Genomic DNA, 60948 nt, shown 5'->3' with positions numbered 1-60948 from the left:
CTCAACATTCAGAAAACGAAGATCATGGCATCCGGTCCCATCACTTCACGGGAAATAGATGGGGAAACAGTGGAAACAGTGTCAGACTTTACTTTTTTGGGCTCCAAAATCACAGCAGATGGTGATCGCAGCCATGAAATTAAGAGACGCTTACTCCTTGGAAGAAAAGTTATGACCAACCTAGACGGAGGGGAAAGTCGCTCCGTCATGTCCGACTCTTCGCGACCCCATTGACTGTAGCCTACCAGGCTTCTCAGTCCATGGGATTTTTCCAGGCAAGAGTACTGGAATGGCTTGCCATTTCCTTCTCCAGGGGATCTTCCCGACCCAGGGATCAAACCCAGGTCTCCTGCATTATAGGCAGAAGCTTTACCCACTGAGCCACCAAGGAAGCCCAACCTAGATAGCATATTCAAAAGCAGAGACATTACTTTGCCGACTAAGTTCCGTCTAGTCAAGGCTATGGTTTTTCCAGTGGTCATGTATGGATGTGAGAGTTGGACTGTGAAGAAGGCTGAGCGCCGAAGAATTGATGCTTTTGAACTGTGGTGTTGGAGAAGACTCTTGAGAGTCCCTTGGACTGCAAGGAGATCCAACCAGTTCATTCTGAAGGAGATCAGCCCTGGGATCTCTTTGGAAGGAATGATGCTAAGGCTGAAACTCCAGTACTTTGGCCACCTCATGCGAAGAGTTGACTCATTGGAAAAGACTCTGATGCTGGGAGGGATTTGGGGCAGGAGGAGAAGGGGACGACAGAGGATGAGATGGCTGGATGGCATCACAGACTCGATGGTTGTGAAAGAAAGGAAAGTGAAGTCGCGTCCAACTCTTTGCGACCCCACGGACTGTATTTAGCTCACCAGACTCCTCCGTCCATGGGATTCTCCAGGCAAGAATACTGGAGTGGGTTGCCATTTCCTTCTCCAGGGTATCTTCCCAACTCAGGGATCGAACAGGCAGACGCTTTAACCTCTGAGCCACCAGGGAACATGAGTGTGAGTGAACTCCGGGAGTTGGTGATGGACAGGGAGGCCTGGCGTGCTGCGATTCATGGGGTTGCAAAGAGTCGTACACGACTGAGCGACTGAATTGAACTGAACTGAACTGAACTGAACTGAACTGAACCGGAAGAGTTCCGGAAAGGTCTAAAGAAGACACCGCGTGTCTGTCCACATCCCAGAATCCCTCTCGCTAGCATCCATCTTGGCTGAGCGATGCATGCGCCACCGGGAAAGACTCTGAATTAAGAGTCATTGGCCAGAGACCACCCGGAAACTAATCCCATCACCATAAAACACGAGACTGCGAGCCACACGGCAGAGCAGTTCTCCTGGGTTCCTTTACCCTACTGCTCTCCACCGGAGTGCCCTTTCCCAATAAAATCTCTCCTTGGACAATTCATTTTCGAGTGTTAGACAAGAGCCCAGTTTCGGGCCCTGGAAGGGGTCCGCCATCCTGCAACAGTACTGGAGGCAAGTGGCAAAGGAGAAAACTGCAGGGCGAGGGCCTCCCTTCCATTTCCCGATGCCCGAGGGCAGGATTTTCTCTAGCCGCCTTTTAATATATTTATTTATTTTGCCCCAAGATAAAGCTGAGGACTGGGTGGGAAGAGTCCTGTGGCGAAACTGGTACTGATACTTTAAGAAAACCAGTCAGTTTCGCCACAGGACGCTTCCCACCCAGGCCTCAGCTTTAGCCTGGGGCAAAATAAATATATTAAAAGGCGACTAGAGAAAATCCTGCCCTCGGGCAATGAGAAACGGAAGAGAGGCCCTCGCCCTGCAAGTTTTCTCCTTTGCCACTTGGAGTGGCAGGTTCTGCCGCCCGACTGTGGCCGAGGAAGGACTGCGTCATCCGAGGCGGTGGTGCCTCGGCCAGCCGTGAGCGCGCGCATAAACCTGACCAAGGTCCGCCTGCGACAAGCACCGCCCAGAGCAAAACCCAGGTAAGCGCCTGGAGGCGCGCGAGCTTCCCTACGCATGCGCATGCCGCGCTGGGGCGGGATTTGAGCGAGCAACGCGAGGAGCGCGTGCGCTGCGGCGGTGGGCGGGGCCAGGGCGGGGCCGTCGAGAGGCGGGGGTCTGATCTTCCCCGACAGCCCCGCCCCTCGATCGGCGTCTACCCCCGGGAGGCTGCAACCGCTGCAGCTCTGCCCTTCCCGGTTGGCGGGGCCAGCTGCGCCCCGGTTCTTGGGTGATCATGGGGGACCCCAGCAAGCACGACATCCTGACCATCTTCAAGCGCCTCCGCTCGGTGCCCACCAACAAGGTAACGGCCGCCAGGAGTGTTCAGGCTCGCCTGGCATCCCTGCGGGATCCCGGGGACGGCCCCTACGGCGCCAGTGGCCGCGGCCGCTGGGAGGAGGAGCCGGCCCGGCCTGTGTGACACGTCGCACTGTGCGGCCGCAAAGGCTGGGCCTGGCCTGGGTCCGGTCGGTGCGCTGCCCTCCCCGCTTCAGCAAGGAAGGGGCGGGGGAGGGGGCGCACGCCAATGTCCAAGGCTGGGTGGACACCTGGGAAGTCCTGGGGGCGGGAGGCGGGAGCATCTGGGGGTCCCAGGGGCGTACGGGGCCTGGGAGCTTACGGGGAGGCAGAGGGGGCTTTGAGGGGGCAGCAGAGTGGACACTTGTGTTCCTGAGAGAACTAGGGGCGACCTGAGAGAGGAATGGAGGGGAGGGGGGCGTACATGGGGCTCCCGCGATTGGGGGCGGACCCCGCAGGGCACCTGTGACCCAGCCAGGAAGTATGCACTGGGTCAGAAACTCCAGCTGGTAGCGCTGGGCAAGCTGAACATGCCCCCTCCCCACCTTCGAGCTCACCTCTGAGTCTCCCCAGAGGCGCCAGCTGGAGGCTGGTTGGTGCCCTGTGTCCTTTGGTGGGAGCCTCAATCTCCGTGTCTCATGAAGCTGCTAAGTAGTTGCTGCTAAGTGACTTGGAGCTCTCTTGCTAAGAAAGCCCCGCAGAGACTCTTTCCCTTCCTTCCCTTTGGGTCCCCTTTGGAGATTAGAGTTTTCCTTTTTTTTCTTCATCTCATGGGCTGTTTCCCACCCCTATGACTCTTAGCACTTTTTGCGACTGGCTACAGCACTTTTTGCGACTGGGATGACGCATCAGGCTAAGTGATACCCACGGTGAGGATCACAGGTTGGCGTGGAACCTGGCTAGTGCAAAGGCCGGTCATGTCGGCATGGACTCTCCCCTCTTCTCCGTGACTGTTCTGCCTGGCCCCCACTGCCACCTCCAAAGTGAACAGCTGTTAACCAGCATGGTCATGAGCCTCGACAGGATGGCACAGAAAGTCCCAGAGTTTTACAACATGTAGATGTCTTTCAGTCCAGGTGGAGGGGAGCCAGTATTTTTATAGCCTAAGAGAAATACGAAAGGAAGCCATTTATTGGAGGTGATATCTGACGAATGTAAGAAAGACCAGAGGAGAAAGGTTCTTGGAATTCTCCAGTGCCGATTTCTTTGCTGTTTTCTTGATTTTCAAATTTCCGTGAATCTGTTTATCAAGAGTGGTTGCTGTAAACTAGACAAGATAAGGGTCTAGAGTTAGCAGAGTAGAAACCATGTATTTCTGTCTGCTTTATCTTAGAAACATAACATATGTTCTCATTGACTGAACTCATCAACAGGAAGGTGCCCCTTTTAAATAAGAAGTCAGTGTTTTTATACCAAGAATGCTTTTGAAGGACATGTGTGGGCTTGCCTATAAATTGTTGTCCAGACCCTGTGACTTCCTGTCACTTTGGGCAGATTACTTGACCACTTTGTGCCTTTTTTCCCTCATCTGAAAATGGGGCATGAGCCGAGTCTAATTTAGAGAGTTATTGTGAGGATTAAATGAGAAAATCCAAGAAAAACACTTAGAGTAGTACCTGGATATACTGGCCATCGATACATATCAGCTATTTTTGTTATTATTATTTTAATTATAAACAACACACCTGTAAAAAAAAGTGTATATTCTGTAGTAGGGCTAATAAAAGCATTGAGCAAAAGTAGTTTGTGGTAGTGTTCCACGGTGTGGTACACTGTTAGTAATAAACCATTGGGCTTCCCTTGTGGCTCAGCTGGTAAAGAATGCGCCTGCTATGCGGGAGACCTGGGTTCAATCCCTGGGTTGGGAAGATCCCCTGGAGAAGGGAAAGGCTCCCCCCTCCAGCGTTCTGGCCTGGAGAATCCATGGACTGTATAGACCATGGGGTTGCAAAGAGAATAAACCACTGGGCTTCCCAGGTGGCGCTAGAGGTAAAGAACTGCCTGCCAAGGCAGGAGACATAAAAGATGCAGTTTCCATCCCTGGGTCGGGAAGATCCCCTGGAGGAGGCCATGGCAACCCACTCCAGTGTTCTTGCCTGGAGAAGCCCATGGACAGAGGAGCCGGGCGGGCTATGGTCCATCAGGTTGCACAGAGTTGAGCACAACTGGAGCGACTTAGCATGCACACACGCACAATAAACCTTTACCTAAGCCAAGATGAAAACTAGTTATAATGATGTGGAAGGATTAATCAGCATTTTTAAAATGAGAAGGTTAAAAAGAGCTCTAAGACACATGACACAGGAAAGGTGCTTAAAAACACTGGTTTATTTTTAGAATGCGGCATCCAACTGCTCCCTCTCTGTGTATGGGGAATATTTACTCTGGATCAAAGGTTTACCTCAAAGGGTCAGTTTTCTAGTTTGTGAAATCCTTCCCATCTCAGCTGTTCCTTGATGTTACATTGATTGTTTGAGTTATTCATTCAACAAATACCAGTTAAGCCCCTGCAGTGTGCCGGGCACTGCAAAGCACTGAGGATGCGCCGGTGGGAAGGGGACAGGTTGCTGCCTTTTTGGAGCTAGTGGTCCTGTGTCTAGAGGACAGCTCAAGGGCTGCCTGGTCTGGAGAGAGGCAGCGCAATGAAGGGATGAAGAGTGTGCTCGAGGGCAGACGGCCTGTCTGGGCTCTCATCCCTCTGAAACTACTTCCTTCACTATGACCCTTCACTTCGTACTTCCTTAGTTTTCTCTAACATGGGGATGAAGAGTGGCTTTATAATCTTTGCAGGTAACTTGAAACATGCAAAGTGAACACTGAGGGCTCTTGTTGGAAAAGTATTAAGAATTTCAGGATGGCACAGCAGAGCACTAACCACTCATGGGCCCTTCTGTGTGCCATGAGGGCCCCGTGTGAGTGAATGCATGGACCACACACACACCTAGAAGCTGGCCCTGATGGGGATAAGAAAATTGCCTTCTTATATGGTTAGAAAGATTCTGTTGACCAGCAACAATGCCTGGCATGGAACATATTAGCTGTGATTTCTATAGTAATTATTATTTTCACGCAAGACAAAACAAACTGCTAGTGTAAAATTATTTTTATTACCATAAGAGCTGATATTTTGCTTAGAAAACCATATCTCCACTTTGGTTTGTCATTATTGTTCAGTTGCTAAGTCGTGTCCAACTCTTTGTGACCCATGGATTGCAGCATGCCAGGTTTCCCTGTCCTCCACCATCTCCCAGAGTTTGCTCAAATTCATGTCCACTGAGTCAGTAGTGCCATTCAACTGTCTCATCGTCGTCCCCTTCTCCTGCCTTCAATCTTTCCCAGAATCAGGGTCTTTTCCAATGAGTTGGCTCTTTGCATCAGGTGGCCAAAGTATTGGAGCTTCAGCTTTAGCATCGAGTCCTTCCAATGAATATTCAGGGTTGATTTCCTTTAGGATTGACCAGTCTGATCTCCTTGCTGTCCAAAGGACTCTCAAGAGTTTTCTCCAAGACCACAATTGAAAAGCGTCGATTCTTTGGCATTTTGGTTTACGGCTGCATATCAAAGCACAGCGGAGTCCCTGTTCCAGCAGGAGAACCAAGGCAGCACTTGTGAGAGCCAGGCTGGGATTTCTAGCTGCCCTCTGACCTTAGCCTCCACAGGTCACCGTCTTGGCTCAGGAGCTCTTCAACCACCTGTTTGCATTTAGTCCATGCTTTGTATCAGGCTCAACGCTCAGAGCTCAGATCAAGCAAGTAAGGCCCCAGCCCTCATGGAGCTACATTCTTAGTTGGTAGCTCAGGAAGATGCTGATGCCGCTTGTTAAAAACCCTGATGCTGTCTTTTCACAGCCAGCCTTGCAGCCGCCTCGGGAGTGATTCTCGGACTTGCCTGCTCTGGGCTGTGTGCTCCCAGCCTCTGCATCTCCCTGCACAGGGCCATTTTCCTGCACAGGCCTTTGCCACCTACTGCCCTTTTAGACTATCCTTGATGTCCCAAATGCCACTTGTACCCTGTCTAGAAAACTTTGCATCCTATCCTTGCTTTCTGAGGTTCAGCATTATAACTAGTGTTGTCTTTCCTGCTAGGACTCCTAGACTGCTGTGAGCTCCACAGGCCAACTTTGCATGTCACTCCATGTGTGCCAGGGGCTTCCCGATAGTGGCAGCTGTTGGCTGAGTGAATGAGGAAGTACAGTGGCCTCTTGCAGGGGGATGGCACCTTTGGCAGAGTCAGTCCCACTATGTGGCAGCCCACTAGAAGGGATTCCTTACTCTAATGGCTGGTACCCCGGGGTGTATTCATTTTCATGTCCCGGGTGGTCCTAGTGGTAAGGAATCCACCTGCCAATGCTGGAGACACAAGAGACTTGAGTTTGATCCCTGGGTTGGGAAGATCCCCTGGAGGAGGGCCTGGCAACCCACTCTAGTATTCCTGCCTGGAGAATCTCCATGGACAGAAGAGCCTGGCGGGCTCCAGCCCATGGGATCGCAAACAGTTGGACATGACTGAAGTGGCTTAACATGCATGCCTTTCTCCTACATTGGTGGCCTGTTGGGACTCAGCAAGTGTTTGTGGAATCAGTGCCACCATCCATTTCTTAATACTTCAGGCTCTGCCACGGCGTCTGGCATACAGCAGGCAATCAACAAACACCGAAGTGAATGACCGGTGTCTCTCATGTCAGCTGTCACCCCTCCGCCACTATTCCCATAGGCTTCATGTGAACCTGTCACCGTGAAGGGCTTTGGAAAATCCACGTGTGTTTTCACGCTTGTATTGCCCTCAAGAGGCCAGAAGCCAGATCTCTCTTCATGGTTAAAGTTGGAACAACCTTCACAGAGGGGGCTCTGCCTGAAAAGCATATCTGAAATTTGGGATCTTTAAAAAAAAAACCTATTCTTGGAACTTTTTACTTTTCTGTTGTTCTGGTTTTAATTCATTACAAATATTAATTCCATGACAAGCACTGTGTATTTTAGAATACTTTTATGTCTCATTATTAGATGAAGAATGTTTGACTCCAGTCAGTGTTGAGGGGGCTGGCGATAATTTTTGAGCTGGTGCTATTTTTTACAAACTGTTCATTTGATTAATATATTTACTGAATGCTAAGTGTGGGTACGTCACTATTTTTCAGGCTCTGTGGGAGATAAAAAAACTACACAGAAAACATTGATTGAGCTCTCACCACGTCTGGGCTCTGTGCTGATGAGGGAGGAGGGGTCCCCAGGACCCCAGTAGGAGTGCCAGGCACCCTCTGTGCAGGAGGGGGCATGCTCCGTGGGCGGGAGCTGTGTGTCTGTTATAAAAGTGGTCTGCAGAGAGTGGAGGGGGCAGAGGTCGTGAAGGACACAGCGTTCCACGCAGCGATAGCTCTCCATATCAGTATCCTCTGCAGAACTCAGCATCTTAAAACAACAAACACAACTCGTCTCACACAGCTTTTGAAGGCCAGGAATCTTCGGGGAGAGGGGGCTCAGCTGGCGAAAATACGGGTTTCTTTTTTTTTCCTGGAAAACAATTCTATTATTAGTGGAATTCTTAACAGTCCTGTTGTTCCGACTCTAATTAATCAGTAGTACTAATTTCCATGACAAGCACGGTGTCTGTGCTCCTGTCATCAGATGAAGATTGGCGACTTGCGTCATCGTTGAGGCTGGAGGTTCAGGGCCTCTCATGAGGCTGCAGCCACTGAAGGCTGGGGCTTCTACTCCAAGCTCACCCACGCGGCGGTCAGCCGGCCTCCGCTTCCCACTGGCTGTCGGATTGAAGGCCTCGGTTCCTCCCCACGTGGGTCTCTCCACTAGGCTGCCCAGTGACCTCCTGACATGGCAGCTGCTGTCCCCCAGAGCCAGGGATTCAGGGGAGAGGGAGCCGGAGAGAGAAAGGAAGCCGCAGGGCCTTTTAGGACCGAACCCGGAAATGACGCACCAGCACGTCTGCCGTATCATTGGTCACACAAGTCTCCTGGGCAGAGTGAGGCTGGAGATTACATGAGGGTTTAGGACCAGGATTTGGGATTCCCTGGTGGCTCAGATGGTAAAGCTGCTGCTGCTGCTGCTAAGTCGCTTCAGTCGTGTCCGACTCTGTGCGACCCCATAGACGGCAGCCCACCAGGCAAGAACTGGAGTGGGTTGCCATTTCCTTCTCCAATGCATAAAAGTGAAAAGTGAAAGTGAAAGTGAAGTTGCTCAGTCGTGTCTGACTTCTAGCAACCCCATGGACTGCAGCCTACCAGGCTCCTCCGTCCATGGGATTTTCCAGGCAAGAGTGCTGGAGTGGGGTGCCATTGCCTTCTCCGAGACGGTAAAGCATCTGCCCGCACGGTAAAGCATCTGCCCGCAATGCGAGAGACCTGGGTTCGATCCCTGGTTCGGAAAGATCTGGAGAAGTGAAGTGAAGTGAAAGTCGCTCAGTTGTGTCGGACTAACTCTTTGCGATCCCATGGACTATATATTCCATGGTCCATGGAATTCTCTAATCCAGAACACTGGAGTGGGTAGCCTTTCCCCTCTCCAGGGGATCTTCCCAACTCAGGGATCAAACCCAGGTCTCCCACATGGCAAATGGATTCTTTACCAGCTGAGCCACAAGAGAAACCCCACCCTGGAGAAGGAAATGGCAACCCACTCCAGTACTCTTGCCGAGAAAATTCCATGGATGGAGGAGGCTGGTGGGCTACAGTCCATAGGGTCGCAAAGAGTCGGATACAACTGAGCGACTTTGCTTCACTTAGGACCAGGAGCGCAGGATCCCAGGGGCATCTTGGAGTCTGGCTACCATGCTCTCTGCCTCCTCTGGTTTAGGAGGAAAGAAACATGCGTGAACACCTGCCATCTAGTGGAGAGCCACTGCCCAGGAGACTGTAAGGCGCTGGGCGTTTCCAGCAGGATATTCGTGTCTAGTGTTTGTTCACGTGACGGGGGAGGAGCCCTGTTGACGCTTCATGCATGCGTCGTATTTGAGATGATAAACACACCTGAGTTCACTACACATCCCGCTGAGTGTTATAATAACCTGTATGTGTTCCTCAACTCTTTGTGACCCAATGGACCATAGTCCACCAGGCTCCTCTGTCCATGGGATTTTCCCAGCAAGAAATACCGGAATTGCCATTTCCTCCTCCAGGGGATCTTCCCGACCCAGAGGTGGAATTCGTGTCTCCCGCGTCTCCTGCACTACCGGTGGATGCTTTACCACTGAGCCACCAGGGACGTGTTATAATAGATATACAATAACATGTAATTTATTATGTAATTAATGCATTGTATTAATATTTCTATTTATATAATATGTGTAGTATAATAATATCATCATAAATGAAGTAGAAATTTGAGCCTTTTAAAAAAAAATCAAGGTGAGATTTTTTTTCTAGTAGCCAGTTTGTTTATTATTTTTGGCTGTATCGCACCACTTATGGGGTCTTAGTTCCCTGAACATGGCTTGAACCCAGGGCCCAGCAGTGAAAGCGTTGAGTCCTTATCACTGTACCACCAAGGAATTCCCTCTAATAATCAGTTTAAATTGTGAGGCTTAAGCAGTTTTCAAGCCAAATCCTGTTATTGTCCTATAGGATGGCTGATCTGGCCAACAAGAATCAATTGGTGACTGAGTTTTGAACTTTTCTTTCAGGTGTGTTTTGACTGTGGTGCCAAGAACCCCAGCTGGGCCAGCATCACCTACGGGGTATTCCTGTGCATCGACTGCTCAGGGGGCCACCGGTCCCTGGGCGTCCACCTGAGTTTCATTCGGTAAGCGGGCCTCTCTCCTGGGGGCGGGGGTGAGTACAATGTCCCATGGGTCTCTCTCCCCTTTTCCTTTACGTTTGCTTTGCCGTCAAGTAACAAGAGAGGTAGGTCGAGTCATGGAGATTTAAGTCTACCGGTAACTGAGTAAACTGGGAAAATGAGTAATTTTCTATTCAGCTGCTGTTCTGTAGAGCCCGGCCCAAGAGCCGAGGCAGTGGTGTTGAAGACAGAGTCGGAATCTAGGGTCTGAGGCAGGGTCCCAGGGTCTAGGGTCCTTTTCCTTTGTTGTTGTGTTCAGTCGCTCAGTTGTGTCTGATTCTGCGACCCCACGGACTGCAGCACACCAGGCCTCCCTGTCCTTCACCATCTCCTGGAGTTTGCTCAAGCTCATCTCCATCGAGTCGGTGATGCCATCCAACCGTCTCAACCTCTGTCGCCCCCTTTTCCTTTTTTACCTTCTGATGATTAGCAGCACATGGGAGTCTTGCTCTGACCCCTCCTGGGTGACAGGGGGTTCTGTCTGTCCATCACTCCTTCAGCTATAGTTACTTAAGTCAGGGGGACCCTCGGAGCTGGGTTTCGCCTCTAGCATAATCCAACAGCTCAGGCTCCCAAGGACATTAACAGAGCTGGAGGGAATGATTGTTGTATGAAAGATGTGTGCAGTGTGAAGCCTTTTTTCTTAACCTGCACATATGTGTTGTCTGGGCTCCTCTAGGGATTACCTGCCTCTACTCTGACCCTCTATGGGGCCTTTGTGGGTACTAAAGGTACCCCACATTCCAGTGGGAAGCTGGATGTGCCCTTGTGTGAAGTTAAATACATTGAGATAAGGATCCCCAGGCAGGCTCTGGGCTTGCAAGCCAAACAGGATGTACACTCAAGTAGTCCTTGCCTCTGCAGGGCACCCCTGGGGCTCAGATCTCCCCATGGCTGGCCTCCCCTAGTCAGTTCACCTGTTTCCCTGCCTGTTAGGACTTAAGGACTACATTGATCCTACAACATGATTACCACAAAGAGTATTTGTCCCCGTAGACTAACCTATTAATATTATTATTTTTTACTATATTAACCTAAAAAGCTTTCTTTATATGCTCTCATGAATTCTTTTTCTCAGAAATCAGTTTATAAGAGCTGCTGCTGCTGCTGCTAAATCGCTTCAGTCGTGTCCGACCCTGTGTGACCCCATAGACAGCAGCCCACCAGGCTCCTCTGTCCCTGGGATTCTCCAGGCAAGAACACTGGAGTGGGTTGCCATTGCCTTCTCCAATGCATGAGAGTGAAAAGTGAAAGTGAAGTCGCTCAGTCGTGTCCGCCTCTTCGAGACCCCATGGACTATAACCTACCAGGCTCCTCCGTCCATGGGAGCAGAATGTGTTCAATATTATAGCTGTTTTAACTCCATAGGCAATGATTTAGGGAAGGGAATTCTCTTGTGTGTTCTTATACTTTCTTGTTCCTTAGACACAGGATATTTTTTAACACACTCTCCAGTCCTCGTATCTTTTTCAAATGTGGAGGGGTGTGGTTGCCACGGCAAGTGTATCTGCGTGTACTTTTCCCCCCCAGGTCGATTGTCACCAGGTAACACATGGTGACCCACTCTGCCCAGAGCTCCAGATGCCCAGACTCTGTGTGCCAGTGGCTCTCCTCCTCTCTGCTCGGCCCCACCCACCAGAGCGGGCCCTCCCTTTTCCCCACCACACAGCGCACTGCCAGTTTAAACTATCCCAGGAAACGAGGTGGCTTTCTGACGTGTCCCCAGCTGAGGGAAGGGCTGACTGAGAGCCTGACGAGACTGGACAGCAGGGTCTACTTTGGGCTGTTGCCAGTTTAATCACCACCCTTGGAAAAGTTAGATAAATATAACCGGGTGAATCACGACGCTTGTACACGATTCAAAAACAGCCATTAAGGGGAAAAAAAGTCTCTGTACATATGACTGAGGGCAGCAGTCGAGGATTTGGGCAGGAGAAAGTCAAGGATGATAAGGGTATTTAAGGATTTTTTTTTCAGAGGTGGAGGGCTGCTCTTTAAACATTTTTCATTGATTTAAAAAAAAAAATTACAAACATTAGTTCATTGGGAAAAAAAAATCCAAACAGTCCTAGAGAAGGAAGTGAAAGTCCTCCCTCTAGAACTCCCTTCCCTCTTTCTTCTCTCCCGCTGCGAACCGGCCACACATCACATGCGCGCGCACACACACACACAAAGTCTCATTTCCTGGGCATGAACATATTAACAGTTTGGTGTGGGTGGAATGTTTATTTAATAAGAGCTATGTTTTGGGTTTTTTTAAAGTAGAATTTCAAGTCAATAAGTTTGCAAAGGAAAAAATCATGAACTCTGGCTTTTGCCAAGCAAAAAGGGAAAGGGAGGTTAGGCATCTGCGGAAATGGCCGACTGCGCTGGGAGCCGCCGGCGGCGTGGACCTGGTGTGGCCCCGCCCCCTCCCCACCCCCCACCCCAGGCCCAGAGCTCTGCCCCCAGGGCCTGGGACAGCAAGCCTCCCCGAGCTCCTCTCTGGCTGTTTCTTCTCTAGTTCACCATTAAGTGTTTCACAAGCCATGGAGGTGCAGGGGGTCTCAGCCTCACGTCACCATAGTTGGGCTGGGGCTACAAATACAACATAAATAGTAAGGTGGTCTATACAGAGCACTGATAGAAACAGCGTCTCCTTCTGCTTGGAAAATTAGGCAAAGTTTAAACAGAAGGTAGCAGTCGCAGCGAACTTCAAAGGCCTGGTGCGACTTTGATAACGGAGAGACAAGGAGGGCAGCACTCAGATAGTGAGAAAAAGTCCAGAGGGAATTCTCTGGTGGTCCAGCGGCTAAGACTCTGTGCTCCGAGTGCAGGGGGCCCAGGTTCAACCCCTGGTCGGGGAACTGGATCCCGCAGGTCGCAGCTAAGAGGCTTCCCCGGTGGCTCGGTGGTAAAGAATCGGCCTGCAATGCAGGAGACATGGGCTCGATCCCAGGGCCAGGAAGACCCTCTGGAGAAGGGAAATGGCAACCCACCGCGGTATTCTTGCCTGGGAAGTCCCATGGACAGGAGAGCCTGACCGGCTGCAGTTCATGGGGTCACAAGAGTCGGACGTGAGTTAGCGACTAAATCACCACCGGCGCCACTGCAACTAAGACCCGTAGCAGCCAAATAAATAAGCACAAGAAAAGGTGTAGAGACGGAAAAAAGTGAAATGTCTGGTAGCTATTTTTTAATGCATAGGAAGATGAGACGTTAGATTCAGAGGGGAAGGTCTCTGTGACCTTGGCAGGGTCTTGATTGACTGCCAGGCTGGGAGCTGAAACGTTTTACTCCTGAGGCCCAGGAGGGGTGCACTTGGGAGGGGAAGACTGACGTGGGCCTGGGCACAGTGGGTGCCCCGAGGTTCACGAGGCAGTGCTGGGTGGGCCCTGAGAGTGAGGACACTGGAGCTTCGCTGCTGGGGGTCTGAATCCTGCTGCCATCCCTTACTAGCTCCGGGTGTGCTCCTTACCTCTCTGTGTCTCCGTCTTCTTCCCTTGAAAGTGGAGACGAGAAAGCTTATACTCTTCCTAGGGCTTTGGCAGGAGTGAGCGAATGAACTCGCATGGATCCTGGCACGTGGCAAGCCGCCAGCTTGTTGACAGTGATCAGATCTGAATTATCTGGGTGCCAGCTTAGTGGACGAAAGAGGAGAACCTTTTTATGTTAGCTTAGAAATGCAACATCTCCTGTGACCTTGAATTAGCCCATCAAGCCAGTTATAAACAAATGGCTGCCTGAAAGCCGTTGCTGGGCTTGTCTGTGAGAGTCTAGATTACTAGTTATGGTGTAATTTACTCCACTTACAATTTTTGATTACATGATAACTTTGTCATGTTTATTTGTGAGATTCGTTCTGATTTCATAAGTTTCTGAAATCCATTTAAATGCTCTACTTACAAAAAAAAATACTGGTTACAGCAGCCATCAGTGAAGCTAATTCATGCAGTTTTTAAGGCAGTTATGTGTTGACATATAAGGATTACAGAAGTTGTGGGAAACCTGTTTTTCCATTGACCTAATTTGTTAACAGAAGCTGTTTTGTTAAAGTGACACTAATTCTCCAACTTCTCTTGCTTTCCTTGCTTTCCTTTTTATTAGCACTGTCATAGGCCCTTGCCTTTTCCACTTCTCTTAATCTAAATTAAAGGTGAGATACAACCTACAGGGAGTCACCTCCTCCTATAGGAACGGGAACTGACAAGCAGTTCGAATGGCCTCTTAAGGTTGACTATATTCAGAGTCCAGTACCATCAACGTTTTATTTTGAAATTCCAATGTTGGCAGAGAAAATCTCTGTCAGGTCAGTTTAAACACAATCAGTTCTTCCTTTTATTTCTAAGAAATATAGATATAGAAATATTTGGCTTGGGGACTTCCCTGGTGGTTCAGTGGTTAAAACTCCGAGTTTCGAGTGCAAGGGGTGCAGGTTTGATTCCTGGTCCAGGAACTAAGATCCTACATGCTATGAGGTGTGGCCAAAAATAGATAAATAAAATACAAATACTTTTGTATAAAAAAAATGAAATACTTGGTGTTTTTTTTTAAGATAGTTTATGATTAAAAGTTGTGAGGTAGGTTAGCAAATCTGAATACTTATAGCCTCAATTTTAGGACTTTTAAAAATATTTAAAGCAAGGTACCTAGTATGTGCCTGTGCTAGGAGTTGAGAGAAAAATATGGGGTGTTCCTGTCCCCTGGAGCTTGCTGCTTGTAACAGTGCGACAGAGTCACCACAGTGATGCTGGTGGTGCTGGTGGTGCTGGTGGTGCTGGTGGTGGTGGTGATGGTGCTGGTGGTGCTGGTGGTGCTGGTGGTGCTGGTGGTGGTGGTGATGGTGGTGCTGGTGGTGCTGGTGGTGATGGTGGTACTGGTGGTGATGGTGCTGGTGGTGCTGGTGATGGTGCTGGTGGTGGTGGTGGTAGTGATGGTGATGGTGGTGCTGGTGGTGCTGGTGGTGATGGTGGTGCTGGTGGTGCTGGTGGTGCTGGTGGTGATGGTGGTACTGGTGGTGATGGTGCTGGTGGTGCTGGTGATGGTGCTGGTGGTGGTGGTGGTAGTGATGGTGATGGTGGTGATGGTGGTGCTGGTGGTGCTGGTGGTGGTGGTGGTGATGGTGGTGCTGGTGGTGGTGGTGCTAGTGATGGTGATGGTGGTGCTGGTGGTGCTAGTGGTGATGGTGGTGATGGTGGTGGTGATGGTGGTGATGCTGGTGATGGTGATGGTGGTTGTGGTGATGGTGGTGCTGGTGGTGATGCTGGTGGTGATGATGATGGTGGTGCTGGTGGTGCTGGTGGTGCTGGTGGTGATGGTGGTGATGGTGGTGCTGGTGGTGCTGGTGGTGCTGGTGGTGCTGGTGGTGATGGTGGTGATGGTGGTGCTGGTGGTGCTGGTGGTGATGGTGGTGCTGGTGGTGCTGGTGGTGCTGGTGGTGATGGTGGTGATGGTGGTGCTGGTGGTGCTGGTGGTGCTGGTGGTGATGGTGGTGATGGTGGTGCTGGTGGTGCTGGTGGTGATGGTGGTGCTGGTGGTGCTGGTGGTGATGGTGGTGATGGTGGTGATGGTGGTGCTGGTGGTGCTGGTGGTGATGGTGATGATGATGATGGTGGTGACAGTGATGCTGTGACTATAATGATGGTGGCGATGAGAATTTTAGCCATATGGTATTGATTGTGAGCCAGCACCTTTCCAATATTAGCTCATTTCTATAAGAGTGAAATAGATACTACTATAATTATCCCTACTTTACAGATGAGGAAAGTAAGATGCAGAGAGGTTAAGTGATTTCCCCAAGGCCATGCAGCTCGTAGTTACAGAGTAGAGATTTGCACTTTGAAGCTCCCTCCAGAGATTGTGCTGTTGACTGCCACCTTGTGTCCCAAGAGGTGGGGATGGCACCTAACTTAGCCTGGGGGAATTCATGAAAATGTGATGACTAAGCAAGGTCTTTCAGAGAAAGAATTTCAGAACAATATACATAATTTAATCACCTTGCTTGGTATTCAGATTCCAAAGAAAGATTTTTTTTTGTCTTTCATAAGAAATCTGTTTCTTATAAAGTAGGGTTTAATTTTTTACTTTTCATATATTACCATGAAGTCAGTTTGTCCTATGTATATTTAATAATATGTATTAGTATTAATCTTAAGGTAGCTATTGGCCTCAAAATAATGTCCTAATATTTACAAAAGTTAAACAATACCAATAGGCAGAGAAATAAGAGAAACAGGAAAGGCAGCATAAGAGGATATTTTTTGATGAATATGGAGCTTCTTTTCTTTCTACCTTGCCCATTAGTAAAGGATGGAGGTTCAACCTATACCCATTTCAAAATGCCCACGTTCCTTACCAGTTAGTGTGGGAAAAGCTAGTGTTGAATGTAGGGACAGCCTTGTTTTTTGCTCTATGTTTATGCTCTAAACAGCCTTGTTTTGTCTATGGATTCAATGGAAAGATTTCTAATATTGTCTACAGAGATCGCTTGGTAAATTTTTATAGTTAGGGACTATAGTTACTGCTTTTGCCTTGCTCTTAGATTATAAACAAGTCGGGTACAAGGCACCGTGGCGATAGGAAGCACACAGTTTTCACTTCAGCAACATTAAATCCTGGGTTTTCTCCCCTCCCTGATGGTGGTGATGTTGAGTGGGTCCCTTCTACTTGATAAGACTGTGAGCATCCTCCAGGCTGCTGTTAAGGGTCAAACTGGACAAATCAATAGCTGACCTGGAAAAACTCCAAACGGTACATCGCTTTTCAGAGCCTTGGCTTCTAGGAAGGGTGAGAGGGTCCAGGAGCAGCTTGTACCGACTGTCATTCCCTGGAGCTCCAGCATCCCAGAAGCATGTGTCACTGTTAACGGAAACTTAGACTTCTTCAGGATCCTGCAGGTTGAGGAAATCTTATTCTCAAGAGTCGAGTGGCCTGATTCTGGGGACGAACAGTATTAACATTTCAAAATACTTTTTTCCATTTAGATCTACAGAGTTGGATTCTAACTGGTCTTGGTTTCAATTGCGATGCATGCAAGTTGGAGGAAATGCGAATGCAGTAAGTTCACCTTAGGTTTCTCGTTTTCTTCTTGTACACGTGTGTTGCACTCGTAAAGAAGTTCAGCGTTTGCATGTAAGAGTGCAGGAGGCACTGCTGGACGGTGGGAAGACGTGGTGGGCTTATGAGCTGGGTGACCCAGATGGCTTGTTTATCCAGAGATCTATTAGAAGCCTGATAAACAAGAAGCCCTGGGCTAGGATACAGTGATGGGCAGATGACTGAGACGCCTCCCTTACCGGCAGAGACAGAGAGCAAGTAAAGAAGTAAATAACCAAGAAGGCAACAGGTGGCAGTGCTTGGAAGAAAAAGGAAACAGGAGTGATGATGCAGAGGAACTGGGAGGCTTCTTTGTGATAATACAGTTTTTTAATATCTGCGGGTGTCTTTTGTACTTGGATGGAATGCTTCGAGGTTCTTTTATCTCAATTTTATTTATTAAATCTACAAATTTAAAAAGCCATTTTCCAAATCTTCAAATATAGTATGTAAATATCATGTGTCAATTTATAAACTTAGTAATTTCTCTGTAAAAGTAGCTTTTGACGTGTTCGATTAACTTATAATAAAAGAGCAAATTTCCTTAACCCCATTTAGAAACCTAGCTAAGGATCCTCAACCATTTTAAATTTCATTTTCAAATTCAATATATCTGATTTCTAAAACACTAAACTGGCAGCTTTACAAATCTAGCCAGCAAAATCTCCCTTTATATAAAATACCATTATATGTTTATAGCAGTATGCCAAAATGATATAGGTTGAGTAAGTAGAATTCCTTGAGACATACCATTAAATGTTCAAAGTATTAAAAATCAGTGAATAAAAATAAATGTATATGCATTTTTTTTTTTAGAAAGGGACTTCCCTGGTGGTCCAGCGGCTAAGACTCCTTGCTCCTAATGCTGGGGTCCCAGGTTTGATCACGGGTCTGGGAACTAGATCCTACATGCCCCAGTGAAGCTCCCATGTGCGGCAACTAAGACCTGGTGTAGCCAAGTAAATAAATAAAAATAAATACTCAAAGTATTAGAAATCAAATTGGTGTCCATTTCAAGTACAATTTATATCGAGCTTCAATTAAATATTCAAAATTAAAATAGTCAATCTAAAAGAATAATTTTCAAAATACCGGTTTCCTTTGGATCAGTGTCTCAGCCTTTTTCTTCATTACTGTTCCCTAAGCAGAAAAATGAGATTTAAATTCATCAGTTAGCTTGTTTTAAATTTAAATTGGATTTAGTTTTCCCTAGTGAGAGAAATTAAATACCAAGGACTATGATTTTTGACAGGTAGGGGTGATCTTTGGAAGGCTACAAAGTATGGTAATAACCAAGTCTTTTTTTTTCACTTTCCAAGCAACATTCCCCTGTTGAGAATGTAAGCCTTCAGTATTTCAAGCATGTGATTAGAAAACCATGCCCATGTTCATGATGTCTACAAACTTGTTCTTCACGTTAATACTGTTGGTTCGATAGTCTCTGTCCTGTTTCCAAACCTTCGTAAGGTTGTAGGGTCACCGCCCAGCTCCAGAGAGCAGTTTCCTGTCTCAGCCAGCTGACGTGGGGGAGTGGAGGGGGCAGGTCAGTTGGTGGTCGCTAAGTTCCAGCAGAAGCTTGGGTTTGAATGCCAGCTCTGCGCCTTGCTAGCCTGTGTGACGCTGGGCAGCTTGTTGGACCTCTCTGCTTCTGGCTCATCTGTAAACAGCATGTGTCTGAGAGTGTGCCCATGAGGGTTTGATGTGATGGTATCCACCAAGACCTTAGACAGGACCCGGTACCTGTGGGCGCCCAGTGCCGTTATTTGTCCCATTGAAGTCACAAAAGGATCACTCACACAGGCTTTTGAAACACCTGCTTTAATTAAGCTGTGCATGCTGTAATTCATGTCTGTACAGAGATCCTTCAGAGGTGCTGCAAGCAGAGTGCTCTAACTGTCTAAGTACCTGCTTCAGCACCTTGTCTGTGCTGTGGTCTCCACCGATGAGGAAATAGTGCTCAACAAGGAGAGGGTTAGCTTGGCTCTTACTTAACTGGTTTATCAGACATTCCCACTTAGGCAGCCCCTGTGGTTAGCATTCCGAGTGCTTCCTGCTATGGCCCAGGTTCGGTCCATGGTTCGGGAACTGAGGCCCTGCAAGCCACACGGCAGAGCCTAAACTCATAAATAAATCATCTCATATAGATGCAAAGAAAAGAAAAGAAAGTTCCAATTTAGTAGGACTACGCTAAAGGTCGATCGCACAAGTTAGACGCAGTCCTGAGTTGAAAGTGTGCGCTCAGATAAGTTCAGAGCGATGGAGGTGCCCGAGTGCAGCATCGAGGGCCCAGTTATTTCATTCTGCGAGGCACGTCTCGTGTTGCTTTTACCAGAATATTAATGTTACGTCTGTGGAAGGTATTACTCCTTCTACAAGGAAAAATGTTATAAAACTCTTTCACAGTTTAAATTATTTTGGTTTTCACTAGTATTTTCAAAAAGGCCCTTCATAGCGTGCAGTAAATGGTTTTGGTCACCCTGCTGGATTTAGCGCAGCCCTGCCGTTAACCCGAGTCCTTTCCTCCGCAGTCTTCCTTTTTCCATCAGCACGGGTGTGACACCAATGACACCAACGCCAAGTACAACAGCCGTGCCGCCCAGCTCTACAGGGAGAGGATCAAGGGGCTGGCCTCCCAGGCCACCCGGAAGCACGGCACTGACGTAAGCACGGGGGCGGGGCTCCATCCTCTGAACGTTCGTTTCAACAGAAAAAGTCCTTTATATCCCAAACCGTAAAACTTCCTGGCCAGATTCTCTTACAAGGAGACAGCATGGAGCGGGTTGTCATCATTCACCGTCCTGCTCTAAAACGTTGCCGTGAACACTACTCAACAGCCCTGCAGCGTCACTTTTATATGTCAGCTGATCAACACTGACCTCGTTTTACATGCTCTTTGTTTAAAGACACCTCTTTCAGGGAATTCCCTGGCTTTCCATTGTTCTTTATATCTGTTTCTAATAATAAAAATGTGCCAATAGACTTAGGAAGAAAATAATCCATAAAGTGAAAAGCTGAAAGTTTTTTAACATTATAAGAATTAAATGTTCAAGATATAACAGATATTTATAAAAAAGAGCTAGCTGTATCATGTGACCTAACATTTTTATATTGTGACTAAATACATATGTTCTTATCTTCCCTCCCATCATGCCCCCTTTCCAGTATTTCCTAGCTCTAATAATTGGCATCACCATCATCTGCCAGGTTGCCTAAGTCAGAAACGTGGGCGTCATTCTTAATTATTACCACCTTGTCAGGCTTCCCTTGTGGCTCAGCTGGTAAAGAATCTGCCCACCATGCGGAGACCTGGGTTCGATCCCTGGATTGGGAAGATCCTCTAGGGAAGGGAAAGGCCACCCCCTCCAGTATTCTGGCCTGGAGAATTCCATGGACTGTATAGGCCATGGGCTCGCAAAGAGTTGGATATGACTGAGCGACTTCCACTTCACTTCCATTAGTTGAGACTTCACCCTCCACCTTCCATTGCAGGAGAGGGCGTGGTTTCAGTCCCTGGTTGGGGAGTTAAGATCCCACATGCCTTGACCAAAACATGAAACAGAAGCAATATTGTATCAGATTAAATACTTTAAAAATGGTCCACATTAAAAAACAAAAAATTTCTTAAAAAGTGAAGATACCTTCTTCAGTGGATATTGTTGACACATTGACTCTGAGCCTGTGGCCAAGGGCACTGTGGCTTGAGCTGAGTGAAGCTCATCTAACTGCATCTCTGTGCTTAGTTACACGAGGTGGCACTTAGCACTGAGATCGGGGCCGTCGTAAATGACATACGCTAATGCAAAGCACAAAAACATGTCCGTCAACAGACCGTAAAAAGCACCCGTGCTTGCAACAGGAGCGGAAACATCGCACCATGGACGACACGTTCTCTGCATTTCTGCACGTGTTCAGGCAGGGCAGCAGATCTAGGGTCACAAGTTAGTTGCAGAGTAGGCGAATTCACAAATGTGGAATCCACAAAGCATGGAACGTGCACGTGGACGTGAAGTCCTTGGTCTTCCTCTTTCAGAAGTGGCTCGGGGAGCTGCCTTTTGTCTTCCACAGGGCTTGGCAGCACAAGTTACTAGATCAGTGCGTTGCTAAAATGTGCTCGGGAACCCTGACTTTATAATAGTGGAAAGTACGGATCTTTAGCGACAGGCCTCTGGAAAGGGAGGGAACTGTATTAAATAAACCCTCGGAAACAGGTGAAGTGCTGAGCAGTGCGTGTGTTCTGTTCCAGCTCTGGCTTGATAGCTGTGTGGTCCCTCCTTCGTCCCCGCCACCGAAGGAGGAAGATTTTTTTGCCTCTCATGCTTCTCCTGAGGTATGTGTTATGCTTTGCATAGTTTTAAAGTGTGCTCCTCTGACATGAATTTTAAAGGGCATGTATTTCAAGTGTTTCAGTTAGGACAGAGTCTAAGCTGCTGTAACCAACAGCCCTGAGACAGTCACTTACGGGAGAAATAAATTTCCCAGCAGTAGTTCAGGGTCATCCAGGGCTGCTCATCTCAGCCCGGTGTTGCTCCCATCTCAGGGTCCAGAGTGGCCGCTCCAGTTCATGACCTTTCCTGGCCAGTGGGAGGAGGACAGACGTCCACATCCAGGGAAGCAGTGCCCCGGCCTTTTACAGTCTAGAGGCAGCATTGCTTCTGCTCACATCCTGCCGTCTGGAATTCAGTCCCATGCCCTGTACCCAGCTTCCTGGGAGGCAGAAGTCTTACCAGGGGCCTGCCCAGTGCATTTCAGAGCTTTGCAATTGACAAAGAACAAAGACAGTTTGAAGAACTTCCCTGGCTGTCCAGTGGTTGTAACTCTGCGCTTCCCATGGGGGCAGTGCAAGTTTGATCCCTGGTCAAGGAACTAAGATCCCACAAGCTGCACAGTGTAACTGAAAGAAAGAATGAAGACATTTGTTTAAACCCAGATTTGAAAAGGGATTTGAATCTCATTGCCCCTGTTAGCTATGTACATAGAACATCTCTCAAGGCTATTGCAAGAATGAACATGTGATGGAGAACTAACTGTAGGTCTGTGTGTATGTGTGGGTTGGTGTACACACACGGTATATCACCTAGCTCTGTCCACTATGAGGCCTAGAGACAGAGACGCCCCAGGGCGACAGGCACACCCAGCACCCACACCCTCATTTCTAAATGCTGTTCTCCAATAAAAGGAACCAGGGCTACCTTTGGAGAGGCAGCTGATCCTAGGATTGGACTTGCACGGGCAACTAGAGGTACCCAGAGGTGCTGGAAGTAAGGGAGTGCTAGGAGGCCAGGGCGGGGGATTGGACAAGGACATGGCTGAAGGTGGTCAGAGCCGGATCCGTTTGAACAACAAAAGAAATAATGATAGTACTGGGCTGTAACACAAAGAATTGGCCAATATCCGTGAGTCCGTTACTGATGTAAATGGATGATTGCGTAAAGGAATGGTGGGAAGGGACAGTCTTCTTCCTTACAGAAAATTCCAAATCATGCGTATACTTTCCACCGTTCAGGACGTGGGGCTTAACCCACTCCCCTGGCATGTGGACCGGACTTAGTGACTCACTTTTTTTGAAGTTTGTTTTTTATGACTTTCCTTGCTTTGCTGGTAACGACTTTTCTCCCCTGGCTTCAGGTGAGCACCACAGGCTGGGCATCAGCACAGCCAGAACCTTCTTTAACTCCGAGGAACGTGGACACACCTCCAGCGAGCAGTGAAGGTAAGACTGAGACTCGAGGAACTCCTAGAAAATGAGGCCCCTGCATCTACCAGGAAAGATGCCCATGGTCCATTATAAAACGGGGAGAGAGGATTACTGAACATGCAGTATGTATGACCTCACTTTTGTGAAAAGTAGCCAAATCACACATGCAGTTAACACTGGAAAATGAAATTGCTGAGGATTTTAACTTTCAGCTTGATACAATTTTGAAGTGACTGAACTTTTATCATGAGTAAATGTTACTTTTATAATCAGAAAAGTAACTTTTATAATCAGAAAAGTGAAAGTGAAAGTCCCTCAGTCATGTCCCACTCTTTACAACCCCATGGACTGTACAGTCCATGGAATCCTGCAGACCAGAGTACTGGAGTGGGTAGCCATTCCCTTCTCCAGGGGATCTTCCCAACCCAGGGATCGAACCCAGGTCTCCTGCATTGCAGGCAGATTCTTTACCAGCTGAGCCACAAGGGAAGCCCAAGAATGCTGGAGTGGGTAGCCTAACCCTTCTCCAGCGGATCTTCCCAACCCAGGAATCGAACTGGAGTCTCCTGCATTGCAGGCAGATTCTTTACTAACTGAGCTATCTTATAATCAAGAAACAAGATTCCAGTTTAGAAAACTATGGGCTTCCCCGGTGGCTCAGCAGTAAAGAATCCACCTGCAGTGCAGGAGACGTGGGAGACGTGGGTTCGATCCCAGGATCAAGAAGATCCCGGAGGAGAAGATGGCAGCCCATTTCAGTATTCTTGACTGGAGAATCCGGTGGACAGAGGAGCCTGGTGGACTAGTCTATGGAGTCGCAAAGAGCTGGGCATGACTGACGCAACTGAGCACGTGTACACGTTCTGGCAATAGTTGATGTCTAATAATTCACATTTGGTGATTTTATTTTAGGATATATTTATTGTAAATCTAGTTACATCACTTGCTTAGGTTTAAAAAAACCACCCGTGGATGAAAACACCGACATCTTCTGTTTTAAAATTGAGCATTTTTTGTTAGCCAGAAAATCAGTGTAAATTAACAACAACAAGGTATCATTTTTCACCTAATCAGTGAACTGCTGGCGGGTGGGCCCCTCAGTCATGCTGGCCTGTGAGAGTCAAGCCTGGAACTGCTTGAAGGAACTTAGTGTAACAGGAAGGACTGCAGAGTCAGCAACCTCAAGATCAGGTGATGGTCCTGAGAAGCCTTAATGGAATTCCTAACCAGGATCAGTTTTTTAGATCAGCTAGAAAACTCAGCAGATTTCTTGGCAACTGAATATTTAGGTTTTCTATCACTGATGTGATTCACATTAGACTTGCCAAAAATGTTGACATCTGTTGGGGTATAGTGCACATATGTACTAGGTATCTCAGAACAGTTTACTTTAAAACACCAGACCATAAAGTAGGATTCCAGATTATAACGATGAGGGAGACCACTAACAAAGCAACTGGACACAAAATACACTTCTATTTTAATGGACTTTTAAATTAAAATTCTTGCAGTGATAAAATGTGGAGCTAAAAAGAAAAGACAGTCATTGATCTACCTGGATAAGATTTGTAGTACTGAACAAGTTGGATGTGTAAATATTCAAAAGCACATTTGATGAATCTGTTTTCTGCACTGATATCAATATTTTTAACTTTCAGGGGTACCAGAGCAAGGACCAAGTGTGGAAGGTCTTAATGTACCAACAAAGGCTGCTGTAGGAGGTATGTGTTACCCTGTAGTCTGATTTAGAGGTTAATTAAGAAAAAAATGAATCCTGTCTATACATTCTGCCTAGAACTTACAATGTAATGAGATTTATTTAAACAAAAAATGCTGTTCTGTTTTGGCCAGCTTGGTGACTGTGAAACGCATTAGCCTCTGTACCTGGTGAAGGTTGCTCTTGATGCTTTCTGATTTGCTGGTTTATGTCCCAGCATAGGCAGAGGGCAGAACAGCCATGTCATTCCTAGTCACTCAAGAACTCTTAGCATTTTCTTCCTTCTGATTTTATTGTAGGTGAACTTAATCTCTAATTTTTCATTATCAGGGAGATGTAATCTGAAATTAGTGCATATCACACTGCATTAATTGGAAAGCAACAGCTTTGGTGAAAAATAACCAAACTATTAGAAATGTTCCAGGTATTTCCATCATGCATTAATAGGCGTGTGGGAAGCCGGAAGCAGGTTATAAGACTACTCCAGTGCATATCTAAAAGAAAGTGAAGAAAAGGAGGATTTCCGTGAATGTCTTTTTTTATACCCCGAATGTAATGATGTTATTCTCCCATTAAGGACTGAAAAATTTTAATCTTTGTGGGTTTATGCTATCTTTTCCTGTTAAGTCACATTCTCATCTTTGTAAGAAAAAAAAAAAAAAAGATTTTATTCTTACTGGGTCTCTTACACATAATTCTAAAAACAGAGTATGTAATCTATGATTAAAATTCACCCAGAAAACAATTTTTAAGAAACTTTATCTAAAAGCGTCATATATTTTTGTGCGATTTAGTAAGCAATGCTACCAAAATAATAGAATGTTTTCTATTTCTGATTGGTTAGCATGATAAAATCTGTACATAAATCAGGGTGGAAAAGCACTTCCCTAGCTGCTTTAGTTGTATACATAATGCCTGGCTAACTGTATATTTTAAAACAATTTTGAAAGTGTTTGAAGAGTAGAGATTACTAGGAGAGTCTGTTCTAATATACAAAATGCTCCTGAAGAAAGTGGTGAATGAGGCAAGCTCAGGCTATTTATTTCTCTGCAATATGGTGTTCCCCCCACCCCCCATCAAAAAATATATATACTCTCTGAGTTTGGATACAGTCTGAAAATACTGAGAACTCTATTTTGATGAATCTCGGTTCATCTGAAATACATTGAGGTACTTGAGTCTCTGGATGACAAACTAATGTGGAAAATGTTATAGTCTCTTAAATAATAAAATGCAGTATCTTAGAATTTTTTTTTAAACACACTAAAAATAGGAAAATTATGTATTTCCAGTGGTCTGACTTTCTGCTTTTTGTCTTTTGACAGAGGTTTCTTCTATCATAAAAAAGAAACCAAATCAAGCTAAAAGAGGTGTAAGTATTATGTGTAAACTGTCTGCTGATTTAGCTCTAAAAGGGCTTATGGGCTTGAGGAAGCCACCTTTGACATTTTAATTTCTATTGTTTTTGAGCCACAGTCTGATAAATGTGGCTCTGATAAAAAGTTCGTTTTGTTCAGTGGAGTGATGTTATACGCGGTGACTGTTTTCTGCAGTGTTTCACATTTCTCTGTCGGCGATACAGCTCTGAAAACAAATCAGCCGAGGCTCCCTGGGATCTCTGTCACGCAGCGAGGCTGGGAGGGTTGTCAGCAGCTGGACGTTCAGCTTCTGAGGTTCCATTCAGAGGCCCCGCCCTGGACGCAGGGCTGAGGTCTGAATCCTGACCTCGTCACTTGCCAGCTGTGTGATCTTGGTCAAGTCTCTTTCCTAACAAGAGCTCAGGTCCTCCTCCGTCACCTGGAGATGATGACCGTGCCGGCCTCACAGAGGCGTGAGGACTAAGTAATAACCCTCAATAACTGTCAGCTGTCATTGCAAATGTTTTCAAACAGTTTGGGTAAAACGTAATCTTCTACTGTATCCTCCAGCTTGGGGCCAAAAAAGGAAGTTTGGGAGCCCAGAAACTATCAAATACGTGTTTTAATGAAATTGAAAAGCAAGCCCAAGCCGTCGATAAAATGAATGCACAGGAAGACCTTCTGTCCCGGGCAGCACCTAAGGAAGAATCCATGTAAGTATGGTCAAATCATAATATGATTCTAGTGACTACAGTTATTAACTGGGCTTCCCAAGGTGGCACTAGGGGTAAAGAACCCACCTGCCAATGCAGGAGACGCAAGAGACTGGGGTTCGATCCCTGGGTCGGGAGGATCCCCTGGAGGAGGGCATGGCAACCCACTCCAGTATTCTTGCCTGGAGAATATCCCATGGACAGAGGAGCCTGGCGGGCCATAGTCCATGGGGTCGCAAAGAGTCAGACAGGACCGAGGTGACTTAGCATGCATGTAACACGCAAAGCTATTAACTAAATGGCTCTGAGATTTGCTTTCCAAATGCCATTTATTTTTACATTTGTGTGTGAGGAGGGAAATGCAAAATTTGGTTTTATGAGAGTTAATACCACATGGACGTGTAGATGAGAAGGAGAGAGACAGTATTTATGGAGGGCAGCCACCGTTTCCAGTTGAAATTGTGTGGACAGGATTTGGGTGGGGTCAACACGAAGGGAAAGACAGAGATGTGTCAGGAGGTACTGCCACAGGAAAGATGCTCAGCGTTGTTAGGGAAATGCAAGTCAAAGCCACAGGGAGACACCTCCTCACTCTCAGGGAGCTGTGATCAAGAAGACGGCAAACAAGTGTTGGTGAGAATTAAGAAACTGGAGCCCTCATGCTTTGCTGGTGGCAAAGTTACCATATGACCCAGCAGTCCCACTCCACAGTATATTCTCAGAGAAAGTAATGTATATGCCCACAAAGTCACACAAAAACTTGTACACATGTTCATAGCAGTATTAATCCCTATAGCTGAAAAGCAGACACAACCTAGATCTCCACGAACTAGTGAACAGATGGACAAAATCTGTGTGTCCACACAGCAGAATATTACTTAGCCCTGAAAAGGGGTAAGGTACTGATACATGGTGTAGCATGCACAAATCTTGAAAAATTTGCGCTGAGAAAGACACTGGCCACAAAAGACCACATATTTTATGATTGCTTAGATGTGGACTGTCCAAATCAGGCAGATCAAGAGACAGAAGCGGACTGGTGGTTTCCAGGGCCAAGGGCAGAGGGGAGAGAAGGGTGGACTGTGGGTGGGTGGGATTTCTTCTGAGGTGATGAAAATGTTCTGGAATTAGAGGTGATGGTGACAGCCTTGTGAATATGTTAAACTGAATTGTGCATTTTAAAAAGGTGAATTTTATAATATGTGAATTTTATCTCAGTAATGAAAATGGTGTTTATAATGTGAAGCCCCATTGGACCTGGAGACTAAATTCTAATTGTACGATGGAAGGTTTTGGGTATGGTGGTATCTCCGGAGGTACTAAGCCTGAATCTTGAAGAGGTCTCAGAGTCAGACTTGAGGGCGATGGCAGAGAGAGGGAGAAAGGAAGAGCCTAGGAGGATGAGGAAGAGGGAATCCAGGCAGTGGCTCCGGGGTCCTGCCTGGACTGGAGACCTGGGAGTGATGCCGTGGGTCACCCTGAAGTCAGACCAGCTGGCGGTTTTGCATCTCATCTGAGGAGAGTGCCCTGAAGCAGGGGTGGGTTTTGGAAAGTGTGTTTGGTTGTGATATCCAAGGCAGAAAGAATGGGGGGAGAACTGGAAGCCAGGAGGCCAGACCAGAGATTTGTTTTAAGTAGCTCCTTAAGGTTCTTGAGAGGATGTCATTGTGTTGAAAACAGAAGGGACACGCGGCTGTCTGGAAAGGACTGGTGACTGGGCATAAGGGTCCAGGGCCATAAGGAGAGAAGAGATGGCAGGCATCTTGGATTCCTGTTTTGTGCACGTGTGTGTTTTATTTATATGGTGTTTTCTCTTGTTGTCACGTGTATCTCTTGTGTGTGTGTGTTAGTCACTCGGTCGTGTCTGAGTCTTTAGCCCACAAGGTGGGTTCCTCTGTCCGTGGGGACTCTCCAGGCAAGAACACTGGAGTGGGTTGCCATGCCCTCCTCCAGGGAATCTTCCCGACCCAGGGATTGAGCCTGGGTCTCCCGCACTGCAGGCAGATTCGTTACGATCTGAGCCACCAGGGAAGCCCCTATCTCTTTTAGCGTGGCTTCATTACTACAGGCTGTATAATGAAGAAAACACTGGTACTTACTTTACAAGATTGTTAGGGGATTCATTTAGTTTATGCTCATTAGAGTGCATCAGACAGTGCCTGGCACCTAATAGGTGCTCGGTCAGTGTGAAGGTGAAGTCGCTCAGTCGGGTCCGACTCTTTGCGACCCCGTGGACTGTAACCTACTAGACTTCTTTGTCCATGGGATTCTCCAGGCAAGAATACTGGAGTGGATTGCCATTTCAGTCAGGGTAGTTTCTTGCTATTCATGCTCACAGTTTGCTCAGTGGGCTTCCTATGATAAGCCTGGAGCATCTGAAATGGGTGGTTACTCCTCATTATCATTTAACTCACAGCACCTAGGGGGCAGCACTAAACTGTTATTTAGGTTAAATATTTGCGATGTCAGGGGCTTCCCTGGTGGCTCAGATGGTAAGGAGTCCGCCTGCAATGCGTGAGACCTGGGTTCAGTCTCTGGGTTGGGAAGATCCGCTGGAGAAGGGCATGACAACCCATTCTTGCCTGGAGAATCCCCCTAGCGGGCTACAGTCCACGGGGTCACAAAGAGTCGGACACGACGGAGCAACTAAGCTCACAGCACACAAAGGTGGCTCAGAAGTAAAGAACCTGCCTGCCACAGTAGGAGGCACAGGAAACTCGGGTTTGATCCCTGGGTCAGAAAGATCCCCTGGAGGAGGAAATGGCAACCCACTCAGTATTCTTGTCTGGAAAATTCCATGGTCAGAGGAGATTCACGGGCTACAGTCCATGGGGTTGCAAAGAGTCGGACACGACGGTTGTGATCCACACAGCCAAAAGCTTTAGCATAGTCAATGAAGCAGAAGTAGATGTTTTTCTGGAATTCTCTTGCTTTTTCTATGATCCAGTGGATGTTAGCAATTTGATCTCTGGTTCCTCTGCCTTTTCTAAATCCAGCTTAAACATCTGGAAGTTCTCAGTTCACGTACTGTTGAAGCCTGGCTTGGAGAATTTTGAGCATTACTTCGCTAGCATGTGAGATGAGTGCAACTGTGTGGTAGTTTGAGCATTCTTTGGCATTGCCTTTCTTTTGGATTGGAATGAAAACAGACCTTTTCCAGTCCTGTGGCCACTGCTGAGTTTTCCAAATTTGCTGGCATACTGAGTGATTTGAGGTGCTCTGTATAAGACTCACTGTAAGCTCTCACAGACTTCACTTTGATGTCTCTGACTTAGCTAGCTTTCTTGACACTGAGAAAGGGGGAAGGTTCAATTTGAGTGTGTTTAGGAGTGGACTCCGTGCAGATCACTCGTGCATGAGGTTTTCCCAGAGAACCAGTAAAATCCTCACCTGATCAGAACAGGAGACGGGGAATCAGAAAGCAGCAATCCCCTCCCTGCAGGTCAGGGGAACAGAGACTAGTGTGTTAATATTAGAGACAGCACCAGCCTTAATCAGGACTGCTCGATACAGCTGAATGCAAACATGCAGATTGTGGGGTGTTTATGAACTGGACTCGGGAACCCAGCGAATCCCTTTGTTCAGAAGAGCTGCACTCCAGGCCCTGACCACCACCCTGCTGCTCAGACGCATCACAGCTCAGTTTCACCAAACCAGTACTGCTCAGATGCATCACAGCTCAGTTTCACCAAACCAGTGCTGTGCCAGCTGTGAGAAAGTACCCAGGCTTTGTTTATTTATTTACTTTTTAATATTTACTTATTTATTTGGGGCTTCCTTGGTGGCTCAGAGGTAAAGAATCTGCCTGCAATGCAGGAGATGCAGGTTCGATCCCTGGGTCTGAAAGATCCCCCGGAGAAGGAAATGGCAACCCACTCCAGTATTTTGCTTGGAGAATCCCATGGACAGAGGAGCCTGGTGGGCTACAGTCCATGGGGTCACAAAGCAGTTGGACACGACTTAGCGGCTAAACAACAATGTATTTGTTTGTCTGCACTGGGTCTCAGCTGTGGCACGTGGGATCTTAGTTCCCAGAGAGCGGGCCCAGGTCCCCTGCATTAGGAGGGCACAGTCCCGGCCCCGGGACCACCGGGGAGCCCCCAAGAGTGCCCACGCTTCATGCTAGTCTTCTGCAGCTTCATTTCTTAAAATGGCCGTACATAAAGTTAGTTCAGTCAGCTGTCAGGAGCAGTGCCGATTCCTGTCTGTTCTGAGTGTGAACTAAACTACCCGTGCAGCAGCCGCATCCTTACCGGGCATTTCGTCCTCAGAGAGGTCTGTGCGCACAGCCAGTAGGAGAGTAAGAGGAGCCAGGAGCTGCTCCTGGGCTCTCCCTGAGTCCTGAGGTCGTGGCCGGCCCTCCTCCCTGCCGGTCCTGGAAGGGCTCCTGTAGGTCTGAGACACGCGGAGTCCCAGCTTCTTGTTGTGTTAGTGCTTCCAGAGCCTGCACGGTAAAGTGCACGCTTTTAACGAGCGACAGCACCAGCTCCCCAGCAGGTCCCCCAAAAGGGAGAGCTTCCCCATCTCGTACTCTCCTGAAATTCTTCATCCCAATCCATTCATCTCCAGAAGACTCTGTTACCACAGTTATAGCTTTTTGTGATTTTAAACAGATCTACTGTTTTCTCCCCAAAATTATACTTGAAAGAAGATTGCTTATTTTCCTCCTTCAAGTACAGTTTGGTGGGGGGGTGGGGGTGGGGTGGGAACAGTAGACGTATTACCATTACCTGATCTGAAGGAATAACAGTAAAGAAAACAAATGGCCACTTTAAAACGAAATAGAGGGACTTCCCTGGTGGTCCAGTAGTTAAGACTCCAAGTTGCCAATGAAAGGGGCCTGAGTTCGACCCCTGGTCAGAGAACTAGATCTCACATGCTGCAACTAAGAATCGACGTGTCGCAACTGAAGACCTGTGTGCCGCTACTAAGACCTGGCACCGCCAAATTAAATATAAAAAGAATGAAGGCATCCATTTCTTTAATGCCAGGGTGTGATAAACTCCAGGTATACAAAGCAATGTTCTTGCTGTAAAGAAATGTCTAGTGGGAGAAGCATATATATAAGCAACAACAAGAAACAGAAATCCTGCTTGACTCATTAAGAAGGGAAACAGCAAAAGCAAGATTATTTTCTCCCAGTAAGAAATTCTGTTATCACTTCCTTTCACTACAGAGAAGTATATTTATATTATTAGGGAGTTTATATAGTACCTTTCTCATGAGGAATTTGTGACATTTTATAAAATTTTCTGAAATGGACAGTATCTTAGAAATCTTGATAATGTAGGTATATCATTTTTCCAGTCCCTGAAATTTTGTTGCTATTTACTAATATGATAATATACTCTTGTGAATATAGGCCTGGTTTTCTTCATAAAAAATTAAGTATCTGTAGCATTTTTGGAAGCCTAAGAGTAAGGGACAGTGTTTCATTCATCTCCCCTCCCTCCCCCGCACTGGGTGCTTTATTTGTCGCAAGTATTTGTAGATAGGTGATGAGCATCTGACTGGTGGTGCAGAGGAAACTGTTGGCTGAGGAATGGCAGCTCCATTGTGAATTCTCTCAGAGCCTGGTTCCGTAAAGAGACCTTATGGGGGACTTCCTTAATGGTGCAGTGGCTGAGACTCCGTGTTCTTAATGCTAGGTAGCCTCGGTTCGATCCCTGGTCAGGGAACTAGATCCCACATGCCACAGTTGGAGAGCCTGTGTGCCACAGCTAAGACCCACTGCAGCCAAATAAATATTTTTTTAAAAGAGAGAAACCCTAGGGGAAATTTTCTCATAAACTGAAGAATCCTTTTGCAATGCAGTAATCCCTTCTTAATGTATCTATTAAGTCAAATATATTTATATATATATGAAAAGTGAAAGTGTTAGTCACTCAGTCGTGTCCAACTCTTTGTGACCGCATGGACTGTAGCCCGCCAGGCTCCTCTGTCCATGGAATTCTCGAGGCAAGAATATTGGAGTCATTCCCTATATATTTGGACTTCTCTGGTAGCTCAGCTAGTAGAGAATCTGCCTGCAATTTGGGAGACTCGGGTTTGATCCCTGGGTCGGAAAGATCCCCTGGAGAACAGATGGGCTACCCACTCCAGTATTCTTGAGCTTCCCTAGTGGTTTAGATGGTAAAGAATCTGCCTGCAATGCTGGAGACCTGGGTTTGATCCCTGGGTTGGGAAGATCCCCTGGAGGAGGGCATAGCAACCCACTCCAGCATTCTTGCCTGGAGAATCCCATGGACAGAGGAGTCTGATGGGCTACAGTTCATGGACTCAGAAAGAGTCGGACTTGACTGAGCGACTAAGCCCAACACAACACACACACACACACATACACACACACACATATATATATATAATCTTAAACCAGAACAAACCAGTGAGACTAATCTCATACTTTTGTTACATAATGTGGACGTATAAAGTGAAAGTGAAAGTGAAAGTGAAGTCGCTCAGTCATGTCGGACTCTTTGCGACCCCATGGACTGTAGCCCACCAGGCTCCTCCGTCCATGGGGTTCTCCCGGCAAGAATACTGGAGTGGGTTACCATTTCCTTCTCCAGGGGATCTTCCCGACCCAGGAATCGAACCCACGTCTCCTGCATTGCAGGCAGACACTTTAACCTCTGAGCCACCAGGGACATATAGTGAAAAAAAAAAAAAATCTGCATTTTACTCTCCTTTATAGAAGTAATTTAAGTACATATTATGTTGTGACATATTATGATATGGTAAGTAATGTAAAGCTAGAACAGTAATTAGATTCAGCAGCAACCATAAATTAGCTGTAAACTCATGCAGCTCGGAGAAGGCAGTGGCAACCCACTCCAGTATTCTTGCCTAAAGAATCGCATGGACAGAGGAGCCTGGTGGGCTGCTGTACATGGGGTTACACAGAGTCAGACACGACTGAAGTGACTTAGCACGCCTGCATGCATTGGAAAAGGAAGTGGCAACCCACTCTAGTATTCTTGCCTAGAGAATCCCAGGGACAGAGGAGCCTGGTAGGCTGCTGTCCATGGGGTTGCACAGAGTCAGACACGACTGAAGTGACTTAGCAGCAGCAGTAGCAGCATGCACCTTTTCTTGAGCATCTACTCAAAAGAGATCTTTTCCCAAAAAACACCAGGTTGCCTTTATAATCATGAATCATGGAAAGCCGCAGCAAGCTAAAAGCGTGTGACATGTTTAGCGTTCTCGGTATTTTAACTTAAGAGCACAGAATCAGCGCTAAGTTAAGGAGCATTCGGTTTTTCTGGCAGTGTGTCATCACTACGATTAGCCTATAAAGATCTTGAAATTCAGATGAAGAAAGATGAAAAGATGAATATGAGTGGCAAGAAAAAGGCAGAATCAGAGAGACTTGGCATGGGATTTGGAAATAGCAGAAGGTAAGACTCTGCTTTCTTGGATTTCCTAATTTAAGCTAGTTTGCTGATCACACGTGGACTCTCCTTGTTAATTTCCATTTCAGAAACGTCTTCTCCTTGTTCACTTCCTTCATTTGCTGTGTTCTAATACAGTCAGCCCTCAGCGCTATCTAGGGGTTCTGCCTTTGCAGACTCAACCAATCTGGGATTTGAATATATCAGGATAGGGAGAATTCCAGAAAGTTCCAGGAAGCAAAACAAATTTTTTCTGTGCACACCATACTTAAGGACAACAATTTACATCGTTTTTACGTTGTATTTACAATTATTTATATAGCATTTCCATGGGATCAGCAAAGAGACACGACTTAGCAACTAGACAACAGATGTAGCACTTACTTTGAATTTGGTATTATTAGTAACTAGAAATGATTTAAAATACAAAGGAATAGTAAGGATTTTTGCGGGGGTGAAGTAGAGAAGGATAGCTTCCTTACTTTGCCAAGCAAAGGAGGACACATCGGACCTCTGCCTTGAAAAATTATGTGTCCCTGAGGATTATTTGTGTTGGCTGGGGTAATAGAACCAGTTCCCCTCAGATACCAAGAGACAACCGTGTTTACTACAGTGCAAAAAATTCCAAATTTGATTATTAGATAAAATGAAATAGGTCTGATTGTCATTAAATGGATGCCATAAACATAACTTTCATATGTGACTGTATTTTCTATAATTAGTTACAGTCCCCACTAAGGTCTGGTATTTTCTATTGCTTGCACCACAAAAGTATTTTTCTATTGTTCGTGTTTGTAACCCCCCAAATAAAGTACATTTTTGTTGAGAGTATAAATTAAAGGCATTCTTTGGTGAACACATGTATCTTCATGAACTAATATTATTCTTTTTCCATCTTATTCTCTATTTTCTCAAGTGGTATTTCACATTCAGTGACTTCAGACATGCAGACCATTGAACAGGAAACGCCAATCACAGCAAAACCGAGAAAAAAGTATGGTGATGACAGTGATGACTCATACTTTACATCCAGCTCCAGGTAACCTGTTAAAAATCATCCTGAAAGTATTGTTTTGAAAAGCTCGATACAGACTTACGAGTTTCTGGTTTGTTTTTTTTTTTACATTAGGAACAAATACAAATAAGTTTACTTCGTTGTTTTTAAAAGCTTCGGCTGGAATCAAGGATGTCCTTTGGGAAAAAATTGGGGTCCCCTTCTTTAGTGGATGATATTTGCTAATATTGAAATGTTTGAAAATAAAATCAGCAGCCAGGAATTAAAATCAGAGGTGGGAAAGTTGTATTTATCTAAAATGTGAAATTGGAGAAATACACAAAATACGGAAAACCCCAAAGATATCTGTTGTCGTTTAGTCTTATTCCAACAGTTGGAATATTTCCCAGCTGCGCCTTTAGCAGATTCTTTTGTTTTCATACCACCGGCTTCTGGAGTCGCCCATTGGCAGGATATGAAATTTTAAATGAATGCTATTTGTGTGTGTTTATGTATGAATGAAAAGCACTGTTGCCATCTGAGAGGTTCCTGGGATAAAGCCTAGGCCCCATCCTTCAAGCCCTCACCCTCCAACAAGGACAGGTTACCCAACTCCAGTGTGAAGCCGACCGTGGAGAGGTCGTGGTTCAGGTTCAAGCCACCCACAGAGACGGAGAACAAGTTTAACTTGAATTGACTCACTCTGTGCGGTTCTTCCAAGAACCTGATCAGCACCGGGGAGGGGGAGGCCTGCTGAGCAGCCACCAAGTAAACCTGGCGTGTCAGGAAGTGGGCACCGGCTGGGATGCCGGGCGGCCTGGACTTGCGTCCTGGCCCTGCCGCTTAATGACTGTGTGATCTTGGCTGACCTGTCCAACCTCCCTGTGCTGCCGCCTCGTACCTGTAAGGTCGGGACACCAGCAGTGTCAGCCTCTCAGGGCAGCGTGAGGGTTTAATGAATGAATGCACGTGGGGCATTGTGGCCTATTATTTATGTCATGTTTAGCTGTTGTTTTTATATAGAAACTCAGTTCAAAAGTCACGTGACTCAGTCTGAATGCTTAATTACTATTGTCGTATACTTAAGTTAACCGTGTGGAGGGCCACCTTCAGGTGTGGAGTTTGGGAAGATCGACCGTGTGCCCATCAGTGTGGGCAGTCCTTAGAGGAGGCACCCTCACTCACATCTCAGAGGGCATCACTGTCGACTGGCAATCACACAGGGGCTTCCTTCATAGAGCTCAATCGGTAAAGCATCTGTCTGCAATGCAGGAGACCTGGGCTCAATTCCTGGGTCCGGAAGATCCCCTGGAGAAGGAAGTGGCAACCCACTCCAGTATTCTTGCTTGGAGAACCCCATGGACAAAGGAGACTGGCGGGCTACAGTCCATGGGGTCACAAGAGTTGGACATGACTTAGTGAGTAAACCACCACCACCAGAAGGAGTTCCATATGCGTAACAGATAGAAATGTATGTTAACTAATTAGGCTCTAATTCTGAAATTCTGTATTTTCCTATCAAAGTTCACAGGTAAGGACTTGTAATACTGAGAACTGTCTTTAAGTCATTCACCTAGCATCACTGCAAATTGCTTCAAGTCCAGATTTTTACCAGAAAAAAAGTAGTTTAGAGGTGTTCCCCGTCAGTGCTCTCAGAGACAGGGTGGTTTTATGTTTGACTCTCAGGCTTCCCTGATAGTTCAGTTGGTAAAGAACCGCCTGCAGTGCAGGAGACCCCGGTTCAATTCCTGGGTCTGGAAGACCAGCTGGAAAAGGGATAGGCTACCCACTCCAATATTCTTGGGCTTCCCTTGTGGCTCAGCTGGTAAAGAATCTGCCTGCAGTGTGGGAGACCTGGGTTTGATCCCTGGGTTGGGAAGATCCCCTGGAGAAGGGAAAGGCTACCCACTCCAGCATCCTGGCCTAGAGAGTTCCATGGACTGCATAGTCTGTGGGGTCACAAAGAGTCGGACACGACTGAGTGACTTTCACTTTCACTTTTCCCGTGAGCAACCTGTATTTCAGGTTAATTGGCGGTAACTCCCAAATCATGCCTTTTTAAAATAATTAATTAATTAATTTGGCAGTGCCAGGTCTTAGTTGCAGCCTGCAGGATCTTTTATTAATAGGTATGGCATGCAGGATCTAGTTCCCGGAGCAGGGATCGAACCCAGGCCCCCTGCATTGGGAGTGTGGAGTCTTAGCCACTGGACCGCCAGGGAAGCCCCCCAAATCATGCCTTTTAAAATACTTAAATACATTTTCTACAAGATAGAATTAAACCTCTAGCTTGATTTGAAGGAGGCCTACATGTCAGGTCACTTTAGATGAGAGAGTACATCTGTGTCGGGGAAACTCCTTGTAGTGCAGGGTCTACACTCACCCACCTGGCTTCTCCACAAAAGCCTGTTTGATTCTTTCACTGCTCATTACAGCTCCTGCAGAGAGCATAGGGTTTCCAGCTCCACCAGTGGTGCGGAGTTGGAAGGAGAGGCGGCTGCGACTGAGGATGCGCCCCGGGAAGCTGTTGGGGAGCTTCGCCCACCCCAGGCCACTGCCCAGCTCCTTCCTGGGGGGCTCCGTCCGCCAGGAGCTTCAGGAATCCCGTCGGCCTCTCTCTGCGAAAGCTTAGTCCTAAGAGTCAGCCCGAAAGGCCTCCGTTTCTACGGAACAATTATTTATGGTTTGGAACCGGAGAGCAGATGGTGTTTTTATATTGACCACACTGGCTGGATTCCCGCCAGAGACCTCGGCGTGCTGTTTGTCTTTACCTGCAGCTTGTCTGATGGGAACGTCAATGCTGGTCCTCCTTGGTCATGATCACTGTGGGTAGAACAATCCTTACTTTGGCAGATGAAGTCGGGTAAACATGGCCTCTGGGAAAGTGGGCGTTTCCATGAGGAGCTCTCACTGCTTCCAAATTATTCATTAGCCCATTAGAACTTGAATACTATTGAATTATGAAAGAGTGCTGTTTCTATTAAAAATGAGACCAGCCGTGTCTTTGGGCTTTTTTTTTTTTTGAGTTCCATTATTTCCAGGATATAAACAATGTAATTATATACTGAGTACAAAATAATGAAACTAGAACAATTTGTTCAGCCTTACAAAGCCAGCATGGCCTTCAGTGGAAGAGGCAGCTGTCTACAGCTGTAAATCCTAAATTGAGTAAGGATACAACCAATGTCTCCTGCATCGGCAGGTTCTTTACCGCTAGTGCCCCGGGGAATCCTACGTAAGGAATGTTTTCAGATTGAGTGAAACCAGAGTGAGAGGGAGAAAACATAAGTGAAAAGCATTAAGAATTGGGATCTAGAAGTCAAAACATTAAAAAAATTCAATAGAAGTAATTCCCTGACAATCCAGTGGTTGGGACTCAGCACTTTCACTGCCATGACCCTGAGTTCAGTCCTTGGCCGGGGAACTGAGATCCCGTAAGTCATGTGGCCAAAAAAAAGTCACTAAGGCCTTGGGGATCCGGGGGTACTTGTGTTTCTGAGGAAGGGCAGATGCTTCACAGCCATCAGTGGGTTCTGCCACCCTGTCCTCCCCCAGCAAGTTGCTCCCTGCTTCCCTCACTGCACTGGGTCGGAGCTCAGGCAGCCTCACTGGTGAACCGTGGGAAGAGCCCCCACCACCCCCCCGACCCCCATCCCCTCCCTAGCTTGGAGAACACAGTAGAACGTGGCCTAGTGGCTGATCAGCAGGGAGCTAGCAGAATGGCTTTCTCTCTCCTTCTGATTCTTGTATTATCCAGCCATTAAAAAAAAAAAAGTCTGATGCCCGTATATTCCAGGATAAGCACTTGGGCTTACATGGTTGAAGAATATTTCCTTAGAGTGACACCAACCCTGAGTCCCAGTACCTAAGACTTGTGAAGGGCCTGGAAGTTCTACCCACCGCCATTCAGTCCTCACCCCCAACCCCAAGCCCAGAGCCTCTGGGGGACCATGCAGCCCCTCGGCATTCCTCGCCCTTCAGTCCGAGGGCCGTTCCCCGAGAAACACTGCCTTGGGCATCCACTTTGTCTCCCTGGGTTTCTGAGCTCAGATCGGGTTTCTGAGCTCAGATCAGGTTTCTGAGCCCAGATCGGCCAGTCCCATCCGGGTGGGGGCTGAGCGTGTCTCCTCCCTCAGCCAGAGCCTGGCCCCTCGTAGATGCTTATTGAAAGTGAAGTTGCTCAGTTATGTTCTACTCTTTGCAACCCCATGGACTATAGCCTACCAAGCTTCTCCATCCATGGGGTGGAGAATACTGGAGTGGGTTGCCATCTCCTTCTCCAGGGGATCTTCCCCACCCAGGGATCGAACCCAGGCCTCCGGCATTGCAGGCAGATGCTTTACCCTCTGAGCCACCGTCCCTAAAGATGCTTATTAAGTAGTTTTAAATTCCTGATTGGATCAGTCTTTATTCTTTCACTGGGACCCTCACAAATATGTCCTCGAACGTTTGGAGGGCTTCCCTGGTGGCCCAGAGGTTAAAGCGTCTGCCTGGAATGTGGGAGGCTCGGGTTCGATCCCTGGGTCGGGAAGATCCCCTGGAGAAGGAAATGGCAACCCACTCCAGTACTCTTGCCTGGAGAATGCCATGGAGGGAGGAGCCTGGTAGGCTACAGTCCAGGGGGTCACAAAGAGTCAGACACGACTGAGTGATTTCACTTTTCCAGGTGAGGAGGGGTTGGTTGTTCCTGTTCCTCTGAGCAGAGCCTGCTCAGCTTCTAGCTGAAATCCAGATACGCTTTGAACACGGCAGGTTTTCCTTCCTGGAGGGAGAAGCCTGGTGTAACAAGATTTGTTGGTAATGACCTCCTTGCCAGAGAACGCGGAAACCACGTTTGGAAATTCTGCTTTTTTTCAATCACTCATTTAAGGCCATACCATCTGCTTCAAACAGCAGATTTACCCACCCTCCTTTTGTTGTTGTTGTTTGTTTGCTTGTTTGTTTCCTGCAAGGAAAAAAGAGTCCATTCCATTTTATTCCACCGCTACCCCTCCCCCATCTTAGCTCATCTCTGGATGACTCCTTACGCCCTCGGAGTTTGGCCCTCACCTGTCTCCTGCGTGCTTCTGTTCTTACTCTCCGGAAACATCTTGGCAACATCTCTAAAGTCTCTGCATCCTCCTCCATCCTCCTTCCTTTCCTGAGACCTAAGCATTAGAATCTGAGTCTCGCTTCTGAACTCCTGGAACCACCTTTAAGAGGAGTGCGGGTCCGGCTGGGTTTTTTTTCCATCCTAAGCTGTCACGAATTCGGAGATGGTCCAGTCATTTCTGAGTACATCTCTGGCACACTCACCTCACCAGTCTATTTCTGTCCTGTCCCAGGCAAAGCCTGCTGCTCCCCGTCACAGGTCTTTCTCCCCCGACATAAGACCTGAATCTGCCGTTGAGTTTTGCTCTCTGAGCCACTCCTTGCTCAATGATGGTCAGCTAACGAAAGTGTAAACTGACCCAGCAGGCCAGCGTCCCCCCTGAGATGCTTACCAAGTCCACTTCCGGCTCCAGTCTGAAAGAGCATCTGTGGGATGGTCCAGTGATCAACAGTCATAGCTCTGCACCTGGCTCCACAATGAGGCCAGTTAGTGTCACTTACACTAGCTGGTGGTTTCTGTTAGGGGTGCTGTCTTATCCAGGGCTAACATGGCAGGGTTACCAACAAGGGGCTCCTAGAATGGTGTCAGTTCTCCAGGTCCTGAAGCATTGATGGCGGTTTAGTTGCTGAGTCATGTCCAACTCTTTGCAACCCCATGGACTATAGCCCGCCAGGCTCCTCTTTCCATGGGGTTTTCCAGGCAAGAATACTGGAGTGGGTCACTGTTTCCTTCTCCAGGGGATCTTCTCCACCCAGGGATTGAACCTGGGTCTCCTGCATTGCAGGCAGATTCTTTACCGCCTGAACCATCAGGGAAGCCCTCCTGAAGCGTCATTCGTGACCAGCCTATAGCTGGGTAACCCTCAAGGGTGTCCTGTGCTGTTGGGATAGGCTAGGTTATGCCACCGTGATAAATACTCCCCCCAGATCTTAAGGGCTTAGCACAGGGATGGCTTATTTCTTTGTTCACTAAAGGCAGCTAAGGATATAGATTATCTATCCTTCTGGTGGCACCTCGATTGTCCAGGTGGATGGTGGTGTCACCTGCCTGAAACTACAGCCCCTGGAAAACACAACCCCTTCCACTCGGGAGGGAAGAGAGGACTGAGCACCCGAAAGGCCTTGGGAGTGATTCGCCTCGTGTCCGATCCTGTTGCAAACGGCCGCCCCCAGCTTCAGGGGGTCCGATCCTGTTGCACACGGCCGCCCCCAGCTTCAGGGGGGTCGGGGAAGTGCAGTGCCCATGTACCTGATGTGAGCGGACATCAGTAAGGTCCTCCAAATCCTCTCTTCTGCTCTCTCCCATACAGGTTCTTTGACGAGCCCATGGAGTTAAGGAGCAGCAGTTCTTTCTCTAGCTGGGATGACAGTTCAGATTCCTATTGGAAGAAAGAGACCATCAAAGACACTGACCCAATTCCGAAAAACACAGGCTATACGGACAGGTACGGACCCCAGAGAGGTGGGACTGCAAACTGTGACTCCACGCGCGTCTCCAGGGACATTCTCTAACCCTAGTAAATGAATGTGTTGTACTATTTCAAGAATATTCTTTGTATCCTGGTCTGTCTCCTGAACTTACAGCTTTGCCTTTCCCAGAAGCTCGTATCCTGGAGTCGAGCAGTAACTGGCTTTGTTAGACAGACTTCTTGAACGTTCCATAGCCCGGAACTGAAGCGACTTAGCAGCAGCAGCAGCAGTGCGGTTGAGACTTGTGTTTTGCTGTGTTCATCTCTCTTTATCATTGAGTCTGTTTATCCATTTACCTGTCAAAGAACTGTCTCCAGCTTCTGGTGATCGTGAATAAGGGCTGAATAACGTGTCGTCCAAACCAAGGAACTGCTGGGAGGGTGGGGGGACAGTCCCAGCACGTTGCAACAGTAAGTGTGACCTGGAATTGTCCTCGGTGACTGGGATATACCACCACCCTGCTCACTTGTATCCTGTGTAGCGTGGAACAGTGCTTTACGTGCGTCACAGCGTATTCAGTATTTACTGATTGATCCGTGGAACTGAAGTCAAATTACAGGCCTATATTAAGTAGCAGAATTCCTTCCAATGTCGTGTGGTTTGGATATTTATTCTTTTTTTTTTTTTCTAAATAGAATTTACAGGCTTTTTAAAGTGGCCTAAAATTCCCTTTACAGAATTACTGCTGTTGCCTTTTTTAAAAGTAAAATGGCATGTGCTTACATGATAAATGAGAAATACATCACCTCCAATTAGCTTAACCTGCTTTGGCTGTTTTTGTTCTTTGTGCTGAGCACACTTCAGGTTATTAACTAGTCGCTCTGCTGGATGTTGGGTCCCCAGAACTTACTCTTCTTATTACAAATGATGAAGAGTTTGTACCCTCTGACCGGCGTCTACCCATTTCCCCCACCTCCTTGGAAACCACTGTTCTAGTTTCTGTTTCTTTGAATTCAACCTTTTAAAAAAAATTTTAGATTCTACCCACAAGTGAGGACATGCAGTATCTGTCTTTCTCTGTCTGACTTCGTGTGATGTCCCCCAGGTTCATCCTTATTGTCATAAGTGGCAGGATTTCCTTCTGTTTCATAGCAGAATGTTATCCCATTGTGTATGTGGGATCACATTTTCCCTATCCATTCACCCACTGACAGATACGAAGACTGTTTCCACAACTTGACTGCTGTGGAAACCTTGGCCGTGAACATGGGCTGCAGAGATCTCTTCACGCTACCAACTTTGTTTCCTTCGGATTTCTACCCAGAAGCGGGAGCAGATGGCAGTTCTGTTTTTAACTTTCTGATGAACTTCTGTGCTGTTTTCCACGTGGCTGTGCTAATTTCCTTTCCCACCACCAAGTCTCCGTGTTCTCCAATCTTTACCAACGCTTATCTCGTATCTTCTTGACAATGGCCATTCTAACAGGTGTGAGGTTTTGATTTGCCTTTCCTTGATGATTAGAGATGTTGACCACCTTTTCACATCCCTGTTGGCATTAAACTTCCCTCTTAGTATGGCTTTTGCTGTATGCCGTAAGCGTTTCCATTTTCATTTGTTTCAAGATATTCTTTCCTTCTTTTATTTTTAATGGAAGCACAGTTGATTTATGATGTGGTGTTAGTTTCTGGTGTACACCAAAGTGATTCAGATATATAGATGTATATATAGTTGTTGTTGAGTCACTCAGTCGTGTCTGACTCTTTGTGACCCCACGGGAGTCTGCAGCACGTCAGGCCTCCCTGTCCATCACCATCTCCTGGAGCTTGCTCAAACTCATGTCCATTGAGCTGGTGATGCCATCCAATCATCTCATCCTCTGTCATCCCCTTCTCCTCCTGCCTTCACTCTTTCCCAGCATCAGGGTCTTTTCCAATGAGTCAGTTCTTCGCATCAGGTGGCCAAAGTATTGGAGCTTCAGCTTCAGCATCAGTCCTTCCAGTGAACATTCAAAGGATGATTTCTTTTAGGATTGACTGGTTTCATCTCCTTTCAGTCCAAGGGACACTCCAACTCAACAGTTCAAAAGCATCAGTTCTTCAGCGCACAGCTTTAATTCTCACATCCACATGTGAGTGCTGGAAAAACCATAGCCTTTGACTCTATGGACCTTTGTTAGTAAAGTAATGTCTCTGCTTTTTAATAGGCTGTCTAGGTTGGTCTTAGCTTTTCTTCCAAGAAGCAAGTGTCTTTTAATTTCATGACTGCAGTCACCATCCGCAGTGATTTTATAGCCCAAGAAAATAAAGTCTGTCACTGTTTCCATTGTTTCCCATCTATTTGCCATGAAGTAATGGGACCGGATGCCATGACCTTCATTTTTTGAATGTTGAGTTTAAGCCAGCTTTTTCACTCTCCTCTTTCACTTTCGTCAAGAGGCTCTTTAGTTCCTCTTCACCTTCTGCCCTAAGGGTGGTGTCATCTGCATATCTGAGGTTTTTTATTTTTTCCCTCCAGCAGTCTTGATTCCAGCTTGTGCTTGAAGCTAGAAGGTTGATCAGCTTCCTTAAAGAAATTATTTTGAATTCTTTGTCAGGCAGTTATATGGGGTCAGTTACTAGAAAATTACTGTTTCCTCTTGTGGTATCACGTTTCATGTTCCTCGGGCTTCCCTGGTGTCTCAGAGGTTAAAGCGTCTGACTCCAATGCGGGAAACCCGGGTTCGATCCCTGGGTCGGGAAGATCCCCTGGAGAAGGAAATGGCAACCCACTCCAGTATTCTTGCCTGGAGAATCCCATGGACAGAGGAGCTTGGTAGGTTACAGTCCACAGGGTCACAAAGAGTCGGACATGACTGAGTGACTTCACTTTCACTTTGGAGTCGTGTTGCTGTCTTTGCATTTGAAGGAGGAATCACCTCCTCTAGTCTTTCCTGCTCAGCTTTCGATGAGAAATGCCATCAACTGTCAGCCGTGCTGGAGACGCTAGGGTGTTCTCAGGCCTTTTCTATGGATGCACTCTCTCCTCCCTGCTTACCCCTTTGGGGGGTTGAAGTCTTAAGATGGCCTGTCTTCTCTCCGTCCCACACACAGGGATGAGAGCCTCCTGCTTGCTTTCCCTAGGATGGTGCCCTGGGAAGCTGAAGTCAGTGCAGTTTTCTGCCAGCCCAGAGTCAGGCTGGCCCTCTGCACGTGCTCACCGGCTGTCTGCACAGGCTCGCACTTACCAGGGCGTGTGCAGGAGGGAGGGTTCATGGGTCAGTCCTGGTGGCCCCATGGCCCACTGAGGGCTCCGCAGGCAAAGTGCACGCAGTGCTTTGTGAGCAGGCCTGCCCATGGAGCCCAGGAAGTGGTTAGTAGAATCCGCATGCCTTTGATGAGTTCTCAGCCCTGGCAGCCCCTCCCAGCGCCTCAGCCAGGTAGATCCCCTCAGTGTTCCGGGTGGATGAGGAAGCCCTAGGCATCCTTGGAAACCAGGCACCCTGCCACCCACCTCATGCCTTTCCCTCTGGGAGAGATGGCAGGCCGAGTGGACCTCGCTTGGCCCCGAGCAGCGCAGCCTGGGAGGAGGAATAGCGTGAGCAGAGTGAAGCTCTTCCTCTTACCTCTTCAGTGCAGCCAGTCTTGGATTCTTTTTGCTCCAACAGCGTGTTGGAGCCTCTCTGCTGGACTCCTGGACTCCCACAAAGGCGTGCTCATCTGTGGGTGATTGTCAGAACCGGTATTCTCAGGAATTCTCTGGTGATCCAGTGGTTAGGAGTCTTCGCTTTCATTGCTGAGGGTGTGGGTTTAATCTTGGTTGAGGAACTAGATCTCGCATGCTGCAGCTAAGACCTGGTGCAGCCAAATAAATAAAAACAAAAATCAACCAAATCACACACACACACACACACACACGCACGCACACACACACACACCAGTGTTCGCATGCTGCAGCTAAGACCTGGTGCAGCCAAATAAATAAAAACAAAAATCAACCAAATCACACACACACACACACACACACACACACACCAGTGTTCTCTGGGGGATAATGTGAAAAACTCCTGCTCCACCACCTTGCTGATGTCATTCCTGCCTTGGCTGTTTCTAACTGTAGACCCACCACTCGCCGCAAGCCAGATTATGAGCCAGCTGAAAATACAGATGAGGCCCAGAAGAAGTTTGGCAACGTCAAAGCCATTTCCTCAGATATGTACTTTGGAAGGCAAGCCAAAGCTGATGTAAGTGTCCAGAGTGGTTCTGTGTGGTCCCCACAGAGCAGAAAGCAAGCCAGGGACATGGAAGGAGTGGGAGGAGGTGCCGAGTACTAAGTGAGATGGACTCAGGCTGCAAAGTTCCCCTGTCCCCAGGGCAGGACTCGAGCCCACGTCTTTCTGCCCAGTGGTCCCACTTGGCTGCTCCAGCTAGAAGAGTGATAGAAAGGTAGGGCCTGTGTTACATCTTCCTCTTATTCCTTTCCCAGTGTTTTGAATAGCCATCCATTCAATATCTTTTGAATAAATTTCAGGAATTTTTGATACACCTATAATTTCCTTAGTAATTTTATTTATTTTTTCTTTTTTTAAAATTTTTTTTGTTTTTCCCAAACATGAACCCCCCTCCCACCTCCAGTAATTTTCTTAACCATAGCTAAATGAAGTACATAGCTGTTTCTTGAAGGTAGGTATATTTATTTTCAGAAGAGAGGTTGTTGCCTCTTTTCTCAGAGATGTTAATGAGCTTATCTCAGTGGAGTCTGGCTAAACAGTAAGACTCAAATGGAAACGGGGAACCTGAAAGGTCCCTTCTCCTTGTGAAGTAGTTGTGTGCTTATGCGAAATTCTTAGCGATGCGGGTTATCACTAGGCTTCTTGCACAATGCAGAGAATTATTTCCTGAGGTGTACTGAGTTTATGTTGTAGCAGTAGAAATTCCACCAGCGTTCTGAGAGTATTTAGACCTGCCACCTGGTTGTTCTCCACCCCCTAGACACGGCCTTGTCTTAAAGTGGACAGCACTCAAGTTCAGTTTGCAAATAACAGAAGGCCTTCGAGAGAGAGGCTTGTGGAGCGGCCTTTCCTGGCAGCTGGGTGGCGGCAGCACCGCAACAGAGCCGTCACTGCCACCCTCCCTCTGGGCTCCCCCCACTGACTGACCTTTGGGCGTTGATCTGTCTGCTTGTGACTGCGGAACCCGAGCGCCGTGATAGCTCCTCAGTGTTCCTTTCTGCAGAATTGCTCATGATTTTGGAGCCTGATTTTCCTTTTCTTGCTGCTCTCCTGTAGTACGAAGCCAGGGCTCGGCTGGAGAGGCTTTCGGCAAGTTCTTCCATCAGCTCAGCTGACCTGTTCGATGAGCAGAGGAAGCAGACGGCAGGTAACAGGCCGGGCAGGCGGGTGGGCGACGAGGCTAGTCCCCACCGCCCCTCCGTCTTCTCTGCGCAGGACTTCTCACCTTTCCAAGACTGTTGGCAGCCGGTGTTCGACGCTGCCAGGGCTTCCCAGGGGGCGCAGTTGAGAACCTGCCTGCCGATGTAGGAGATGCAAGAGATGTCATGGGTTCGATCCCTGGGTCAGGAAAATCCCCTGGAGTGGGTCCAATCCACTCCAGTATTCTCGCCCGGGAAATCTCATGGACAGAGGAGCCTGGCAGGCTGCGGGAGTCGCAGGGAGTCAGACGCGACTGAGGGACGGAGCACACACACGCACATGGCCCCTGTAAGTCAGGCAGAGTGGAAGTTATTGTTCCAGGCAACCTCCCCAAAGTTACCTGCAGTTTCAGAAAGTTGTCTTCCTGAAGTGTTGTCATTGCAGCAGGGGGTGTGGGGGGATGGGTGGGTTTCCTAGCATAGTGTGAACATGAGATCTAATTTGTATGGTGTTACAGCCTTGGAGGGGACAGCCCTGGGCTCTTGTGTGACGTGACCCACTCCCTAACTGTGAATCCTGGAGTATCAGGTTGCCTTTGGCCTCAGTCTCCTCCTCTGTAAAGTGGGTGGGTAATACTCACCTCACAAGCATGTACTGGGGCATAAATGGGGCACTTTCTATCAAGTGCCCCCTGGGCACTGGGACAGATCTCAGTGGGATCCCCCTGGGATCTGGACATGGCAGGCCCCCAGGGTTCCCTCCCAGGCCCCAGGAGTAGGCAGGGCAGATGGAACAGGTGACTCCACCAGCCTCTGCCTTCCCTGGAGACAGATGGGGCTTTGGAACCAGGGAGGTGGAGAGGAGAGTCCAGACCCAGATGAGGAGATGTCTGGGTGCCCCAGGTAGTGAGCCTCAGCACACAGGCCCGACACGGACATTGAGAACCACGTGCCTCTGCTTGGGCCTCTGACTCTGAGGCCTGCTCTAGTCCCGCTCAGTCAGGCCTTGGGGGCAGGGAAAGGGCCAGTGTCCCTCTTGAGTCACAGCCAACCTTCCAGGAGCAGGGTCCTCTGAGGTCCTTTCAGGAGCCCATTCGTCAGCAGGAACGCCCAGGGGAGGGGGCTCTCCGAGGCCTTCGGGGCCCAGCACTGCCTGCACCCTCGTTTCCAGCCCTGAAGGAGCTGGGAGAGGTCAGGGAGGGACCCACACGGGCGGCCCTGCAGCCACAGAGAAGCCCAGAGAAAAACAGCCTCAGCAGAGAAGGCCAGGGGGGAGACCCCAGTGCCTCAGGCCTTCTGTGATGGGGTTTAGGGGGGCGTCTCAAGAGCCACCGTGGCCCTCAGGGTGCAGCGGGCACTGCCAGGCTGCTGTGCTGTGGCGAGAGGGGAGAGAGAGGGTTCTAGCTGTCCCCCAAGTCCACCCCCCAAGCACCGACCCGGAGACAGGCAGAGCAGGACCGCTCTTTGGCCTCCAGCAGGAGAAGCTGTGTTCTCATCTGTGAACTTCCCATGTCCCAGCCTCTCTTCCGGGCAACTTCCTTGTGTGACCGCCCCACCTGCCACCCCCCTGCAGAGGGATGCTCGGCAGGCCTGTGGGTCAGGCCTGCCTCCTTGTGGGCGCCCTGGCACAGAGGCAGGGCAGCCAGAGAACCTATCAGGTTTGAAAAGCACCCCCAGCTGTATGTGTTTTTGTAATTGGAGTTACTGGAAGTCTCACCCTGAAACATTGTTTGTTAAGAAAAAAAAGCCTTCAGAGATCAAATGAGCAGCCTTTTCCAGTTGTTGAAGGCAGGCTGCGGCCAGCCTATGTTTACCTTCCTGTCCCCTTTCAGAGAACAAAGGTCTATTAATTTTCTTGGCCCTTGTGGGTCCAAGACAACTCTCGTCCTGAGGACTCGCAGTCACCATGGGGGTGCCCTGGTTATGCAAGGCTGCCCAGGGACTCCAGCCCCTCCCCAACGGCCAAGGGCCTACTCCCCTCTCCATTCCAGACCCCCCAGATGGTTCAGACCACGACTCCCCTCTCCTCTCTGCGTCTCTCATCAGATGCCTTTAATAACTGCTCTAAATGGGAGTGCATTGAACAACTCTCATTAAATATTTACCCCTTTATTTAGAGTGCATTTCAACAAAGAGCAAAAGCTGGTTTGAAGAGCGTGTTCTATGTTCCTTAAATTAGACTGTTTCCCCATCTGTGAAGTATCGGCACACGGGGTGGATCACAGTCACCTTTATAATCTCTTCGGAGTTCAGGGGAAGACAGTTTCAGATTGGAAATGCCTCCTGGTGAAGCAAAAATACTTCCTGGGAGTATGGCTTAACCCTGGCATTTTCAGGGGCGCCAGTCCCTTCCAGGATCTTGGGGGTGCTGGGTGGGGAACACACATAACCAGCCACCGCGATCACTCTAGAGCAGGGTCAGCCGGGCCTGCCGTCCCCGGGCACTGCCTCGGAGGTCGCCACTCAGTACACCGATGACAGAGCAGAGGTAGCTTTGTGAGAGCAGCGCTGGAACAAAAGAAACTGCAAACCCAGCTTGGCCCTCTAGGGCGTTTCTTTCCAGAAATGACTGCGATCATCTGAGTCTGAACAGGGCCCCCGTGGGACTGCCAGGGCACTGCGGACGCCTGTGTCTGGGCTCCGTGTGCACTTGCCCGGCGTCACGGGGGGACCCTCGGCGTGTTTGTTGTTTCCCTGGATCTTGAGGCCCCTCAGCCACCCTCCCCTGTCCTGGCTCTCGCTCTCTGAGCCCAGGAACCTGGCCTCTTGGGGTTTGCCAGCCTCCAAAGCACGGACCTCAGTCAGCCATCAGGTGGTTTTGCTTGGTGACTTGCTTGTCACACGTCACAGTTGTGTGGTGGGGCCACCGGCCAGTTCAGCTGCACAAACTGGAGTTGCACCAGCCTGAGCGAAGGGAAGTCCGTGCACCCAAGGGGCTCTGGTTCCAGCTTAAACGGCCCACCTCAGCCTTGCCCTCCCCTTTAAACGCTGCTGAGTTGAAAACTTGTAAGTGGAGGCGCTGGTGCCGAGGTCACCTCCGCTGACCTCTGGGTGTCACGGAGCAGCTATGACTCGGGCCCTTTGCGCTCCAGGTCTCGCATGATCTCTTTGTTTCTCCTAAGACTCATCCCACAGGCTGGCAGCCCTACCGCGCTGGGCGGAACCCAAGGCCCGCCCCTGGGCTAGGCTGCCGCCCTGTCATCGGCAAGTGAAGTGAGCGCAAGTCGCTCAGTCATGTCCGGCTCTTTGTGACCCCGCGGACTATACAGTCCATGGAATTCTCCAGGCCAGAATACTGGAGTGGCTAGCCTTTCCCTTCTCCAGGGGATCTTCCCAACCCAGGGGTCGTACCCAGGTCTCCCGCATTGCAGGCAGGTTCTTTACCAGCTGAGCCATATGGGAAGACATCAGCAAAGGGCCACCAACTTTTTAAAAATCACCTGGAGGCAGAGAGGGGGAGACGGCTGCCCCTGGGCCCCTACCCCAGTGGTCAGTGTGGGAAACACAGGGTCTCTCCCAGTGGCCCCTGTGCTGGAAGGTGAACATGTGTCTTCCGTTTTGCTCCTGGCAAGAGACCTGGCTTCTACTGCTTAAGGGGCGGGTGGGTGTAGATGGGTCTCATGTGGCGCCAAGGGCAGCTGGGCTGGCTCCCTGGGGGACCCCAGGTTTGGGGTCACTCAGTCTCTGAGCCCCTCCAGCACCCGATCACAACTGAGTGGCAAGAGCATGCCACCAAAGCCTACCTGTTGGCTCGGAGACCCCTGACGGCTGATGACTCGGACGCGCCCCACGTGTGCATGTCTGTGCTGGGGCGAGCCAGAACCTAGGCAGCAGAGAGACCCAGCTGACCCGGGCCTCGGTGAAGGTGAGGGTCAGCCTCTGCCTGGGAGCTGGCCATCAGGAGCCTTGCCCATCTGGCCACCTCCCCGGGTGAGCCTCCTTTTGTTGCTCTGAGACAGGCTTCCTCCTCCTCCTTGAGGGGTGGGTGGGAGGGGGGCAGCCCTGGCCACAGACAGAGCAGCTCTCTGTCCCACCAGTAACCCCAGAGCAAGCAGACGGTCCCCTCCCTTGAGTAGATGGGAATCCCTCTGATTGGCCAGGTCTGGGTCACGTGTCCACACATGGTTTCCGGGGGAGGGGCGAGGATCAGGGGAGAGACCTCCCAAAGAAGGGAGGAGGGCTTTCACCAGAAGGGGGAACTGATGCTGAGCCCGAAAAACCTACTGATGTCTGCCCATCTGCCATGTACTGAGTTCTTACCTGTCAGGTCTTGTGTTCACTGCCTGGAGGAAACGGGGGCCCAGAGAGGGTAAGAAATCTCTCCAAAGACACACAGCTTGGAAGTGTCAGTGCCAGTATTTGAGCCCCGATGGTCCTGAGACCTGATGCCACATCCTGTCTCACTGTGGGGTCTTGCAGCTGGTTCATGGTGGGGCTGGCACTGAAACCCACCCCCGGGTCCTGTCCCTTAACCACAGCTGCTGCTCATGGGCATTGGAGGGGGGGGGTGCATCCCCCAAGCTCTCCAGTCCCTGGACGCTGGCTGCGCCGTTGCTACGGTGGAGTGACGAGTGACAAGCCAGCATCTGCTCTGTGTGCAGGAAGCTACAACCTCACCAGCGTGCTGCCCACAGCTCCCGACATGGCCCAGTTCAAGCAGGGAGTGAGGTCGGTTGCCGGAAAGCTCTCCGTCTTTGCTAACGGAGTCATGACTTCCATTCAGGTCAGTGAGATGGGGACGATGGTAACTGAGTTTGATGGTGGGTTCATAGTTTTGAAAATGAGATTTGGACCACTCTTTAATTGCCAGAGAATTAGATTTTATATTCTCGATTTATGTGTTTGCTACAGTGTAACCCAGGACATCATGAAAACCAGAACTTATAATTTCATATTTGTTTAAATTTTCTAGTTTATGACTCCAGAGGAGTTGTTACAGGAATTGTCATGATCATTACTACTTTTCTCTTATGTTAAAAAACAAAAATATTAAGAACAAAGTTAAAAATGGCCCATAACCCCACCTCCCAAGGAAAACGTTCATTAATATTTTGGTTTATTCTAATTGTAGATTTCTGTGCATACCTGTTTAAAAATGTTAAAGGATTATATTGTATGTGTGATTTTATATCCTCTTTTTCTTCCTGATGTTTTGTTACGAGCATTTCCATGTAATTCAAAATTCTTTGGAAGCTCTTCAGTACATTCTGTTGAGCAAAAATGTGTGTAATTTATTTAACTATTCCCCAAGTTGAGTATTTAGATTGTGTGAGGCGAGGGTGGAACGCACTTGTGTATAACGCTTTAAGGCCGGCTCTGATTATCTGAAGGCTATTCCGTGAACCTTCCTGCTTGCATGAAGTTATTTTAGGATGCTTGTGAATGGGAAACGCAGCCACAGAGGGCAGGACCTGATAGACGTGAACTCTGATGCCTCTAAGTGGAGGTCTTCCAGGTTGGGGAGGCACCCCCGCTGTGGAGGCGTCCTCCGCCCTGGGCCAGCGGCTGTTGTCGGCCCAAGCTTTCTTTAGAATTCCCCAGAGCTCTTTCATGTCCCTTAGGTCAGCCGAGCCCACGTCAGTCCTCCCACAGAGGTGACCTCCCTCTTTGTAGGTGATCATCCCCATTTTGTAGATGGAGAAACAGAGGCACAGAGGTTAAGCTGCTCCTGGTGAGACCACTCAGCTGGCCCAGAATTTCGGGGTTCGGACTCCACGTGTGTTCCTCTGTCCCCCGTCATACCTGCCTCCCGGAGGGCTCACCGAGCCCCTCACGGCCCCTCCCGCCGCCCAGGGGCTCCGTTCCCGCTTCCTCAGCTGCGGGCTGCCGTCACTGAGGCATCTGTTTCGCTGATGCTGAGAAAGTGGAACCGATGCTGACCCTGGTGAACTCCCGTGTTGGTTCTCTCTGCAGGATCGCTATGGTTCTTAACACTAATGTTTTCGGTGTTTCCTGGAGACATTCCTCTTTTCGTGATCCAGTGACCACATCACGGGCTGCAGTGAAGACCAGCTGGCTTTGCGCAGATTGTTTTGCTACTTTTTCTCGTGGTATATATATGTATTCATGTCTGATCTTTAATATTTCTTTTTAGAAATTCTCATTTTTGATGTTGTAGAAGCTTCATTGTAATTTCAGTTTTGTGTTACTTCCGTCTGGCATATCCATGCACATCCCTGCTTTATTTCCTTGGACTCTTTGGTTCTAACAGCCGGAGGTCCGGAGTCAAGGGCTCCTCGGCCTCTCTTCACTGGGGGAGGGGAGGGTGTCTCAGAGCAGTGAGACTCATGGCTAAAGGCTGCCCGAATCAGCTGATATGAGAAGGGCCTGGAGAAACAAAACTTACAACACGTACTTCATTGAAAAGGGAACAAAGAATAAAAATAAAAGACCAAAAATAGCTGGTGTCTAATTTGATGGATTAATTCATCAATACTTCCACATCTTAAGGTAATTTCAAAATAATGTCTAAAGACATCTGTCCCTTGGAAATTGTTTGTTTTATATGATCTATAAATTTAAAAAATAATTTTCAGTGAGTGCTTTTAACAGCCCAAGCTTCTGCATTGCCAAGCAAATTAATCTTTTGACAAGGTGTCACTGTTTGAATTTATGAGAAATAGAAGATGAGAACTCCCTAAGTGCATTTATAAATCGATATGGTGTACAGAAGTAAAAAATGAATAAGGTGAGAAGATACACCCACAGAAAATATTTCAGTTTATGGGGAAACAGTAGTTGTAATTGGGTAGTTTTCTTAATATTTTTTATCTTAATCTTGGTTTTCAAAAAATGAAAGAATGTGTACAAATGAATGAAAAATAATTTGGCTGTGTTTTAGACAGCATTAGAATATATTGTTCAGCACAGTAAAATATATTCGAAATTTGATGAACCAGATATGTGGTTTCAACTGAGTATTTTGTGAATTTTTCTTAAAAGCTCAAATTTGTAGACTTCTGAATATAATAAACAGTTGCAGCAGATTGCGTTCCCTACTTTTTTCTTTATGAAAGTTTTGTGATGAGTCTAGAGTTAGGGCTCGTGGTATAGCATTAGTGTGCATTTGATTAGGATGTAATTCCAGATGGATCTGTTTTTCTGTGTGGGTCTGGGGCTTCCCTGGTGGCTCAGATGGTATAGAATCTGCCTGCAATGTGGGAGACCTGGGTTCGATCCCTGGGTTGGGAAGATCCCCTGGAGAAGGGAATGACTACCCACTCCAGTAGTCTGGCCTGAAGATTTCCATAGACAGAGGAGCCTGGTGGGCTACAGTCCATGGGGTCGCAAAGAGTCGGACACGACTGAGCGGCTTTCACTTCCTTGACTTTCTTGACTTGACTGGGGCCCAAGGTGTGCCTTCCCTGCACTGGGGTGTTGCCCAGAGTGCAGGAGCAAGGCAGGAGCCGTTGTTGAAAGCGAGGGTGTGCAGAGTGGCGCTTTCAAGCCCAAGGCGCCGCCCTAACCCAGTGCCACAGCCAGGGCGGCTGAAACAACAGAGTGTGCTTTCTCACGCTCCTGAAAGCAAGACGTGCAGGATCAAGGTGGCATCGTGGGTGGGCTTGTAGACGGCTGCCCCCACCCCCGCTCTGCTGTCTCTATGGGATCTGGGCCCCTTTAAGCTTAATTGCCTCCTTAAAGGCCCCACCTCCAAATGCAGTCGTGTTAAACTCTAGGGAGACACAGTTCAGTCCTTAACAGTTCATGAGATGCTCCCACACTGGGTGAACCCTCTCCAGGCCAGGGCCAGGGCTCAAACCACCTCCAGAAGACCCTCCAAGCAGGTTATGGTCCCATTTTACAGAGGAGGCGAATGAGACTTAGCAGAAGGGCCTCCCTCGACTCTGGCCCTGCTTCTCCCTGTCACTGAATCTCTGCACGTGGAAGGGCCTGGGACTGCAGGGCCAGGCTGGAGGAGCCCCATCTGGTAGGCTCACCCCACCTCACCCCAGCATGTGTGTGTGTCTGTGGGTGTGTGCGTCTGTGTGTGTGTGCGCGAGAGACAGACTTTAATTTGTGTTCCTGGTCCACTTACCCTTGAGACTTGGTGTTTTGTTTTGGAAATCAGTTTGCATGAGTGCTTCAAATAGTAAAGATGTGAGTTAATAATTGTTCTAACAAATCACATTTGGGATCTATTGATTAAAAAAAAATGGTGCTATGACGACCCAGGGACCTGGAGGAAACTGGCCAAGACCGGTCTGAAGGGTTAAGCAGTGGGGCTTTGGAAAAAGTGTTTATTATGCTTTCTTTCGCTCCTGAGAGCAAAGCCGGTGAGGACCAGGTATTTCTGTGAAACTGGGAAAGCAAAGGAGGGAGTGTGGGGAGGGGACCAGAACAAGTTCCCTTTGAAAATGCAGTACTTTTTGATCACCTCGAGAGCTATTGGGAATATAGGTAAATGGATGTAGACAATGAGGACACGGGGCTAGGGGGCGGGGGGTGCTGGGTGATGCTGGGGGCCGAGCAGAGCCGACCTGAAGGCCTTAGATGGATGCCAGGACTTGGGCTGAAACCTGCCCCCCCCAACTTGCACACGGGCAGTTTGAGGGTCTAGGACGCCTGTGTCCTTCTCACCTCTGGATGCTCAGCCTGAACACCTAGTGCAAATATGACCCTCCCCCGACATCCTGGGGCAGCACCTCGGGATCCTGGGGTCTCCTTGCTGGCCCCTTCCATCTGTCAGTGCCTCTGCCTGGACCTCCACTCTGCAGGATACTTCTCTGACCTGGGTGGGCCTCCTGGGTGCTGGCCAGGGAGCCCCTCACTCCCACCTCCCGCCCACCCCCCTCAGGTCACTTCCCTTCTCAATGACCCTGACCTCCCTTCTAAAAATTGCAGGGACTTCCCTAGTGGTCCGATGGCTAAGACTGCAGTCCCAATGCAGGGGACCCGGGTTGGATCCCTGGTCGGGGAACTAGATCCCGTGTGCCACCACAGACTGAAGATCCTGTGTGCCACAGCCAAGACTGGGTGCAGCCAAATAAATGTTTTTTTTTAAATAAAAATAGAACTTGCAGCCCACCGCCAGGCGCTTCTGTGCCCCAGTCCTGCGCTCCTTTTGCTTTTCCCCAGGGTCCTGCCCGAGGCCCCACCCAGCTCCTGCTTCAGTGTCTTCTCCTGTCATCCCACAGGTGCTTCTGTGCTCAGGATGTAGGGTCACTGACCTCCCTCCCAGACCCGAAAACCGCCCTGCTCTCCTGGTGGTGCAGCTCAGACACCCTTGTTTGCACTGAGTCATGTGATCCATTTACAAAGGCACCTGTGCTTTCTCCCATCCCCTCCATCCCAGGCCCGTTTTCCTCTATTTGTAGTTCTTATCATCTGCTTGCCAGGTCCTTTGTCTCACGAAAACAAGAGCGCAGTGACGAGAACGCCAGCTGTGGGCCTGGCACAGACAGATGGATGGACAGACAGAAGGAGACACCAGGGTCCCTCTGCGCAGGTCCCTCTCCAGGAACTGGGGCGTCAGGTCCTGGTCCCTCTCCAGGAACCGAGGTGTGGGGTCCTGGAGCCCTTCTGCCTGCTGAGTGTCCCAGCTTCACCCTGAGGCTCTGGTGCCCCTTCCCTGCACCTGGTCACCCCCTCCTACCCCATCCCACCCTGCTGCATGCCCCAGACTTGACCTTGGACCCCTGAGCCCCCAGCACCTCTCTCACAGCCTCTGATTGTCCTACCTGCTGGTGAGCTGTGCCCGTGTCTCACCACACACCTCGGGCGTGGGCGCTGGCCTCCCTAGGAGCTGTACCCCGGGCAGGTGCGGGTGGCCTGGAAAGGCCTGGAAGAGAGACAGAGCTAGGGCCTGCAAGGGGCCCTGAGTCCAGGACTCAGAGGAGCAGAAAGGAGCTGTGGAAGGCGTGGACTTGGAGGACAGGAGCCCCTCTGCATGAGGGGGCAGCTGGAGGAGGGGTCCCCAGGCTTCAGAGTCCCCCTGGCTGGAGACAGCAGCCGTGTGTGGGGCTCAGGCACCCGGTCATCACTGCTGGGCATTCGAGTCCAGCTCTGGAGGTTCCTGTGAAATATCCAGGACCCCTTTCCCTCAAACAGATCCCCCCAAGACCCCACACATGCAGGCAGCCTCCTCCCTGGCCTCCCCACCTCACCCCCTCCTGGTCCTCCAAGGACCACCGGGGCCTTGGGGAGAGCGGCATCTGCCAGGCCCCTGCCCAGTGACTCAGGCCACCCCGTGGCCCCCACCTTCCGCATGCGAAGAGCCTGTGGGCCTGCAGAGGCTTCTTCCCGGGTGTTCCCCCCCAACATGGCCTCCCACCCTAAGGCCCCGCTGTCTCCAGTTTCAGGGGGATGCTGCAGCCCGGGATCCCTCCTGTGCAGCCACCACACACAGAGGGGCTCCTGTCCGCCCAGCCCCCAGCCTCCGCAGCTGCTTTCTGCTCCTCTGAGTCCTGGACGCAGAGTGGCCCACAGACCCCACAGGTCTCCTCCCCGTCAGCCCCTTGCGGGCCCCAGGGCTTCCAGGCTCGTCTCTCCGGGTCTTTCCCCAGCGGTCGCTTCTGCCAGGAAGGAGCCCTCACGGGTGTTGGTTGAGAGCTAGTTCAGGGCTACGAGGGGCGATGACAGTCTCACTGCGTCGTCGTGCAAGTGGAGAGAGGAGGGGGCTTCCCTGGTGGCCCAGTGGCTAAGACTGCGTGCTCCCAGCGCAGGAGGCCTGGCTTTAATCCCTGCCCCAGGAACTTAAATCCCACACGCTGCAACTAAAGATCCAGGGCAGACAAATAATGTTGTTTTTTGTTTTAATTTTAAGTAAAAGAGCAAATCATCTCACAGGGGATGAAGGGAACCATGGGAAGGGCAGGAGGTGCCTAGTGGGGCCCCCGGCACACCGGAGGCCTGGGGCTTGGGCCTTTGGGTGAGGCAGGGCGAGGCCCCCTGCAGGAAGGCTTTCACAGAGAGAGCACAGAGGCAGGCAGTGTCAGCTCACACAGGTAAACGGAGGGGCGCCAGCCTGGGGCCCCACGTTCGGGGCGGCCTCGCTGTAGGGGTCTCGCTGAAGCACCTGCCTGTACTCTCAACACGCCCCCGTACAACCATCCTCCAGCAGGCCCCCTGCAGCTGTCCTGTCCCCGTCCCAGCCTCTGTCCCGCTCGTCTCAGGCTTCAGAGGGGAGGCCGTGAGAAGCCCAACCTGGCTTCAGTGTAGTCAGTGTAGGGGAAGAACAATTCTTTTTCCTTTTGCCCTCCTAGGTTCGCTGGCCTGGGCCCTGTAAAATTAGACTGACTAAAGGCAGGTTAACATGAGAAAGACAAACACAAGAGTGTTGACATGTCCCTTGCACACACACGTGGGAGCCGGCGTGGTTAGAACCAGGGCTTCTATAGCAGCTTAACAAAAGAACACTAAATCCTCAGAGAAGTGACAAGACAAAGGAAGGGGAGGGCTTCCCTGGTGGTCCAGCGGTTTCAAATCCACCCACCAGTGCGAGGGACACGGGTTCGATCCCTGGTCGTGGAAGATGCCTCATGCCTTAGGGCAACTAAGCCCGTTTGCCGCAACTATGGAGCTTATGTGCTAGAGCCTGGGAACGACTCCTGAGTCCTCACGCCACAGCGCCTGAAGCCTGCGTGCCCTTTCATGCCCATGCTCTGAAATGAGAAGTCACCGGAAAGAAAAGCCTGAACGAGCATCACAACTGAGAGTAGCTGCCACTCGACCCAACCAAAGCCCATGCAGAGCAGCAAAGACCCAGTGCAGTCGGATCTGCTGCTGCTGAGTCGCTTCAGTCGTGTCCGACTCTCGCGACCCCATAGACGGCAGCCCACCAGGCTCCGCCACCCCTGGGATTCTCCAGGCAAGAACACTGGAGTGGGGTGCCGTTTCCTTCTCCAATGCATGAAAGTGAAAAGTGAAAGGGAAGTCGCTCCGTCGTGTCCGACCCTCAGCGACCCCATGGACTGCAGCCCACCAGGCTCCTCCGTCCATGGGATTTTCCAGGCAAGAGTACTGGAGTGGGGTGCCAAAATCATAAATAACATTAAAAAAAAAAAAAAAAGGAAGGGGAGTCAGGCTTTCAAGGGTAGCAAACTGGGAAGGTAAATACACAGAGAAACTAATGAAGCAAGTAAGGCTAGTTGCACAGCTCCATCGTGGCCCAGAGAGCTCCCATCTTCTTTTCAGCCATAAAACTCTCTCCGGGAGAGGGGATTCCTGACAGCCCTCCCTTTTCAGACGTTTCTGCTTTTACCCAGATGAAGGAGGTTCTGGGAAGGCATCTGTCTGCATCTGTTGGTTCTCATTTGCCTCCAGCTCAGAGTCATCCTTATGGCAAAGTGGCGTGCTCTGGTCCCGTGCGCAAGGCAGAGGGAGGATGGAGATGGCCTAAGGCCCGCTGGACAGGGCTGCACGCTCCCTCTCTGCAGGGTCTGGGGCTGAACCTGTTTCCAGGCCCATTCAGGCTGTTGGTGGAATGGCTTCCTTTTGGTTATAGGCCCGAATCCCTGCTTTCTTGCTGACTGTCAGCTGGTGCTATTCTTTGCAACCCAAGGCCTTGGGTCGTTGCACAGGGTGCCTCCATCAGAGCTGACTCCAGCTGCAGCGAGTCCAACCCTTCTCGTTCCCGGGAACTCTCTGACTTCCTCATATCTCCTGCCTCCAGTCAAAGAGAGTCCTCTGCTCTTAAGGGCTCATAGGATAGACTGGGCCTGTGGGGATAATGTAGGAAAATCTCTCTTCCTACTTTGAGGTTCGTAACCTTAATTACAGGCTTCCCAGGTGGTGCTAGTGGTAAAGAGCCTGCCTGCCAATGCAGAAGACAGAAGAGACGCATGTTTGGTCGGGAAGATTCCCTGGAGGAGGGCATGGCAACCCACTCCAGTATTCTTGCCTGGGAAATCCCATGGACAGAGGAGCCTGGCGGGCTACAGTCCGTGGGGTCGCACAGTCAGACATGACTTAGCACACACGCATGCCTCTCTTTTACATATGAGCGGACAGCTAAGGCTCACCAGACATTCGAGGAAAGCATGTCATATGAAAAATGAACACCAAGAGCACAATCATGAACAGGATAATTAAGAGGGAAGCAATTGTGCTGGAGATTTTTTAGAAATAAAATGTTTAACTATGACTAGAATCTTCAGAGAGAAAAAGATATTGCACCTGTTAAACGCTGAATTCTAGAAAAGGAAACCAGCGGAGAATAAGAAGCAAATAACAGTACAAATTAAAGTCCATCTTGGAACTTCCCTGGTGGTCCTGTGATGAAGATTCCGCACTCCCCGTGCAGGGAACCTGCGTTCGATCCCTGGTCAAGGAACTAAATCCCACCTGCGCCACTAGGAGCTCACCTGCCACAAGCAAAATGATGCTGAGTGCTTCAACAAAGACCCAGCGCAGTGAAATGAAACAAGCACCTGTAAAGTCAGTGCTAAAAAGTAAGTTCAAGAGAAGGGTAGAAAAAGATGATCAAATCTCCCAGAAAGCCAAGAGTCGGGGGAAAGTAGGAGATAGAAGGTCAAGGACAGGAGAGGAGAAACTCGGGGGCTCTCACCCTCTGAGTGAGTGAGTTTCATTCAGGAAGAAGGAGGGAAGGAAAGAAACTGTCAAAGAAAGAACTCAAGAAAATCCCTGTGAAATGAAGGATGTGAACGTGTGAGCAGGTGTTGGGTGCACACTCCCCCACCTCTGCCCCAGGAGTGAAGCACTTTACACACAGGACCTTACTTTACCTCAATCCGTCGGAAGAGGCCCTGGCGAGGAGCCTGGGGGGCTAGAGTCCCCGGGGTCGCAAAGACTCGGGCATGGCTGAGAGACAGCACAGCAATGTCAAACGAGTACCTTGTCTCCTCAGGTTATATGGTATGGTAAATGTTATGGATACAGCTACTCCAGAAATTCTGTTATGCAAATTCCTAAAAATTGGCCATGGCCAGGTAAAACGTTATCAGTCATAATTCTAGTTGTTATCTGCAAGTATAGTATGTCACGGCAGTAACCAAGCTTCTTTGTCAATTGCATTTTAATCAGTTTTTTTTTTTTTAATTTTTTACTTGTTTATTGTTTTGGCCGCGCTGGGTCTTCGTCGCTGCGAGGCCTTTTCTCTAGGCTCAGCGAGGGGCTCCTCTCTGGTCGCGGTGTGCGGTCCTCTCGTTGCAGCG

General features: G+C 48.8%; 1 protein-coding gene across 1 annotated transcript; it reads left to right on the top strand.

Moving 5' to 3' along the window:
- The first annotated feature begins 2000 nt into the window (after window positions 1-2000).
- ARFGAP3 (ARF GTPase activating protein 3) lies at window positions 2001-53237 on the top strand. The gene is made up of 16 exons (XM_069581702.1): window positions 2001-2268; window positions 9894-10012; window positions 17011-17083; window positions 19651-19782; window positions 21366-21449; window positions 22748-22832; window positions 24476-24538; window positions 25860-25906; window positions 26463-26605; window positions 33874-34002; window positions 34913-35035; window positions 41392-41526; window positions 45587-45710; window positions 46755-46845; window positions 51439-51560; window positions 52751-53237. The coding sequence occupies exons 1-16, from the start codon at window positions 2200-2202 to the stop codon at window positions 52766-52768; spliced, it is 1557 nt and encodes a 518-aa protein (XP_069437803.1). The 5' UTR covers window positions 2001-2199; the 3' UTR covers window positions 52769-53237.
- Window positions 53238-60948: the final 7711 nt, after the last annotated feature.

This window comes from Ovis canadensis, chromosome 3 (genome assembly GCF_042477335.2).
Source record: "Ovis canadensis isolate MfBH-ARS-UI-01 breed Bighorn chromosome 3, ARS-UI_OviCan_v2, whole genome shotgun sequence".
NCBI classification, from domain to species: Eukaryota; Metazoa; Chordata; class Mammalia; order Artiodactyla; family Bovidae; genus Ovis; species Ovis canadensis.
Note: the sequence above shows the minus strand (reverse complement) of the source record. Positions and strands in the feature narration are given on the sequence as shown.

What these genes read in the sequence shown, in the direction of transcription:
- ARFGAP3 (XM_069581702.1), top strand. Translation starts at nt 2,200, where the DNA reads ATGGGGGACCCCAGCAAGCACGACATCCTGACCATCTTCAAGCGCCTC. An exon ending in ACCTCCAGCGAGCAGTGAAG is followed by an intron (nt 22,833 to 24,475) that starts GTAAGACTGAGA and finishes TTTAACTTTCAG; the next exon opens with GGGTACCAGAGCAAGGACCA. An exon ending in CAAATCAAGCTAAAAGAGGT is followed by an intron (nt 25,907 to 26,462) that starts GTAAGTATTATG and finishes TGTATCCTCCAG; the next exon opens with CTTGGGGCCAAAAAAGGAAG.